Source organism: Ranitomeya imitator, chromosome 4, assembly GCF_032444005.1.
Source record: "Ranitomeya imitator isolate aRanImi1 chromosome 4, aRanImi1.pri, whole genome shotgun sequence".
NCBI classification, from domain to species: Eukaryota; Metazoa; Chordata; class Amphibia; order Anura; family Dendrobatidae; genus Ranitomeya; species Ranitomeya imitator.
The window spans coordinates 11,707,022-11,765,216 of NC_091285.1; the positions used below are offsets into that span (position 1 = coordinate 11,707,022).

General features: G+C 46.5%; 4 protein-coding genes across 14 annotated transcripts in view; 1 reads left to right on the forward strand and 3 right to left on the reverse strand.

The window, feature by feature from the left end:
* Nucleotides 1–1,629: 1,629 nt before the first annotated feature.
* On the reverse strand, nucleotides 1,630–11,427 carry LOC138675063 (poly(U)-specific endoribonuclease-like). 3 transcript variants are annotated; one of them, XM_069763026.1, is made up of 7 exons: nucleotides 11,328–11,427; nucleotides 6,193–6,292; nucleotides 5,253–5,364; nucleotides 4,621–4,742; nucleotides 3,798–3,910; nucleotides 2,944–3,097; nucleotides 1,630–2,857 (listed from the first exon to the last, which is right to left on the reverse strand). In XM_069763026.1, the coding sequence occupies exons 1-7, from the start codon at nucleotides 11,336–11,338 to the stop codon at nucleotides 2,594–2,596; spliced, it is 876 nt and encodes a 291-aa protein (XP_069619127.1). In that variant the 5' UTR covers nucleotides 11,339–11,427; the 3' UTR covers nucleotides 1,630–2,593. The 3 variants fall into 3 exon arrangements, with proteins under 3 accessions (XP_069619127.1, XP_069619128.1, XP_069619126.1); XM_069763027.1 differs by having other exon boundaries at nucleotides 11,202–11,378; XM_069763025.1 differs by lacking the exon at nucleotides 11,328–11,427 and adding an exon at nucleotides 6,399–6,519.
* Nucleotides 11,428–11,550: 123 nt separating this feature from the next.
* CYB5R3 (cytochrome b5 reductase 3) lies at nucleotides 11,551–24,957 on the forward strand. Its single transcript, XM_069763030.1, has 9 exons — nucleotides 11,551–11,699; nucleotides 19,662–19,793; nucleotides 19,872–19,944; nucleotides 20,018–20,124; nucleotides 22,684–22,813; nucleotides 22,893–22,976; nucleotides 23,194–23,279; nucleotides 23,724–23,823; nucleotides 24,336–24,957. Exons 1-9 carry the CDS (start codon nucleotides 11,679–11,681, stop codon nucleotides 24,506–24,508), a joined length of 906 nt encoding a protein of 301 aa, XP_069619131.1. The 5' UTR covers nucleotides 11,551–11,678; the 3' UTR covers nucleotides 24,509–24,957.
* A 318-nt stretch (nucleotides 24,958–25,275) lies between these two features.
* Nucleotides 25,276–27,984, reverse strand: REP15 (RAB15 effector protein). The gene has a single exon (XM_069763031.1). It carries the CDS (start codon nucleotides 27,934–27,936, stop codon nucleotides 27,217–27,219), a length of 720 nt encoding a protein of 239 aa, XP_069619132.1. The 5' UTR covers nucleotides 27,937–27,984; the 3' UTR covers nucleotides 25,276–27,216.
* Nucleotides 27,985–30,456: 2,472 nt separating this feature from the next.
* Nucleotides 30,457–58,195, reverse strand: part of PPFIBP1 (PPFIA binding protein 1) — a 61,389-nt gene continuing 33,650 nt past the window's right edge. For 2 of the 9 annotated variants that reach the window (XM_069763036.1, XM_069763037.1), the window contains exons 9-27: nucleotides 56,068–56,129; nucleotides 55,558–55,633; nucleotides 54,088–54,236; nucleotides 53,845–53,978; nucleotides 53,566–53,619; nucleotides 44,865–44,922; nucleotides 42,480–42,654; nucleotides 42,201–42,233; nucleotides 39,613–39,751; nucleotides 39,388–39,519; nucleotides 38,405–38,555; nucleotides 38,218–38,329; nucleotides 38,020–38,108; nucleotides 37,651–37,773; nucleotides 37,423–37,548; nucleotides 37,056–37,244; nucleotides 36,676–36,855; nucleotides 31,940–32,005; nucleotides 30,457–31,829 (exon numbers count right to left, since the gene is read on the reverse strand). In XM_069763036.1, the coding sequence (XP_069619137.1) occupies nucleotides 31,743–31,829; nucleotides 31,940–32,005; nucleotides 36,676–36,855; nucleotides 37,056–37,244; nucleotides 37,423–37,548; nucleotides 37,651–37,773; nucleotides 38,020–38,108; nucleotides 38,218–38,329; nucleotides 38,405–38,555; nucleotides 39,388–39,519; nucleotides 39,613–39,751; nucleotides 42,201–42,233; nucleotides 42,480–42,654; nucleotides 44,865–44,922; nucleotides 53,566–53,619; nucleotides 53,845–53,978; nucleotides 54,088–54,236; nucleotides 55,558–55,633; nucleotides 56,068–56,129 (2,135 nt within the window). In that variant the 3' untranslated portion in view covers nucleotides 30,457–31,742. Of the gene's footprint in view, nucleotides 31,830–31,939; nucleotides 32,006–36,675; nucleotides 36,856–37,055; nucleotides 37,245–37,422; nucleotides 37,549–37,650; nucleotides 37,774–38,019; nucleotides 38,109–38,217; nucleotides 38,330–38,404; nucleotides 38,556–39,387; nucleotides 39,520–39,612; nucleotides 39,752–42,200; nucleotides 42,234–42,479; nucleotides 42,655–44,864; nucleotides 44,923–53,565; nucleotides 53,620–53,844; nucleotides 53,979–54,087; nucleotides 54,237–55,548; nucleotides 55,634–56,067; nucleotides 56,130–58,195 lie in introns of all 9 variants that reach the window. The other 7 variants (XM_069763033.1, XM_069763034.1, XM_069763035.1 and 4 more) reach the window with 6 other exon arrangements.

A 58,195-nucleotide genomic window follows, 5' to 3' on the forward strand; every position in this document is an offset into this window, starting at 1 on the left:
GCAGTGTTGGTATAACACTACATATACAGTCTTCAGTGACCTCTAGTGGGCAGTGTTGGTATAACACTACATATACAGTCTTCAGTGACCTCTAGTGGGCAGTGTTGGTATAACACTACATATACAGTCTTCAGTGACCTCTAGTGGGCAGTGTTGGTATAACACTACATATACAGTCTTCAGTGACATCTAGTGGGCAGTGTTGGTATAACACTACATATACAGTCTTCAGTGACCTCTAGTGGGCAGTGTTGGTATAACATTACATATAATCTTCAGTGACCTCTAGTGGGCAGTGTTGGTATAACATTACATATACAGTCTTCAGTGACCTCTAGTGGGCAGTGTTGGTATATTACATATAGTCTTCAGAGACCTCTAGTGGGCAGTGTTGGTATAACATTACATATACAGTCTTCAGTGACCTCTAGTGGGCAGTGTTGGTATAACATTACATATACAGTCTTCAGTGACCTCTAGTGGTCAGTGTTGGTATAACACTACATATACAGTCTTCAGTGACCTCTAGTGGGCAGTGTCGGTATAACATTACATATAATCTTCAGTGACCTCTAGTGGGCAGTGTTGGTATAACATTACATATACAGTCTTCAGTGACCTCTAGTGGGTAGTGTTGGTATAACATTACATATACAGTCTTCAGTGACCTCTAGTGGGCAGTGTTGGTATAACATTACATATAGTCTTCAGTGACCTCTAGTGGGCAGTGTTGGTATAACACTACATATACAGTCTTCAGTGACATCTAGTGGGCAGTGTTGGTATAACATTACATATACAGTCTTCAGTGACCTCTAGTGGGCAGTGTTGGTATAACATTACATATAGTCTTCAGTGACCTCTAGTGGGCAGTGTTGGTATAACATTACATATACAGTCTTCAGTGACCTCTAGTGGGCAGTGTTGGTATAACATTACATATAGTCTTCAGTGACCTCTAGTGGGCAGTGTTGGTATAACATTACATATACAGTCTTCAGTGACCTCTAGTGGGCAGTGTTGGTATATTACATATAGTCTTCAGAGACCTCTAGTGGGCAGTGTTGGTATAACATTACATATAGTCTTCAGTGACCTCTAGTGGGCAGTGTTGGTATAACACTACATATACAGTCTTCAGTGACCTCTAGTGGGCAGTGTTGGTATAACATTACATATAATCTTCAGTGACCTCTAGTGGGCAGTGTTGGTATAACACTACATATACAGTCTTCAGTGACCTCTAGTGGGCAGTGTTGGTATAACATTACATATAGTCTTCAGTGACATCTAGTGGGCAGTGTTGGTATAACATTACATATAGTCTTCAGTGACCTCTAGTGGGCAGTGTTGGTATAACATTACATACAGTCTTCAGTGACCTCTAGTGGGCAGTGTTGGTATAACATTACATATACAGTCTTCAGTGACCTCTAGTGGGCAGTGTTGGAATAACACTACATATGCAGTAGTATAACGTCTGCCCGTTACTGTGGTGTTCAGTACTGTGACTATTTCACACATCGTTGCACCCCATAAACAATAACAAACATTGTGCATGCAGGTCCTGAGCACAATCTTCCATGGCAGTAAAGATACTATTTTAAAGAGCGACAGCGCCCTCCAGCGTTCAGTTCTCATACAAAGTGTCATGGATTTTATTAACTGGAAATTAATGACATAATCATTTACAAACATTTGCTAGAAGAAAAATAAAACAGCAACTGAATCATAAAAAAAAAAAAAAAAAGCTTAAAAATTCCTTCAGACGATGATTAGAAATTAAAGGTTGCCCACCTGACAGCCCGCACCACAACAAGCATGCCGGAAGCTACGGCTGAAAACTCTTCCTCAATCCATTCATTTTAGGTGAAGAAATACAATTGATTGAAATGTTAAAAGGCACAAAACGGAGGCACTGGTGTCACCCAGAAGTCAGCACGTCCCAACGGGAACACTGCCTGCCCCCCGAATTATGTGTGTGTCCTGGGTGTGGGTGTGAATACAAACCTACCGACAGCTCTGGGTCTATGAGTCGGTCCTGGTTTTTCTTTGATAACCCAGCTCCCGGAATCAAGGGGCAGGAAGTGTTGTCATAGGGACGCCGAATATTTAAGATAAAAAAATATATATTTTTTTAGCCCCATTAGAAGATCTTTGGTCATTTGTCTTTTAAGAAGACGGAATCTGAGACACAGATCAGCGAGAAATGTTCAGCTCCGAGCGAGCCAACGGGAAATGACCGGGACCCCTTTAAATTGTTGAATTGCTACACTGAATTAAAGGGATCGTCCAGACTTATGTAAACGAAGCATAATCACCGCATAACGAGGAATTCTGCAACTTAATAGACTCCAGGATCTCCGCTTGCTGTCAGTCAGTGGGAATCTTTTACGTTTACAAACGTAGACCTTCCTTCTCACAGCTGAGGGTTTGTTACACCCTCACCCTCGAGGATATACTTGTTGGATGAGTGTTTCCATTCACTGACAGCAAGCAGAGATCTGAAAAGTGGCGAGGAACTGCTACACGGAGTCCACTGGAAGCTGCGGCCCCTCTTGTGCCGCACGTGGATTAGGGGGACACGCGCGGGTCAGTACAAGTCGGGGTTGTTGCTGCTCAGCAGGACGGGGTATGCGGTGCCAATGTAGCGCCCGTGACGATTGACCACCACCTGGAGTTCGTACTCTTCCACCCGGACGATCTCTTTGGTGGTCTTCTCCTGGGACATGAGGAAGATGATGGTGTAGACGGCGACCTCAAACTCAGGGCTGACCCCGATGAAGCTGCTTCCCACCGGCTTCACCAGGTCCTTCCAGCTGAACTGGAGATTCAACACCTGGTCGTCCTCATCGGGCTGCGAGGGAGGAGAGAGACATCAGAGGAGCCCCCGGGAATGATGTATAGATATGTCTATAGGGGTCCGGAGACCCCCGTCCTTACCCGACTCTTGTGCTGACGGCCGACAAAACCCTTGTAGTCAATGTTGTTCCGTTTCTCCTGGAGGTAGAACTGTACCCAGTTGTGGAGCCCCATGATCTCCTGACCACGCTTTGACTCCCCCACAAACACATGCTCAAAGCCGCACGAATCAGGGCTGCAAAAGTGAACAACCTCCCATCATTAGTCCATATAACCAACCAGGACAGAGGGGGATCTGCTGACTATTTTTAGACAAAAATACTAAAAAGGTAAAAAAACAACAAAATTTGCAGCAGATTTATAGACCTTTCAGTTAATTTTTTGATTAAGTTAACCAATTTGTAGAAATCCCCAAGCTCCCCTGATTCTGACGCTCTTTTCCATTTTGTCCTACGTTGCTCCATTGCAGAGATATTCACAATTGTTGGTTAGGAGCGCACTATGTGAAATCTCCGATTTCAGTGCAACTGGGCATTTCTTCAGAGTCTTCTCTGAGGGGGGATGGGGGTGTGTGTGCCAGGCTTTCAACCCTCCCACACCCTATCAGTCGTAGATGCTGCTGAGTTGTGATTGGCAGACTGCTAGATCAACTGCTGAGCTGTGATAGGAGGGGTGAAAGGGCACGCCCACAAAGAAGACTCTGTAGAAAGCCCAGTTGTGCTGAAAGCAGAGATTTCACATGCTGTGCTCCAGAAGAAACAAATGTGAATATCTCTGCAAGGCAGCGACACAGAGCAGAACGGAAAAGAGCATCAGACTCAGGGGAGCTCAGGGATTTCAAAAAGGTATTGATCTTAATTTTTTTGAGCAGGTCGTCTTTAACTGATGTAGGAATGTGCTTTTCGCTTTTATGGATGGAAACCCCCTGTACTCACCCCTTGCCCGGTTCCCGGCTGTACAGCTGGAACCAGATGTTGTACAACTGAGATTTGAAGTCTTTCACATTCGGTTTTGACCATTTTTTCCGGACCAGATATTCATGAGTGACCTGTAACGCAACACAAACGTTTAATGCCACCTCCCCATGGTTAGCTCCTCCCCCCACTTTTGTTTGGTTCATTAAGTAGGCTCCTCCCCTGAAGGATAACGCTACCTCCTCTAAGTTGACATCACCCTTCACGGTTGGTCCTTCCTCTAAACCACACCTCCACAGATTGGCCCCTCCCTTCAGGACAGAGTCCACCTCAACAGGATTATTCCCTATGCCCACTCCTCATAGTAAGTTCCATCTCCTCAGGGTTGGTGGCACCTCTTTTGAGGGTTAGCTCCACCTCCTCAAAGCTAGCTCCACCTCCTCAAAGCTAGCTCCACCTCCTCAAAGCTAGCTCCACCTCCTCAAAGCTAGCTCCACCTCCTCAAAGCTAGCTCCACCTCCTCAAAGCTAGCTCCACCTCCTCAAAGCTAGCTCCACCTCCTCAAAGCTAGCTCCACCTCCGCAGAGCAGGTACAGTGTGATATATAGAGAAATCATTATATAGTGGTTCTAGAACTTTCCTATAACTCGTATATTACCAGAAAACCTCCGATTGCCGTCAGTGAACAGGAACAGGAGAGGAACTTGTCCTTCAGAAACCCTCAGCTTCATCCTCTGGTGTAAACGAAAATGCTCCCACTCACTGACAGCAAGCAGGCATCTTGAAAATGACGAACAAACAAACACTATGCTGTGATTCTGAGCTCTGAGCTTGGCGGCTTCACCTTCATCACTTTAGTTTCCAGGATGGCGTCGAGGAACCGGTTCATTTCAGCAATTTCTTCTGAGGTCACAACTTCGGCCACCCCCGTGGACATCTCGTAGTTGTCGAGAAGGGAAATGAAGGCTACATGAAGGGAGATCAGAGGGCCAAACATTAATGATTGGATGATATCATTCCGAGGCTCCGCCTCCTGGATGTATTCTGAAGCTCCACCTCCTGTACACATGTCCAGGAGGTGGAGCTTAAAATGATATGTCCAGGAGGCGGAGTACAGGAATAAAATTTAAAGGGGAAGCATCACATTGAACCTGAATGCAATTGTAAAGATGAGGAAAGAGGAAATTAGCCAACACCCCAGGTAAGTTTCGGGTTTAGTGAATGATCTCTGTACGTAAACCTAACAAAGAGGAGGAAACATTAAGGACACTCAGAGGTTTCTCACGGTCTGGGAGTCGCCTTATACCAATATTTCAGAGTCGTGGATCTCAAAGTTGTGTGTGCTTAGTTCTTAAGGAGTTTCTGTTTGTACAAATTCCTGCTCAGTAACGAACCTGCAGCTCTGAGACGTCCACAGCTAAAATTTATAATCGCCCTGTGTCTCAGCACGAGACATTATACGGTCTCATCTCTCACCTGCAAAGGTCTTTATACTCTTTAGCTTCTCCTCATTGACAAATTTGAAAAGCGGGAGACGGGCGCTGTCTCTGGCCTGGTGACTGCCAGCGGGTACAAAACCGGCCTTACCCTACAGAGCGGAGAAGGGAGGGCGGCACCGGTGAGAAGCAAAAGGAACCATCCCCGACACCACAATAATAAGTATATCAGCTATAGTCTAGTACATAGGGGCAGTATTATAGTAGTTATATTCTTGTACATAGGGGCAGTATTATAGCAGTTATATTCTTGTACATAGGGGCAGTATTATAGTAGTTATATTCTTGTACATAGGGAGCAGTATTATAGTAGTTATATTCTTGTACATAGGGAGCAGTATTATAGTAGTTATATTCTTGTACATAGGGGCAGTATTATAGTAGTTATATTCTTGTACAGAGGGGCAGTATTATAGTAGTTATATTCTTGTACATAGGAGCAGTATTATAGTAGTTATATTCTTGTACATAGGGGCAGTATTATAGTAGTTATATTCTTGTACATAGGGGCAGTATTATAGTAGTTATATTCTTGTACATAGGGGCAGTATTATAGTAGTTATATTCTTGTTCATAGGGGCAGTATTATAGTAGTTATATTCTTGTACATAGGGGCAGTATTATAGTAGTTATATTCTTGTACATAGGGGCAGTATTATAGTAGTTATATTCTTGTACATAGGGGCAGTATTATAGTAGTTATATTCTTGTACATAGGGGCAGTATTATAGTAGTTATATTCTTGTACATAGGGGCAGTATTATAGTAGTTATATTCTTGTACATAGGGGCAGTATTATAGTAGTTATATTCTTGTACATAGGGGCAGTATTATAGTAGTTATATTCTTGTACATAGGGGCAGTATTATAGTAGTTATATTCTTGTACATAGGGGGCAGTATTATAGTAGTTATATCCACCTGCAGAGCTATACGGTAATCTTTTCCAGGAGACATGCGATTCACGTCGGCGTCCCAGAGCTCATTGAACAGTTTGGACAGCTCATGATTTAGGTTTCCCCTGCGAAGAACAGAAATATTTAAGAAGTTGATTGAATCTCGCTTTGGTTGAATAGAACATCTATTATTTCCATCCTAGACGGTTTTATGCCGGAGGAGTTTGATACCTTTTATAATGTCTCATCATTGTTTGTGTCGTCCCCTTTCTTTGTTTCTCACTTTCGGTGCAGATAAACATTCATTCTTAAAGTGAAGTCATCAGGTTCTCTGCCCCTTATTATTGGTCGCAGACAAGCCCCGATCTTGTGTATGTGACTGATAAAGGTCGGAGGGACAGTCCTGCTTGGGGGAGATAACAGTCCAGCGTTTCTCTGATGGTATATATGGGGGGGACTGGCGCGTACAGAAAGTTGCTGGATAAGCGGCATTTCTTGGACGTCGTCGATGGGTACAGTCTGGCAGAAGTGACTTCATCCCAACGCGTCCTGACCGGGCGGCCGTCACACGGACACAGAACATGTCTGATGAGTCAGGGAGGGGAATAAAGATCTGCATTGAGGGCGAGACCCCTGTAATAAGTGTAATGACCCCCCCCCCCGGATGTTTCTATCAATCTGTGTCCTGTCTGGATAGAGGACGAGGTCCGAAGTCGCTGATATTTTTAGGCAACAGTCCGGTCCGTAAATCACACCAGAATAATACAGGCTGCGATATTTTCCACAAGGCCCCGAGCTCCCTGTGACAATAACTGACAGAGGAGGAGAAGCGCGACGAGGGAAAAGGGGAGAGGAGGAGCGGCGCGACGAGGGCAAAAGGGGAGAGGAGGAGAAGCGCGACGAGGGAAAAGGGGAGAGGAGGGGCGGCGCGACGAGGGCAAAAGGGGAGAGGAGGAGCGGCGCGACGAGGGCAAAAGGGGAGAGGAGGAGAAGCGCGACGAGGGCAAAAGGGGAGAGGAGGAGCGGCGCGACGAGGGCAAAAGGGGAGAGGAGGAGAAGCGCGACGAGGGAAAAGGGGAGAGGAGGGGCGGCGCGACGAGGGCAAAAGGGGAGAGGAGGAGCGGCGCGACGAGGGCAAAAGGGGAGAGGAGGAGAAGCGCGACGAGGGCAAAAGGGGAGAGGAGGAGCGGCGCGACGAGGGCAAAAGGGGAGAGGAGGAGCGGCGCGACGAGGGCAAAAGGGGAGAGGAGGAGAAGCGCGACGAGGGCAAAAGGGGAGAGGAGGAGCGGCGCGACGAGGGAAAAGGGGAGAGGAGGAGCACGTCGAAGGCAAAGAAAAAGATGGAGATTAACTGGAGAGCGAATGCCACAAGGGGACGGATCTGACAAAGGACGGACGGCAAACTGCTGACGTGACCCGGCGGTGACCGCGGTGATCGGCCTGTGGGAGAAGCTGCCGGGTTGTCGGAGTTCAGAAAAAAAAGTACAGTTTCTGATAAACCAGAATTAGTATCAATAGAAAAACCCAAAAACAACTAATCTAAACAATAACTTTATTTCAAAACCATTGGATTAAAACAAGCACGACACCCCAACTCCTTATGGTAGGAGTGGGTTTATAAAAGCCCGGTTTGGTGAGAGAAGGGCAAAGGTAAAGGGAGCAAAAAATGGGATAAAAAAATCCTATGTATCCCTAGCATATGCTCCCTGCCTATCTGCGGAGGTTGGCACCCTCCTGGACGCAATGTGGCGCCCCCTCTCCTCGTCGACTGGCCCTAAATGCCCTACAAGTCCCTTAATGTGATGATGTCTGATAAAACATACCGACAGTACACACACCAAATACCAGGTAGTAAATCACCAACGTACAAGCCCATACATAGGATTTTTTATCCCATTTTTTGCTCCCTTTACCTTTGCCCTTCTCTCACCAAACCGGGCTTTTATAAACCCACTCCTACCATAAGGAGTTGGGGTGTCGTGCTTGTTTTAATCCAATGGTTTTGAAATAAAGTTATTGTTTAGATTAGTTGTTTTTGGTTGTCGGAGTTCACCATCTGAATTGGGCCGTAAACTGCTGGACAGGCAGAAGTCCCCGGTACAGAGGTGCGGGGCAGAAACGGGACATCAGGACGAAGAAGAATTAATTATAATCCAACAGGTAATAAGTGCCCATTCAGTGTTATCATAGGGACGCCCGACAGTCCAGCTTTTACATTTCTAGGAAAGGTCAATTAAAATGAAAAAAAGATTAGTCTGGTGTCTGAGAGGCCGATGCTGCCCAGAATCTGCTGCAGCACAGACAGGAAGTGTTGTCATAGGAGCCATATAATAATATAGCATTCTCCTTTAAGAAGTAAAAACAAAACTAGCAGACTGACATTGCAAGTGACTGAACAGGTGACAGGAAGGAGCAGGGTGGGCACAGTTACTGGGAGCGGCAGCAGACCACGAAACCGCAGCCACCCACACATCACAATTCTCAGCGGCTCCGCACCGCCTGGATCCAAACGCTGCAAATGATCATCAGTATATATATACACACAGAACTGGAGCCATCTGATCTCTGCAGAGCAAGGTCTACGATCAAAACAGGGAGAAGGGAAACTAGAAAATCATCAAACCCAGAGAAATAATCCCTGCTGGGTGTGGAGAGACAGCCTCTAGTGGTGGCTGTATAATCTGTATGTACTGAGCTCCCTCTAGTGGTGACTGTATAATCTGTATGTACTGAGCTCCCTCTAGTGGTGACTGTATATATAAATCTGTATATAGTGAGCTCCCTCTAGTGGTGGCTGTATATATAAATCTGTATATAGTGAGCTCCCTCTAGTGGTGGCTGTATATATAAATCTGTATGTAGTGAGCGCCCTCTAGTGGTGGCTGTATAAATCTGTATGTAGTGAGCTCCCTCTAGTGGTGGCTGTATAAATCTATGTGGTGAGCTCCCTCTAGTGGTGGCTGTATAAATCTGTATGTAGTGAGCTCCCTCTAGTGGTGGCTGTATATATAAATCTGTATTTAGTGAGCTCCCTCTAGTGGTGACTGTATAAATCTGTATGTAGTGTGCTCCCTCTAGTGGTGGCTGTGTAAATCTGTATGTAGTGAGCTCCCTCTAGTGGTGGCTGTATAACTCTGTATGTAGTGAGCTCCCTCTAGTGGTGGCTGTATAACTCTGTATGTAGTGAGCTCCCTCTAGTGGTGGCTGTGTAAATCTGTATGTAGTGAGCTCCCTCTAGTGGTGGCTGTATAACTCTGTATGTAGTGAGCTCCCTCTAGTGGTGGCTGTATAACTCTGTATGTAGTGAGCTCTCTCTAGTGGTGGCTGTGTAAATCTGTATGTAGTGAGCTCCCTCTAGTGGTGACTGTATAAATCTGTATGTAGTGAGCTCCCTCTAGTGGTGGCTGTATAATCTGTATGTAGTGAGCTCCCTCTAGTGGTGGCTGTATAAATCTGTATGTAGTGAGCTCCCTCTAGTGGTGGCTGTATAACTCTGTATGTAGTGAGCTTCCTCTAGTGGTGGCTGTATAAATCTGTATGTAGTGAGCTCCCTCTAGTGGTGGCTGTATAAATCTGTATGTAGTGAGCTCCCTCTAGTGACGGCTGTATAAATCTGTATGTAGTAAGCTCCCTCTAGTGGTGGCTGTATATATAAATCTGTATGTAGTGAGCTCCCTCTAGTGGTGACTGTATATATAACTCTGTATGTAGTGAGCTTCCTCTAGTGGTGGCTGTATAAATCTGTATGTAGTGAGCTCCCCCTAGTGGTGGCTGTATAAATCTATATGTAGTGAGCTCCCTCTAGTGATGGCTGTATAAATCTGTATGTAGTGAGCTCCCTCTAGTGGTGGCTGTATAAATCTGTATGTAGTGAGCTCCCTCTAGTGGTGGCTGTATAAATCTGTATGTAGTGAGCTCCCCCTAGTGGGGACTATGGCTGTATGATGGGGTGGGGGATCCCTTTTTACAAGGGGGCTCTTCCAGATGTAGGTCCTTGGTCAGAAGAGAACCACTATCTAAACCTAATAACCTATTGTATGGATTTCGGCTCCTCAGCGGTTTCCGTGTCACATGATGCACGATGGCGCTGCGCTGTTGGTTTTGGAGAACGTCCAGACAACGTGTATTTAGTCTCCATCTTTGCAGCCACCACAGGTTAACACCGCGAATGCCAGAGTCTTAGGAACAAAGTGTCACTAAACCCCACCCCCCCTTACCTAATGCAGCAGAGCCGGTAGACACATTTATCCCCCAGCAGTCCTATGTAAAGTCACCAATGAGCTGTCGAACATAAGAAGAGTGGCGCAGGTTCTCATATTGACCAATCAGATTGATACTTTCCAGAGAGCCGAGCTGTAGTTGGACTTTTTACCACTAGGTGGCGACAAGGAGCACACGAGAAAGCGGAATATGAAGCTGCGCCCTGAGGCATGATGGGAGCGATCGACAGAATAAATCCCGGGGACCTAGGAAGGATTCCTGCATCAACACTGCGAGTATCAGAAGTGGTCGGAGTGCCCCTTTAATGGAGGACACAGGGGCCATGGACGGACCCCAAATAATCGGCCCCTCCCTGGAGTCCATAGGGAGCTCTGTGCAGTAAATGCCCGGGGGAAGGGAGCAGCAGGGAGACCTCGCCTAGGCAGCAGGAGGTTCAATTACAGGGGCTCCGACATGTCCATACAAACCAGTGGTGTCAGGCATGGCTGCGGAGCCCATTACTGTCCCCCACAACACCTCGCTAATTAGGCTGCGGCTGATCTGTACCTTTAATAGGGGCACAGTCCAACCCCAGCAGATGAAAATGTGGCCCCCAAAATCAGGAGATCGCGGGTCTCATCCGTAATAATGACTATGATGGCTGAATTTAAAGGGGCGTTTCTCTACCCAATTACTACGGAGGAAATGACCCATTTAGATATATTTGAGCACCTCGCAAGTGCTGGGGTCCAGGTCAGAGGTCGGGGGTCTCAGATTCTGGACCCCAAAGATCAAAATTTTCAACAAATGGATTTTTTAAAAAGTGATAGTCACCCCTTTAAGTGGCCTCATAATTATCCCGAAAGCTGACAATCATAGGGCGTTATAGTGGAGCGCAGGGTCTCCAGCTTGTGGCTCCCAGCATGCTGCACATCCGCTCAGCCCCGGGCTGCCTCTCACCTGGCGGCCATGACGAGCTCCGGTCTCCGGTCCCTTCTGCTAAACTAGTTCAGAACGGGAGGATGAAAGAGACCGGGTCAGCCAATCAGAGCGCGCGGTCTGGACCCGCCCAGCTATAGCGGAGACAAGGGCGTGGGCATGACTGACGTGTCCCAGAGCCAATCACTGCGCGGCTAGGAGGAGGAGTTTGGCGGTGACAGCGCAGAGCGAGGATTATGATTGGCAGCGCACTGAGCCAATCAGGGCTCGGCGGGCGGGGCCAGACTGACATCTCGGCCGAGTTCTGCTTTAGAACGCTCAGTTGTATTTTCGCATCTTTCCTGGAGTCGGCGCCGCTCAGTCACCGGCCACATGGGGGCGCACATCAGCACGGTGAGCGGGGACCCGGGGCCTGGAGGGGTGTGACCGCTGCGCTGTCTGTCTGCAGGCTGGGCTCAAGAGGCTCTGCAGCAGCCGCGCCCACCCCTGGCCTTAGCGCTTACAGTCCACGGCCCAGATCGGGCACACGAGGGTGGGGGTCCTGGTGTAGCCCCCAGTGTTGGGGTCATGTGACCTTGGAGGTGGTCGGGAGAGGGGGGGTGTGTGCAGGCCCCGACCGTGTGCGTAATATGCTAATGAGGCATAAGGACCCAGTGGGCGGCCCTGACCTGTGGTGACCTCTCCTGCCCCGGACCACACCCCTTTGTCTAAATTGGCCCAGCATTTAAATTCTGCATGTACAGTGTGTGCCCCCTCTGTCCTGTGCGGGGCTCCCCCCCCCCTGTCCCCCTCTGTCCTGTGCGGGAGGTCGCTACATACAGATTTATATATACAGTCACCACTAGAGGGAGCTCACTACATACAGATTTATATATATATACAGCCACCACTAGAGGGAGCTCACTACATACAGATTATACAGTCACCACTAGAGGGAGCTCACTACATACAGATTATACAGCCACCACTAGAAGGAGCTCACTACATACAGATTTATATATATATACAGCCACCACTAGAGGGAGCTCACTACATACAGATTATACAGCCACCACTAGGGGGAGCTCACTACATACAGATTTATATATACAGCCACCACTAGAGGGAGCTCACTACATACAGATTTATATATACAGCCACCACTAGAGGGAGCTCACTACATACAGATTATACAGTCACCACTAGAGGGAGCTCACTACATACAGATTTATATATACAGCCACCACTAGAGGGAGCTCACTACATACAGATTTATATATACAGCCACCACTAGAGGGAGCTCACTACATACAGATTTATATATACAGTCACCACTAGAGGGAGCTCACTACATACAGATTTATATATACAGTCACCACTAGAGGGAGCTCACTACATACAGATTATACAGCCACCACTAGAGGGAGCTCACTACATACAGATTTATATATACAGCCACCACTAGAGGGAGCTCACTACATACAGATTTATATATACAGTCACCACTAGAGGGAGCTCACTACATACAGATTATACAGCCACCACTAGAGGGAGCTCACTACATACAGATTTATATATACAGCCACCACTAGAGGGAGCTCACTACATACAGATTATACAGCCACCACTAGAGGGAGCTCACTACATACAGATTTATATATACAGTCACCACTAGAGGGAGCTCACTACATACAGATTATACAGCCACCACTAGAGGGAGCTCACTACATACAGATTTATATATACAGCCACCACTAGAGGGAGCTCACTACATACAGATTTATATATACAGCCACCACTAGAGGGAGCTCACTACATGCAGATTATACAGCCACCACTAGAGGGAGCTCACTACATACAGAGTTATACAGCCACCACTAGAGGGAGCTCACTACATACAGATTTATATATACAGTCACCACTAGAGGGAGCTCACTACATACAGATTTATATATACAGCCACCACTAGAGGGAGCTCACTACATACAGATTTATATATACAGCCACCACTAGAGGGAGCTCACTACATACAGATTTATATATACAGTCACCACTAGAGGGAGTTCACTACATACAGATTTATATATACAGCCACCACTAGAGGGAGCTCACTACATACAGATTTATATATACAGCCACCACTAGAGGGAGCTCACTACATACAGATTTATACAGCCACCACTAGAGGGAGCTCACCACATACAGATTTATATATACAGTCACCACTAGAGGGAGCTCACTACATGCAGATTATACAGCCACCACTAGAGGGAGCTCACTACATACAGATTTATATATACAGCCACCACTAGAGGGAGCTCACTACATACAGATTTATATATACAGCCACCACTAGAGGGAGCTCACTACATACAGATTTATATATACAGCCACCACTAGAGGGAGCTCACTACATACAGATTTATATATACAGTCACCACTAGAGGGAGTTCACTACATACAGATTTATATATACAGTCACCACTAGAGGGAGCTCACTACATGCAGATTATACAGCCACCACTAGAGGGAGCTCACTACATACAGATTTATATATACAGCCACCACTAGAGGGAGCTCACTACATACAGATTTATATATACAGCCACCACTAGAGGGAGCTCACTACATGCAGATTATACAGCCACCACTAGAGGGAGCTCACTACATACAGATTTATATATACAGCCACCACTAGAGGGAGCTCACTACATACAGATTTATATATACAGCCACCACTAGAGGGAGCTCACTACATACAGATTTATATATACAGCCACCACTAGAGGGAGCTCACTACATGCAGATTATACAGCCACCACTAGAGGGAGCTCACTACATACAGATTTATATATACAGCCACCACTAGAGGGAGCTCACTACATACAGATTTATATATACAGCCACCACTAGAGGGAGCTCACTACATACAGATTATACAGTCACCACTAGAGGGAGCTCACTACATACAGATTTATACAGTCACCACTAGAGGGAGCTCACTACATACAGATTATACAGCCACCACTAGATGGAGCTCACTACATACAGATTATACAGTCACCACTAGAGGGAGCTCACTACATACAGATTTATACAGCCACCACTAGAGGGAGCTCACCACATACAGATTTATATATACAGTCACCACTAGAGGGAGCTCACTACATACAGATTTATACAGCCACCACTAGAGGGAGCTCACTACATACAGATTATACAGCCACCACTAGAGGGAGCTCACTACATACAGATTTATATATACAGTCACCACTAGAGGGAGCTCATTACATACAGATTTATATATACAGTCACCACTAGAGGGAGTTCACTACATACAGATTTATATATACAGCCACCACTAGAGGGAGCTCACTACATGCAGATTATACAGCCACCACTAGAGGGAGCTCACTACATACAGATTATACAGCCACCACTAGAGGGAGCTCACTACATACAGATTTATATATACAGCCACCACTAGAGGGAGCTCACTACATACAGATTTATACAGCCACCACTAGAGGGAGCTCACTACATACAGATTATACAGCCACCACTAGAGGGAGCTCACTACATACAGATTTATACAGCCACCACTAGAGGGAGCTCACTACATACAGATTTATATATACAGCCACCACTAGAGGGAGCTCACTACATACAGATTTATACAGCCACCACTAGAGGGAGCTCACTACATACAGATTATACAGCCACCACTAGAGGGAGCTCACTACATACAGATTTATACAGCCACCACTAGAGGGAGCTCACCACATACAGATTTATATATACAGTCACCACTAGAGGGAGCTCACTACATACAGATTTATATATACAGTCACCACTAGAGGGAGCTCACTACATGCAGATTATACAGCCACCACTAGAGGGAGCTCACTACATACAGATTTATATATACAGCCACCACTAGAGGGAGCTCACTACATACAGATTTATATATACAGCCACCACTAGAGGGAGCTCACTACATGCAGATTATACAGCCACCACTAGAGGGAGCTCACTACATACAGATTTATATATACAGCCACCACTAGAGGGAGCTCACTACATACAGATTTATATATACAGCCACCACTAGAGGGAGCTCACTACATACAGATTTATATATACAGCCACCACTAGAGGGAGCTCACTACATGCAGATTATACAGCCACCACTAGAGGGAGCTCACTACATACAGATTTATATATACAGCCACCACTAGAGGGAGCTCACTACATACAGATTTATATATACAGCCACCACTAGAGGGAGCTCACTACATACAGATTATACAGTCACCACTAGAGGGAGCTCACTACATACAGATTTATACAGTCACCACTAGAGGGAGCTCACTACATACAGATTATACAGCCACCACTAGAGGGAGCTCACTACATACAGATTATACAGTCACCACTAGAGGGAGCTCACTACATACAGATTTATACAGCCACCACTAGAGGGAGCTCACCACATACAGATTTATATATACAGTCACCACTAGAGGGAGCTCACTACATACAGATTTATACAGCCACCACTAGAGGGAGCTCACTACATACAGATTATACAGCCACCACTAGAGGGAGCTCACTACATACAGATTTATATATACAGTCACCACTAGAGGGAGCTCATTACATACAGATTTATATATACAGTCACCACTAGAGGGAGTTCACTACATACAGATTTATATATACAGCCACCACTAGAGGGAGCTCACTACATGCAGATTATACAGCCACCACTAGAGGGAGCTCACTACATACAGATTATACAGCCACCACTAGAGGGAGCTCACTACATACAGATTATACAGCCACCACTAGAGGGAGCTCACTACATACAGATTTATATATACAGCCACCACTAGAGGGAGCTCACTACATACAGATTTATACAGCCACCACTAGAGGGAGCTCACTACATACAGATTATACAGCCACCACTAGAGGGAGCTCACTACATACAGATTTATACAGCCACCACTAGAGGGAGCTCAGTACATAGAGATTTATATAGCCACCACTAGAGGGAGCTCACTACATACAGATTTATACAGCCACCACTAGAGGGAGCTCAGTACATAGAGATTTATATATACAGCCACCACTAGAGGGAGCTCACTACATACAGATTTATATATACAGCCACCACTAGAGGGAGCTCACTACATACAGATTATACAGCCACCACTAGAGGGAGCTCACTACATACAGATTTATACAGTCACCACTAGAGGGAGCTCACTACATACAGATTTATACAGCCACCACTAGAGGGAGCTCATTACATACAGATTTATATATACAGCCACCACTAGATGGAGCTCACTACATACAGATTATACAGTCACCACTAGAGGGAGCTCACTACATACAGATTTATACAGCCACCACTAGAGGGAGCTCACCACATACAGATTTATATATACAGCCACCACTAGAGGGAGCTCACCACATAGATTTATACAGTCACCACTAGAGGGAGCTCACCACATAGATTTATACAGCCACCACTAGAGGGAGCTCACTACATACAGATTTATACAGTCACCACTAGAGGGAGCTCGTTACATACAGATTTATACAGCCACCACTAGAGGGAGCTCATTACATACAGATTTATACAGCCTCCACTAGAGGGAGCTCGTTACATACAGATTTATACAGCCACCACTAGAGGGAGCTCATTACATACAGATTTATACAGCCTCCACTAGAGGGAGCTCACTACATACAGATTTATATATACAGCCACCACTAGAGGGAGCTCACTACATACAGATTTATACAGCCACCACTAGAGGGAGCTCACTACATACAGATTTATATATACAGCCACCACTAGAGGGAGCTCACTACATACAGAGTATACAGCCACCACTAGAGGGAGCTTACAACATACAGATTATACAGCCACCACTAGAGGGAGCTCACTACATACAGATTATACAGCTACCACTAGAGGGAGCTCACTACATACAGATTATACAGTCACCACTAGAGGGAGCTCACTACATACAGATTATACAGCCACCACTAGAGGGAGCTCACTACATACAGCTCCTGTAGTGGTCAATAGAAGCAGCTAGCTCCCTCTAGTGGTGGCTGCTCACTTTGCTGGTAATTCTGTATTTCTTCAGTCTCCATTGTAGAAGGTATTTTCAGTTAATGGCAGGAGACGTTCAGGAAAGTCTTGACCATCCAACAACTGGAGGAAACTTGTGATTGTGACCTTTCCTGTATATTGCAGAGGAGGCCGAGCGGCCCCCACTGCTCGCAGAGAGCAGCAGCTCATGGTTTCCACATAGTCACGGCCCTGACTGAAGAATGTAAAAAGTCAGGGGACGGGAAGTCTGTGCTGAGTCACACAAGTGAGACAAAATACGGGGCGGACAGATCCTAAAATACACTGCTCCAAAAAATAAAGTGAACACTCAAACAACAGAATATAACTCCAAGTAAATCAAACTTCTGTGAAATCAAACTGTCCACTTAGGAAGTAACACTGCTGACAATCAATCTCACCTGCTGTTGTGCAAATGGAATAGACAACAGATGGAAATTATTGGCAATTATCAAGACACCCTCAATAAAGGAGCAGTTCTGCCGGTGGGGACCACAGACCACATCTCAGTACCAATGCTTTCTGGCTGATGTTTTGGTCACTTTTGAATGTTGGTTGTGCTTTCACACTCGTGGTAGCATGAGAGGGACTCTACAACCCACACAAGTGCCTCAGGTAGTGCAGCTCATCCAGGATGGCACATCAATGCGAGCTGTGGCAAGAAGGTTTGCTGCGTTTGTCAGCGTAGTGTCCACAGGCTGGAGGCGCTATCAGGAGATGTTGGGGGTGCTGTAGGAGGGCAACAACCCAGCAGCAGGACCGCTACCTCCGCCTCTGTGCAAGGAGGAACAGGAGGAGCACTGCCAGAGCTCTGCAAAATGACCTCCAGCAGGCCACAAATGTGCATGTGTCTGCACAAACGGTTAGGAACCGTCTCCATGAGGATGGTCTGTGTGCCCGATGACCACAGATGGGGGTTGTGCTCACAGCCCGACACCGTGCAGGACGCTTGGCATCTGCCACAGAACACCACGATTGGCAAATTCACCACTGGCGCCCTGTGCTCTTCACAGATGAGAGCAGGTTCACACTGAGCACATGTGACAGACGTGACAGAGTCTGGAGACGCCGTGGAGAGCGATCTGCTGCCTGCAATATCCTTCAGTGACCGGTTTGGCAGTGGGTCAGTAATGGTGTGGGGAGGCATTTCTTTGGAGGGCCGCACAGCCCCCCATGTGCTCGCCAGAGGTAGCCTGACTGCCATTAGGTACCGAGATGGGATCCTCAGGCTTCTTGTGAGACCATATGATGGTGCGGTCGGCCCTGGGTTCCTCCTAATGCAGGACAATGCCAGACCTCATGTGGCTGGAGTATGTCAGCAGTTCCTGCAAGATGAAGGCATTGAAGCTATGGACTGGCTGCCCGTTCCCCAGACCTGAATCTGAATGAACACATCTGGGACATCATGTCTCGCTCCATCCACCAGCGTCACGGTGCACCACAGACTGTCCAGGAGTTGGCTGATGCTTTAGTCCAGGTCTGAGAGGAGATCCCTCAGGAGACTATCCGCCACCTCATCAGGAGCATGTCCAGGCATTGTATGGTGATCATACACAGGCACGTGGAGGCCACACACACTACTGAGCATCATTTCCTTGTCTTGAGGCATTTCCACTGAAGTTGGATCAGCCTGTAACTTCATTTTCCACTTTGATTTTGAGCATCATTCCAACTCCAGACCTCCGTGGGATATTAGTTGTGATTTACATTGATCATTTTTAGGTTTTATTTTTCTCAACACATTCCACTATGTAATGAATAAAGATTTACATCTGGAATATTTCATTCAGTGATATCTAGGAAGTAGGATTTTAGTGTTCCCTTTATTTTATTGAGATGTGTATATCCACTGCAGAATAGTGAGTGCAGCTCTGGAGTATAATACAGGAGGTAACTCAGGATCAGTAATGTAATGTATGTACACAGTGACTGCACCAGCAGAATAGTGAGTGCAGCTCTGGGGTATAATACAGGATGTAACTCAGGATCAGTAATGTAATGTATGTACACAGTGACTGCACCAGCAGAATAGTGAGTGCAGCTCTGGGGTATAATACAGGATGTAACTCAGGATCAGTAATATAATGTATGTACACAGTGAGTGCAGCTCTGAAGTATAATACTATGTGATGGCTCTTGTACTTTGGGTGTTTCTGCTCTCGTAGTTCTGCAGTTTTCTTGTCGGTTCTGCCTGTTGCTCGGTTAACGCTGCCGCTCTCTTGCAGTTGGGTCGCGTCGTCACTTATCCTTTCTACATCGTCTTTGCGATCTTCAGGAGACTTTTCGGGAAGCCGCCTCCGGCCATCACCTTGGAGAGCGCGGATGTGAAATACCCGCTGCGGCTCATCGATAAGGAGGTGAGTTCCTGATGCCGCCGGTCACATGATCGGGGTGAACGGGACAAGAATTGGCTCCATCTTTATCTCTGCCCTCAGGTCATCAGCCATGACACCCGCCGCTTCCGCTTTGCGCTGCCTTCTCCTGAACACATCCTGGGTCTCCCCATCGGTAAGGATGAGGCGATGTCTCGGTCACTCGGGGGTTAATATGTCGGTTTGGCGACTTCTGTCGTTTCTTTCAGGGCAGCACATCTACCTGTCGGCTCGGGTGGACGGGAACCTGGTTGTCCGCCCCTACACTCCGGTGTCCAGCGACGATGAGAAGGGCTACGTGGACCTGGTGGTGAAGGTGCGGGTGCTGCAGGGGCGGAGCCTGTCGGGGGGTGGAGCCTGTTGGGGTGGGTGGGACCTGTCGGGGGTGGAGCCTGTTGGGGTGGGTGGGACCTGTCGGGGGTGGAGCCTGTCGGGGGTGTGTGTGGGACCTGTCAGGGGTGGAGCCTGTCGGGGGGGGTGTGTGTGGGACCTGTCAGGGGTGGAGCCTGTCAGGGGTGTGTGTGGGACCTGTCAGGGGTGGAGCCTGTCGGGGGTGTGTGTGTGTGGGACCTGTCAGGGGGGTGGAGCCTGTGGGGGGGTGGGACCTGTCAGGGGTGGAGCCTGTCGGGGGGGTGTGGGACCTGTCAGGGGTGGAGCCTGTCGGGGGGTGTGTGTGGGACCGGTCGGGGGGGGTGGGACCTTTCAGGGGTGGAGCCTGTCGGGGGGTGAGACCTGTCGGGGGGTGAGACCTGTCGGGGGGTGAGACCTGTCGGGGGGTGAGACCTGTCGGGGGGTGAGACCTGTCGGGGGGTGAGACCTGTCGGGGGGTGAGACCTGTCGGGGGGTGAGACCTGTCGGGGGGTGAGACCTGTCGGGGGGTGAGACCTGTCGGGGGGTGAGACCTGTCGGGGGGTGAGACCTGTCGGGGGGTGAGACCTGTCAGGGGTGGAGCCTATTGGGTGTGGGACCTGTCAGGGGTGGAGCCTGTCGGGGGGTGTGTGTGGGACCGGTCGGGGGGGGTGGGACCTTTCAGGGGTGGAGCCTGTCGGGGGGTGAGACCTGTCGGGGGGTGAGACCTGTCGGGGGGTGAGACCTGTCGGGGGGTGAGACCTGTCGGGGGGTGAGACCTGTCGGGGGGTGAGACCTGTCGGGGGGTGAGACCTGTCGGGGGGTGAGACCTGTCGGGGGGTGAGACCTGTCGGGGGGTGAGACCTGTCGGGGGGTGAGACCTGTCGGGGGGTGAGACCTGTCGGGGGGTGAGACCTGTCAGGGGTGGAGCCTATTAAGGGTGGAACCTGTCGGGGGGGGGGGGGTGTGGGACCTGTCAGGGGTGGAGCCTGTCGGGGGTGGGACCTGTCAGGGGTGGAGCCTATTGGGGGTGGAACCTGTCGGGGGTGTGGGGGCGTGGGACCTGTCAGGGGTGGGACCTGTCAGGGGTGGAGCCTGTCGGGGGGCGTGGGACCTGTCAGGGGTGGAGCCTGTCGGGGGGGTGAGACCTGTCAGGGGTGGAGCCTGTCGGGGGGTGAGACCTGTCAGGGGTGGAGCCTGTCGGGGGGGGTGAGACCTGTCAGGGGTGGAGCCTGTCGGGGGGGTGTGGGACCTGTAAGGGGTGGAGCCTGTCGGGGGGGCGTGGGACCTGTCAGAGGTGGAGCCTGTCGGGGGTGTGTGGGACCTGTCAGGGGTGGAGCCTGTCGGGGGGGCGTGGGACCTGTCAGGGGTGGAGCCTGTCGGGGGGGGGTGGGACCTGTCAGGGGTGGAGCCTGTCGGGGGGGCGTGGGACCTGTCAGGGGTGGAGCCTGTCGGGGGGGCGTGGGACCTGTCAGGGGTGGAGCCTGTCGGGGGGGCGTGGGACCTGTCAGGGGTGGAGCCTGTCGGGGGGGCGTGGGACCTGTCAGGGGTGGAGCCTGTCGGGGGGACGTGGGACCTGTCAGGGGTGGAGCCTGTCGGGGGGGCGTGGGACCTGTCAGGGGTGGAGCCTGTCGGGGGGGACCTGTCAGGGGTGGAGCCTGTCGGGGGGGGGGGGGTGTGGGACCTGTCAGGGGTGGAGCCTGTCGGGGGGGGGGGGGACCTGTCAGGGGTGGAGCCTGTCGGGGGGTGGGTGGGACCGGTCGGGGGGGTGGGACCTGTCGGGGGTGGAGCCTGTCGGGGGGTGAGACCTGTCGGGGGTGGAGCCTGTCGGGGGGTGAGACCTGTCGGGGGTGGAGCCTGTCAGGGGTGGAGCCTGTCGGGGGTGGGACCTGTCAGGGGTGGAGCCTATTGGGGGTGGAACCTGTCAGGGATGGAGCCTGTCGGGGGGGGGGGGGTGTGGGACCTGTCAGGGGTGGAGCCTGTCGGGGGGCGTGGGACCTGTCGGGGGTGGAGCCTGTCGGGGGGTGAGACCTGTCAGGGGTGGAGCCTGTCGGGGGTGGGACCTGTCAGGGGTGGAGCCTGTCGGGGGGCGTGGGACCTGTCAGGGGTGGAGCCTGTCGGGGGGGTGGGACCTGTCAGGGGTGGAGCCTGTCGGGGGGTGTGTGGGACCTGTCAGGGGTGGAGCCTGTCGGGGGGTGTGTGGGACCTGTCAGGGGTGGAGCCTGTCGGGGGGGGGGGGTGGGACCTGTCAGGGGTGGAGCCTGTCGGGGGGGGGGGGGGGTGGGACCTGTCAGGGGTGGAGCCTGTCGGGGGGGGGGGGTGGGACCTGTCAGGGGTGGAGCCTGTCGGGGGGGGGGGTGGGACCTGTCAGGGGTGGAGCCTGTCGGGGGGGGTGTGGGACCTGTCAGGGGTGGAGCCTGTCGGGGGGGGGTGGGACCTGTCAGGGGTGGAGCCTGTCGGGGGGGGTGTGGGACCTGTCGGGGGTGGAGCCTGTCGGCCTCATTAATGTGAGTTGTTTTTTTTTCAGATTTATTTTAAAGGCATACACCCCAAATTTCCAGACGGCGGCAAAATGTCTCAGTATCTAGAAGCGCTGAAGATTGGGGAGACCATCGACTTCAGGGGGCCCAGCGGGCTGCTGACCTACAGCGGGAGGGGTAATGTCCTGGCGGCCGGCGGGGGAGGGGACGCACACGAGGGGACAATCGCGATACAATTTCTCTTGGTTTCTTTAAGGAACGTTCCAGATCCGTCCTGACAAGAAAACTGCGCCCGTCACCAAGAAGGTTCAGCAGCTGGGAATGATCGCCGGGGGCACAGGTATAAAGGGGCCGACAACTCTCATCATGTGACCTCTGATGTGCAGAGTTCTCAGACCAGACCTTGGGGGGGTGTGGCTTATGCAGATACATCCCGGTGTGGTGGATGGTGATTGGCTGTCAGTCTGTGCCCCGCCCCCGCTTTAGGAGACTTTTACTGACCGTCCCCCTGGGATCCTGAATGGTGGATGATGATCGGCAGCTTTTCTCCTGTGCAGGGATCACCCCCATGCTGCAGCTCATCCGCGCCGTCATGAAGGACAAAGACGACCGCACTGTCTGCTACCTGCTGTTTGCTAATCAGGTCTGTATGACCGGCAGCCATGAGGGTGGAGGAGGGGTTGGTGGAGGGGTGTCTGGTGCTTTGTGGGGGGATGCAGTGACTATTGTGGGGGTGGGGAGGATGCTGCTGTGACTAATGAGGGGTCCTGCTGTTGGCAGGTGGGATGTCCCAATGCAGCCCCCTCTGTCTCTGGCTCCGTACCCCTCTGTCTCTGGCTCCGTACCCCTCTGTCTCTGGCTCCGTACCCCTCTGTCTCTGGCTCAGTACCCCTCTGTCTCTGGCTCCGTACCCCTCTGTCTCTGGCTCCGTATCCCTCTGTCTCTGTATCCCCTCTGTCTCTGGCTCCGTACCCTTAGGATGGCGATCATGCATGTATTACCTTCCAGTTCCATCCAGAGCTCCTCTCCGGGTTGAGCTGCAGCTCTGGCTGTGACTGGAGTAGGTCACTTTTCTGGCTTCTTTCAGGCGGAGAAGGACATCCTGCTGCGGGACGAGCTGGAGGAGATCCGGACCGTCCACCCGGGCAGATTCAAGCTGTGGTACACGCTGGATCGGGCCCCTGAAAGTAAGAGCCTCCATCATCCTGTGCTGCGGATACTGCAGGACTACATCTCCCAGCATGCTCACCCCAGTTGCTGGCTATCAGGGCATGCTGGGAGTTGTAGTTTTCAGCTGCCGGGGCCAGTGTAGGTTTATCGTACACTTTCCTATACAATGTATTTGTTTTTTTTCCCCCCCATGTATGAGATCTCTGCTTGCTGTCAGTGAGTGAACCTTCAGTGTCGCACAGCTGAGGGTTTGCTCCTGTGTCTCCTCTGGACCGGGCTGCTGCTGTTACACAGCTGAGGGTTTGCTCCTGTGTCTCCTCTGGACCGGGCTGCTGATGTTACACAGCTGAGGGTTTGTTACATTACCTCTCATGGATGGGGTCAGACGAGGCTTGATGTCCTCGCTCACTGACAGCAGAGATCTGGGTGTCGCTTTCTATAGTTTTCCCTTTTTTCTCCACAAGCTGTGATCCCCTGTGTGGCCACCAGGGGGCGCCGTCTGCCATTTCTCATGATCTCGTCCCTCCAGGTTGGGATTACAGCCAGGGCTTCGTCAATGAGGACATGATCCGCTCCTTTATGCCCCCGCCCGGGGACGACGTGCTGATCCTGATGTGCGGACCACCCCCCATGATCCAGTACGCCATCAACCCCAGCCTGGACAAGCTGAACTACCCCCAGGACCGCAGATTTGCCTACTAGACGCCGTGCTTTACCGGAAAGGCGAAGCCGTTGTGTGACCGAGCGTGCGGCGGACCGTCTCCTCCGTTACAGCATCCTTCTGACTGGTGCACGGACTGATGCCGTCAGCTGGGGGCTGCTATGTATCCATAGGTGGGAGGTGTCTTAAAGGGGCGGGTGTTATGTACTAGGTAGGTGATGTTTCGGGGTTCAGTCGGCATTTGACTAGGACTTGTGTAAATGAAAGTGCCAGCTGGGAGTTGTAGTCCTACTTCTACAATTGTGTACAGTATTCGATGCAACACTAAGGAAAGTGGACGCGCGTCGGGGGGTTGTCCTGCTCTCGTCACAATGTGCCTGTATCTGCTTCTTGCACCCCTCCTATCTGCGCTATCCCCCTTTTTTTCGCTTCGTTACCTTTCCGTGTACAATGTATTTTTTATTCTTCATCAATACAGGAAAGACTTTGATCTCCGTCTCCTTATTATTACATTTCCCCCGGTATCATCTCCTGTGCTCAGTACCATATTCAGCCACTAGAGGGCACTAATAAAGGGTTTCTCCACTGATAGATATTTTGTGTGTCTGGCCCTTTAAAAGTAAAGCACAAAAAGTTTGAATTTTGGTCACATCCAAATTAAAGGGGTTCAGTGATCAGCTGTAATCTATGGATAGATGGTTACAAGTGTTCAGTTTCCCTACAGCGCCTCTAGAGGAGAAAGGAAGAATTACAATTGGCAATAAAAACAAGCCAAGGGGGTCCTAGAGCTAAGACCACTGAAGTAGAATTTGCTAAAAAAGGTCCCTTTAATAATATACAGCAGTGATTTGTGCTCCTGTAATGGTGACAATAGAGAAACAGTAGTGTGAGAATGTAACCGGACACAACAATGAACAATGGAGTCATGTGACGCAGCCGTGTGCACCGCAAGGTGAGAAAGGCACCGAACCTGGAAGAGCCGCTGCTTTACTAATACAAAGCTCCAAATCCTCCCTAGATATACTTACATGAGTCTATATTGCTGCAGCCACCACTAGGGGGAGCTCCCTGTATACAGAGATACATGACAAGATCCAGTCTGCAGCCACCACTAGGGGGAGCTCCCTGTATACAGAGATACATGATAAGATCCTGTCTGCAGCCACCACTAGGGGGGGGGCTCCCTGTATACAGAGATACATGATAAGATCCTGTCTGCAGCCACCACTAGGGGGAGCTCCCTGTATACAGAGATACATGACGAGATCCCGTCTGCAGCCACCACTAGGGGGAGCTCCCTGTATACAGAGATACATGACGAGATCCCGTCTGCAGCCACCACTAGGGGGAGCTCCCTGTATACAGAGATACATGACAAGATCCCGTCTGCAGCCAGCACTAGGGGGAGCTCCCTGTATACAGAGATACATGATAAGATCCCGTCTGCAGCCACCACTAGGGGGAGCTCCCTGTATACAGAGATACATGATAAGATCCCGTCTGCAGCCACCACTAGGAGGAGCTCCCTGTATACAGAGATACATGATAAGATCCCGTCTGCATCCACCACTAGGGGGAGCTCCCTGTATACAGAGATACATGACAAGATCCCGTCTGCAGCCACCACTAGGGGGAGCTCCCTGTATACAGAGATACATGATAAGATCCCGTCTGCAGCCACCACTAGGGGGAGCTCCCTTTATGCAGAGATACATGATAAGACCTGAGGTTTGGCTACTATACACACCAGTGACCGTCTGCAGTCAGAAGATAGTAATCGCAGCATGCTTCCAGCAATGAAGGGGTGTCCGGATGTCTGCTATAGCAATATCTGGGTGTGTAAAGCATAGCGGCCGCGGGTATCTTGAGATAGCAAAACTCAGATATAAGGTTAATCCCAGCGTGCAATACTTTGCTAATACCCAGACATTTCGTGCAGATAAATGTATGTCCGACCCTCTGTGAGCGAAGCTGCACATCTTCCTGTGCTGGATATTTAGCTGCAATGTATCTGTCTGGAACACAAAGTAGATGACACAGGAATCCGGTCATCAGCATTGGACAGGACAGTCATCAGCCGCGGCATCGGCCAGAGCAGTAGTCTGCCTCTTCATCGGACGGAGTTGTTGTTGGCTGCGGCATCAGAGCGGTTGTCAGCTGCGGCATTGGTCGGGGGGCGATCGTCGGCTGCGGCGCGGTTGGGGCGGTCGTCGGCCTTGGACTGACCAGTCGACGGCTGCGGCATCAGACAGAGCGGTTGTCAGCTGCAGCATCGGTCGGGCGGTCGTCGGCTCAAGCATCAGATGGCGTGGTTGTCAGTTCCGGCATCGGACAGAGCGGTTGTCAGCTGCGGCATCGGACAGAGCGGTTGTCAGCTGTGGCATCGGACAGAGCAGTTGTCAGCTGTGGCCTTCGGTCGGAGCAATTGTCAGTTCCGGCATCAGACAGAGCGGTTGTCAGCTCCGGCATCGGACAGAGCGGTTGTCAGCTGCGGCATTGGACAGAGCGGTTGTCAGCTGTGGCATCGGACAGAGCAGTTGTCAGCTGTGGCCTTCGGTCGGAGCAATTGTCAGTTCCGGCATCAGACAGAGCGGTTGTCAGCTCCGGCATCGGACAGAGCGGTTGTCAGCTGCGGCATTGGACGGAGCAGTTGTCAGCTGCGGCATCGGACAGAGCGGTTGTCAGCTGCGGCATCGGACAGAGCGGTTGTCAGCTGCGGCATTGGTCGGAGCGGTTGTAGTCCCGGTGACTATAGGAAGTTGATGTAGACTTTGCCGATGTTCCTCTGGCCGTTCCTCCTGGAGATACAGGCGTCCAGCAGGTCGCGGGTGGGCAGGAAGGTGTCGGTGTCCAGGATGTACTGCTTCAGGGCGCGCTCTCCGGGGGCGCCATTCTTCTTCTCCTTGCTGACGCTCTCCAGTAAGATCCCGCGAATGTCCTTAGGTTTCTCGGCTGATCCGAACACCATGAAGAGCCCCAGGCAGTCTGGGCCGACCAGTCGGCAGAACTCCTCCAGCTTCTCGTAGCGGCTGCGCTCCTTGTAGGAATCGGTGAGTCGGATCTCCTTCAGGGACCCCAGGTGGACGGTGTCGGTGTCCCCTCGGCCATCGTCGGTGAAGTCAGACATCTGCAGCGCCTGGACGGCGATCTGGAGCCGCATCGATCGGTCGGGACCCAGCAGCGTCCAGATCCAGTCCACCCCGAAGAGCGCGGCCTGCTGCGCGGTCATCTTGCTGGTGTGGATCCGCTCCTCCACGCTCTTCTCCACACAGAAGGTGATGAAGTCCACCAGGAAGATGTCAGTCAGGGTCTCCGTGGTGGGATGCAGCGTCCCGTGAGGGTCCTGGAATCCCAGGTAGTGGCGGAGCTTGTGCGAGGCGTGCACCACTCCCTGGCTGAAGACCTCGCACACAATGTCCGCCTTCTCCAATGGGGGGACAATCACGGGGCCGGAGGGCGTCTGCCCCATGACGGTCAGATCTGAGGAGCAGCTGTGCACTGCCAGCGGGACAGGTGACGATGGTGGGCGGGGATGACAGCTGCCGCCGCACCTGCCGAAACCAGACCGACAACTTTCCCACAGAGAAAATTAAAGGGGCGGATATCATAACGGAGCAAAGTGTGAACTGAAGGCTGTGAAAACTGGTGTGAAACTGCAGCTCCGGCCCATTCACTTGTGTGCATGCGATACCAAAGGCAGCCTGAGGGCAAGGGGGGCGCTGATGCTTTCTAATATACATTCTCTCCCTTCAAGCCGGAGTTAAATTAACAAGTGAAAACTGTCACTTTAAATTAATGGATGCCCCTTTCCTCTCTGAGGGGCGAGGGCAGACGTGTAAGTTTCCAAAATGACCTTTAAGAATACTTGGTCCAAAAACAAACAACCGGTTTTATGTATGCAGCTCCATGTGTTACCATGGTTACCGACTAAAGGCTTCTGTCCGCCGGCTACGTCATAGAATCCTAGAATGTTTGAGCTGGAAGGGACCCCCGGGGTCCTTGTGTCCGACCCCAGGTTCAATGCAGGAGTCACTAAACCATCTCAGACAGATGTCTGTCCAGCCTCTGTGTGAAGACTTCCATTGAAGGAGAACTCACCACCTCTCGTGGCCGCATGTTCCACTCATTGATCGCCCTCACTGTCAAAAAAGTTATTTCTAATCTCTAATCTAAGCTCCCTTTCCTTCCATTGCTTCTTTTTTTAGAACGTGGTACCCAGAACTGGACACAGTATTCCAGATGAGGCCTCACCGAGGAGTAGAGGGGGAGAATTACTTCACGTGATCTAGACTCTATGCTTCTCTTAATACATCCTAGAACTGTGTTTCCCTTTCTTACTGCTGCATCACACTGTTGACTCATGTGCAGTCTGTGATCTATTAGTATACCCAAGTCTTTTTCACACGTGCTGTTGCTTAGTTCTATTCCTCCATTTCTTTAGAAGTAATTTTCGTTTTTCTTGCCCTGATGTAGAATCTTGCATTTTTCTGATAAATTCCATTCTATTAGTCACTGCCCAATGCTCAAGCTTATCTAGATGCTTCTGAATCCGGTCTTCTCTAGTGTTAGCTACTCCTCCTAGCTTTGCATCATCTGCAAATCTGATTAGTTTACATTCAGTTCCCTTATCTAGATCATTTATAAAAATGTTGAACAACACTGGGTCCAGGACAGAGCATTGTGGTACTCCACTTGAAACACTCTTCCAAATTGGATATGCAACCATTTATTACCAGTCTTTGAGTACGATCACTGAGCCAGTTATGAATTCACCTAACAGTAGCCTTATCACACAACCATACTTCGCAGTTTTTCAATAAGGATAGTATGAGATACTTTATCAAAAGCTTTGCTGAAGGCAAGATATACTATATCTACCACATTTCCCTGATCCACCAAGTCAGTGATTCCACCCTAGAAAAAATTAGACTAGTCTGGCATGACTTGTTTACTGCAAACCCATGCTGGCTCTGGTTAATTACTGTATTCTTATCCAAGTACTTGCATACATGCTGTTTAATAATGTGTTCACAGATCTTTCCTGGTACAGAAGTAAGGCTCACTGGCCTGTAATTTCCTGGTATAGAAGTAAGGCTCACTGGCCTGTAATTTCCTGGTATAGAAGTAAGGCTCACTGACCTGTAATTTCCTGGTACAGAAGTAAGGCTCACTGACCTGTAATTTCCTGGTATAAAAAGTAAGGCTCACTGGCCTTTAATTTCCTGGTCTTCTTTCATTTTTTGAAGATAGGGACAACATTTGCCTTTCTCCAATCTTCTGGGACTTCTGTGCTCCAGTTTTCAAAGATTCTGGCTAGTGGTTCTACAATTTCCTCTGCTAACTCTTTCAGTCCCCTAGGATGTAATTCACTGGACGGGCAGATGTAAATGAATGTAAATTAGCTAACTAATTGTACTTGGGACAGGATGAGGCAGAGGGAAGAGTTACAGGGTTGGAAACAGTCAGTATGTAGGCTCATAGGTCTGGCTAAGAGCTGTATACACAAAACGGTAACAGGGTTTTCAAGCAGAACCGTTGGTTAAGTTGCTCCATTTGTTGGTTTTAGATACGTTCCGTAGGTTGCAAAAGTCGACACGCCCACTTCAGAACGGATCGGGTTAATGTGCACACAAGACCTCGGATGAGCTGATGTCATTTGACCATAGCAATCGACAAGTTATAATATCAAAGCTCCTCCCCCACCCAAAAGTAATGACACCCCTCTTCAACTAATTGCAAACCCCCATGCTGTCAGAAAATGCTTTCTAGTGTTTCCTGCTGGACAGGAGCACAGAGTATTTCAGGATGGGACTACGCGGATCTTGTAAGAAGTCACAGTGTTAAAGGTTCCTGGCAGCACAGAGTATTTCAGCAGAGTGTGTGTGATGCCGGATGTTCATGTTTTTATCGAGATATAATCAAAAGTGGCTGATAACAGAGAGCGGTAGATGACTGTACAGCAAATAGGAGAGACCCGCAGAGACGCCTCCTAGTTAAACATAAGCTTTTATTACATGACACAGACGGGCGCGATAACATCTGCTCTCATAGAGTCACTGTATAGTGTTATAACAACCTCCGGGGGCCGCGCCTCCACCCCCAATAACCTGCGGAGTCAGTGCTGCGCCTCCTGTCCTGCACCCCCCCTCCCCACGATCATCATAAATTAACATACAAAACAAAAAGCATAAATATCAGCAGAAGATGCAGCCGCCCCCTACGACAAAACCACCCGCGCGGCTGCCGACCCTTTAAATGGAACATAAGAGCGCTGCCCCTTTAAATAATAATAATATATAAAAAGAATCATCAGTAACTGAGGCGCCCCCTGCTGGAAAGTTCCTAAAACTTTTAATAAACTTTTGATTGTTGAGGACGACTCCCCAAGGACTGAGATTTTCCTTATTTTTAGGGCACAAATGTTTTATTCTCCCCTCCCCCAACACTGACGAAGACCCGGAACCATCCGTAGGCACAGCCCGCCCCCCCTCCAGAACCCAGCTGGCACGTAAACTGGAAATACTGGTATAGAAAACTAGACCTATAGTTTACCATAAAATTTTTCTTTTTTTTTTTGCACACTTTAAATAGAAAATTTGTATAAAAAGTAACAGCGCCGTAAATTGTGAGTATCAAAACTGCATAGGGTTAAAATGAAAAAAAAAAAAAAAAGCGCCACTTTTAGCCAAGTGGATGTGTCTGGTATTGCAAGCTCTGCTGCATAAAATAGGACTGAGCTGCAATACCATAAGCTGCCACATGGGGGCGAGAAAAAAAAAAACCCTCCAAAATACAATCCGACAGCTCCACAGTCCTCCAAGTGGCTGTGTAGGGTACTGCAGCTGTCCTAAAATTGGGACTCGGATGTAAAATCAGATACAGCCACATGGAGAAAAAGGCAGAAAGGTGCGGGGGGGATCATAATAATGAAGAAAAGAGCTGCTGTTAAATAACTCCTCCCACCCCTTTAATTATGGCAGTATAACCCATTGTATAATTTAGCGCTGTTCCAATACATTCCCCTCTGCAGCCACTAGAGGCCGCTGTGGTACAATAGTTATTAGTCACTGACTAACTCCTACCCATTGCAGGGGCACCGACACCCTCCGCTGCACTACAAAGGGGCTGGCGCTCATTTTTATTATCACTTTTAAAGGCACATTCTCCCCTCCCCCCCCCCCCCCCGAACACTGAGCGTAAAAAACAGTGACGCAAAAAATAACATTTATAGATCCATAAACACAAGTGATAAAAGATGGCGGCCGGAGCGCAAAGTCACACGTTGGAGTCGTCGTCTGTGATGCTGGCGCTGGGGGATCTGGCGGTGTAATCCCGGAACATGTCGTCTTCCTTCAGCATGTGCTGCGGGGGAGGGAGACAAGAGGCGAAATGTGAATGCAGCTCTGGATGTGAGTGGAGCGAAAAAACATAAATGCTGCACGTGTTATGTATGATAGCGGTATAATACTCACCGTCAGGTTATTGATGCCTTCAGAAAACGCCCCGATCTGCCGCACTGTTCCCTCAGAGTCTTCCATCTAACGGGAGAAAAACTGTAACGTTACTCAAGGTGGGCAGTATTATAGCAGTTATATTCTTGTACATAGGGGCAGTATTATAGTAGTTATATTCTTGTACATAGTGGGCAGTATTATAGTAGTTATATTCTTGTATATAGGGGGCAGTATTATGGTAGTTATATTCTTGTACATAGGGGCAGTATTATAGTAGTTATATTCTTGTACATAGTGGGCAGTATTATAGTAGTTATATTCTTGTACATAGGGGCAGTATTATAGTAGTTATATTCTTGTACATAGGGGCAGTATTATAGTAGTTATATTCTTGTACATAGGGGCAGTATTATAGTAGTTATATTCTTGTACATAGGAGCAGTATTATAGTAGTTATATTCTTGTACATAGGGGCAGTATTATAGTAGTTATATTCTTGTACATAGGAACAGTATTATAGTAGTTATATTCTTGTACATAGGGGCAGTATTATAGTAGTTATATTCTTGTACATAGAGGCAGTATTATAGTAGTTATATTCTTGTACATAGGAGCAGTATTATAGTAGTTATATTCTTGTACATAGGAACAGTATTATAGTAGTTATATTCTTGTACATAGGGGCAGTATTATAGTAGTTATATTCTTGTACATAGGAGCAGTATTATAGTAGTTATATTCTTGTACATAGGGGGCAGTATTATAGTAGCTATATTCTTGTACATAGGGGGCAGTATTATAGTAGTTATATTCTTGTACATAGGAGCAGTATTATAGTAGTTATATTCTCGTACATAGGGGGCAGTATTATAGTAGTTATATTCTTGTACATAGGGGGCAGTATTATAGTAGTTATATTCTTGTACATAGGAGCAGTATTATAGTAGTTATATTCTTGTACATAGGGGCAGTATTATAGTAGTTATATTCTTGTACATAGGAGCAGTATTATAGTAGTTATATTCTCGTACATAGGAGCAGTATTATAGTAGTTATATTCTTGTACATAGGGGCAGTATTATAGTAGTTATATTCTTGTACATAGGAGCAGTATTATAGTAGTTATATTCTTGTACATAGGAGCAGTATTATAGTAGTTATATTCTTGTACATAGGAGCAGTATTATAGTAGTTATATTCTTGTACATAGGAGCAGTATTATAGTAGTTATATTCTTGTACATAGGAGCAGTATTATAGTAGTTATTATAGTTAGTATAGTTAGTAGTAGTGATTTCGCCTCTTTCTTTAAACAGAAGATCGATACGATCAGAGAAAGCTTTGGCCCACAGCGCCCACTGCCCCTCTTAGCTGCTCAACCCTGCTCCTCCAAAACCAGCTTCTCCACCATGACAGAAGATCAGCTCTCCACCCTCCTGTCAAGATCACACCTCACCACCTGCACGCTTGACCCGCTCCCATCCCACCTCATCCCTAACCTTTCCACGGTCTTCATCCCAACCCTAACGCACCTCTTCAACCTCTCACTCACAACAGGTGTCTTTCCCTCATCCTTCAAGCATGCCAAGATCACACCCATCCTCAAAAAGCCCTCCCTCGACCCATCCTCTGTGTCTAGCTATCGCCCAATATCTCTTCTCCCTTATGCCTCCAAATTGCTGGAGCAACACGTCCATCTTGAACTGTCCTCCCACTTCTCCTCCTGCTCCCTCTTTGATCGGTTACAATCAGGCTTCCGTTCCCATCACTCAACTGAAACTGCCCTAACTAAAGTCACCAATGACCTACTAACTGCCAGGAGCAAGCGACACTACTCTGTCCTCCTTCTCCTGGACCTGTCTTCCGCCTTTGACACTGTAGACCACTCCCTTTTGCTACAAATCCTCTCATCCCCCTTGGCATCACAGACTTGGCCCTTTCCTGGATCTCGTCATATCTGACAGACCGAACATTCAGTGTCTCCCTCCCCCACACCACCTCCTCACTTCGCCCCTTGTCAGTCGGTGTTCCTCAAGGCTCTGTTCTAGGACCCCTACTCTTCTCCATCTACACTTTCGGCCTGGGACAGCTCATAGAATCCCACGGTATGCAGTACCATCTCTACGCTGACGACACGCAGATCTACCTCTCCGGACCTGACCTCTCCTCCTTGCTTACCAAAATCCCGCACTGTCTGTCTGCCATTTCAGCCTTCTTTTCTGCTCGCTTTCTACAACTGAACATGGACAAAACAGAATTCATCATCCTTCCCCCATCTCACTCTACCCTTCCACCAGACCTATCCATCAATGTCAATGGCTGCTCACTATCCCCAGTCCCACACGCCCGGTGCCTCGGGGTGATCCTCGACTCTGCCCTCTCTTTCAAGCCACATATCCAAGCCCTTGCCTCCTCCTGTCATCTCAAACTCAAAAATATTTCCCGGATCCGTGCTTTCCTTGACCGCAACACTGCAAAAACGCTAGTGCATGCCCTTATCATCTCCCGCCTCGACTACTGCAACCTCCTACTCTCTGGACTCCCCTCTAGCACTCTGGCACCACTCCAATCCATCCTACACTCTGCTGCCCGACTAATCCACCTGTCCCCCCGCTATTCCCCGGCCTCTCCCCTGTGTCAAGCCCTTCACTGGCTTCCTATCGCCCAGAGACTCCAGTTCAAAACCCTCACACTGACATACAAAGCCATCCACAACCTGTCTCCTCCATACATCTGTGACATGGTCTCCCGGTACCTACCTACACGCGACCTCCGATCCTCCCAAGACCTCCTTCTCTACTCCCCTCTCATCTCTTCTTCCCATAACCGCATCCAAGACTTCTCCCGTGCTTCCCCCATACTCTGGAACTCTCTACCCCAACACATCAGACTCGCGCCTACCATAGAAACCTTCAAAAAGAACCTGAAGACTCATCTCTTCCGACAAGCCTACAGCCTGCAGTGATCCTCAACCTACTGAACAACCGTACAGCCAGCTCTTCCCTCTCCTAGTGTATCCTCACCCACCCCCTGCAGACTGTGAGCCCTCGCAGGCAGGGTCCTCCCTCTTTATGTACTCGTGTGCCTTGTTATCTGCTCATGTTTAATGTATTTGTCTATATTTGCCCCGTATTCACATGTAAAGCGCCATGGAATAAATGGCGCTATAAAAATGTATAATAATAATAAATAATAATAATAATAATAGTTATATTCTTGTACATAGGAGCAGTATTATAGTAGTTATATTCTTGTACATAGGGGCAGTATTATAGTAGTTATATTCTTGTACATAGGGGCAGTATTATAGTAGTTATATTCTTGTACATAGGGGCAGTATTATAGTAGTTATATTCTTGTACATAGGGGCAGTATTATAGTAGTTATATTCTTGTACATTGGAGCAGTATTATAGTAGTTATATTCTTGTACATAGGAGCAGTATTATAGTAGTTATATTCTTGTACATAGAGGCAGTATTATAGTAGTTATATTCTTGTACATAGGGGCAGTATTATAGTAGTTATATTCTTGTACATAGGAGCAGTATTATAGTAGTTATATTCTTGTACATAGGGGCAGTATTATAGTAGTTATATTCTTGTACATAGAGGCAGTATTATAGTAGTTATATTCTTGTACATAGGGACAGTATTATAGTAGTTATATTCTTGTACATAGGGGCAGTATTATAGTAGTTATATTCTTGTACATAGGAGCAGTATTATAATAGTTATATTCTTGTACATAGGAGCAGTATTATAGTAGTTATATTCTTGTACATAGGAGCAGTATTATAGTAGTTATATTCTTGTACATAGGAGCAGTATTATAGTAGTTATATTATTGTACATAAGGGCAGTATTATAGTAGTTATATTCTTGTAAATAGGGGCAGTATTATAGTAGTTATATTCTTGTACATAGGAGCAGTATTATAGTAGTTATATTCTTGTACATAGGGGCAGTATTATAGTAGTTATATTCTTGTACATAGGGGCAGTATTATAGTAGTTATATTCTTATACTTAGGGGGCAGTATTATAGTAGTTATATTCTTGTACATAGGGGCAGTATTATAGTAGTTATATTCTTGTACATAGGGGCAGTATTATAGTAGTTATATTCTTATACTTAGGGGGCAGTATTATAGTAGTTATATTCTTGTACATAGGAGCAGTATTATAGTAGTTATATTCTTGTACATAGGAGCAGTATTATAGTAGTTATATTCTTGTACATAGGGGCAGTATTATAGTAGTTATATTCTTGTATATAGGGGCAGTATTATAGTAGTTATATTATTGTACATAGGAGCAGTATTATAGTAGTTATATTCTTGTACATAGGGGCAGTATTATAGTAGTTATATTCTTGTACATAGGAGCAGTATTATAGTAGTTATATTCTTGTACATAGGAGCAGTATTATAGTAGTTATATTCTTGTACATAGGGGCAGTATTATAGTAGTTATATTCTTGTATATAGGAGCAGTATTATAGTAGTTATATTCTTGTACATAGGAGCAGTATTATAGTAGTTATATTCTTGTATATAGGGAGCAGTATTATAGTAGTTATATTCTTGTACATAGGGGGCAGTATTATAGTAGTTATATTCTTGTACATAGGAGCAGTATTATAGTAGTTATATTCTTGTACATGGGGGCAGTATTATAGTAGTTATATTCTTGTACATGGGGGCAGTATTATAGTAGTTATATTCTTGCACATAGGGGGCAGTATAGTTTCGTACCTGTTCTAGTCTATCGAGGTCCTCGTCGTCTAACATCCTGAGGTCCAGTCCGGCTCTGAAGGGCTTGATGATGCTGTTTGCAGACAACTGCCCGAGCTCCATTGGACACACATATTCTTCATTCTCTTCTTGCTTTTTCTTTCGTAAAGTCCCAAAATTGGTAAACGGTAATTTCCTCGGCTTTAAAAGAAAGAAAAAAATTACGAGGCCTGGATGTAGTTATATAATAATATATTGGTGTAAATTTATATAACAGCAGAATTGTGACAAAACGGGAATATTGGTAAATATATCAGCGTCTCTTAGCCCTGGTGGCCGATGTGGAGCCTTAGGATGCTGTATGTAGTGACCATACCGCCCCGTCCCACCGTGCGTCTCACCTTGACCTTGGCCGTTGCGGTCAGCAGCACGTATTCCGGCGAGGATAGCGCCTCCTGTTTTTGCTGCTGCGCCTGCTGACCGACCAGGAGATTGAAATGCGTGGCCAGGTGGCGCCGGAGGAGGGTCTTGTTTGGCGGGATGTTCAGAAGTTGAGCCATGGTCTCCACGTTAAATCGGGGCTCAAGGACCTGAAATTAAAAAAAAAAAACAAGAACAATTTTGGATTTTTTCCGAAACGCAACAATGAGGCTGCAGGTTCTGATCCTGAGAGCCAACAGGAAAGCAGCAGAAGTTTTTACTGCAGTTTGGAGGCGAATGGAGCAGAAGACGAAATGTACTGGTGAGCAATGACTAATGAGGACTCACCATCAGCCCACCGTGTACACCGCTACCCCTCAAGTTAGGGGCATACTCCGCCAGGTCAACAGAGCGCAGCCACTCCATCACCCGGTGATTCGTCCACTGAGCCACTTCCGAGGGAGTCACATTAGACTAAAAAAAAAAAAAAAAAAAAAGAAAGATTTATTAATATTTAATAAAAATTCCAAAATTTGTTCTGTAAGTTTTAAGGCTGGTGGTCCCAGGGCCCGGTACCTCCTCGGAGGGTCTTCTGCGCAGACAGTTGGGCTCGAAGCTGTTGATTCGCAGGACCTGAATGGCGCGCTTTATGCTGAGGTGGTGCAGGACGCTGACGACTTTCAGGGAAAGCAAATCATCCTGGAAATCCAGAGAAGCAAAATGGGGGAAAAAAAAAGTGCCAAATTTACACAAAATAGGATTGGCAGGTTCTGATAGCCACACCCACGAGCAGCGAGTGACACTAGACCACGCCCCCGAGGAGATCGGGATTCTCCTTCCACCTCATTTCACACTCTCCGCAGCCCATCTTTACTTGACAACATGGTTTATCCCACGTCCGAGGGTGCCGTCCGTCCACGAGATCTGCGTGGTTAGGTGACTTACCACGGTCATGTAATGGAGCATCCGACCGTCCAGCTTTGCTTCATCAAACTGCGTCTTGTACTGAGGGAGACCGATGTCGTCCAACCACCCTACGGGGGGAAAAAAATCACAAGGAGCTCTAGATGTGTCCTGAAATACTGTTCTGCTGATCCTACTCTGATCCGTGCTGAAATCCTCTGTGCTGCTGGTCTGACTTACTTGTCACCCACTTGTAGTCCAGCTTCCCGTAGTTGCTGTCGTCCTCGGAGCCCAGCGACTGCAGCGCCAGCTGGAGCTTCTTGCGGTGCAGCGGGTGTTTGATGCCAAGCTCCTATATGGGAAAGCATAAAATGAGTCATGGGCGGCCCCGACGCGCGCCGCCCCTTCCGGAGCGGGACCCTCTCACCTTCTCCAGGTCCTGCTGCGAGGCGTGGAGCAGCGTCTGCCCGGACACGATCCATTGCTTGCAGCTGTTCACGTAGCTGCCCAGCCCCTGGTCCCGCAGCCAGCCGCACACCTGCTCCTTCGTCCACTTGGCAAATGGCGTGTCCAGGTCACTGCGGGGGAAAGAGAAGTGCGGATGCGGGTTACCACCCCCCATACAGCGCCCTGCGTAAGTATCCACCCCCAACAAGTCAGCGCTGCCCCTTTACAACCCAGCCTCCAATCATCAGACAGAGACACAATAAGGGGGTGGAGTGTGCATGTCACCTTATAAGGAGTCATAAGGGGTGGAGCCTGCATGTCACCTTATAAGGAGTCATAAGGAGTGGAGCGTGCAAGTCACCTTATAAGGAGTCATAGGGGCGGAGCTTGCATGTCACCTTATAAGGAGTCATAAGGGGTGGAGCTTACATACCTTGTCACAAGAGGGTCAGGACTTGTACTCATGAGAGGCGGAGCTTGCATATTTTATCACATAAGGGGCCAGTTCTTGTATTTGTTTTTGGTGTTAAAATTCATAACGGGTGAAGTCGGCATTTTTGTCAACTTAAATGGGGCGGGAGCTAAAAGTTATAGCCCTATAGAAAGTCAGGAAAGGTGGGGCTTACATAACGTGGCTCTATAAGAAATGTTAAGGGGTGGGGCTTACATGTTTGACCCTCTAAAACGTCACAAGGGGAATGGCTTACATTTCAACTATAAAAAAAAAATCACAAGGGGCGGAGTTTATTTTTTTGGCCCTATAAGAAGCTACAAGGAGCGGAGCTTATACTTTATGTCCCCCTTAGGGGCACCACTTATGGTTAGCTCACCCCCCCACTTGTCTATGGATTCTCTCTGGTACTCCACTGCATTAACAGGTCTGAGCTGCAGTACCAGACACAACCTGCGGATTGGGGCGGCGCTGCTTTTTTTGGAAGAAACCCTTGTTCCACTGATACAAACCTGGGAGCCTGACCAAGATCCCGCGACCAACCCAGCCTCGGGCCGGCGGTGGACCTGGTCCCACCCCTCTTAAACTCTTCTTCCGGGAGGTCGTCCTCCTGGTTTAGGGTGGTGGACTGACTCCTCTTCAGTCTGGAAGGGACAAAATAAAAAAACAAGTCACACTCTGACCCCCCCATAAAGTCCCCGGTGGGGTAACAAGGCCTGGAGGCCAACTGTTCTCACCTCCCGAATAACTTCTTAATCCCACGCGGCTTCTTCTTAGAGTCGGGAGAAGATGGCGAGCTGTGGATGCTTCCACCGTCCGATGAGCGAGGAGACACCGCCAGGTCCAGGTGGTCGGCTGAGCCCTTTTCTGCCTCTGCTGCAACATTTACCAGTGTCATTAATGACCTCAAACAATAATTCCAGCTCCAATAGTCTTAGGGTACCGTCACACTATACGATTTACCTACGATCACGACCAGCGATATGACCTGGCCGTGATCGTAGGTAAATCGTAGTGTGGTCGCTGGGGAGCTGTCACACAGACAGCTCTCCAGCGACCAACGATGCCGAGGTACCCGGGTAACCAGGGTAAACATCGGGTTACTAAGCGCAGGACCGCGCTTAGTAACCCGATGTTTACCCTGGTTACCAGCGTAAAAAAAAACAAACAGCACATACTTACATTCTGGTGTCCGTCAGGTCCCTTGCCGTCTGCTTCCCGCACTCACTGACTGCCGGCCGTAAAGTGAAAGCACAGCGGTGACGTCACCGCTGTGTTCTGCTTTCACTTTACGGCCGGCAGTCACTGAGTGCGGGAAGCAGACGGCAAGGGACCTGACGGACACCAGAATGTAAGTATGTGCTGTTTGTTTTTCTTTAGTTTTACGCTTGTAACCAGGGTAAACATCGGGTTACTAAGCGCGGTCCTGCGCTTAGTAACCCGATGTTTACCCTGGTTACAAGCGAACGCATCGCTAGATCGCATCGCTAGATCGGTGTCACACACACCGATCTAGCGATGCCAGCGGGAGATCCAGCGACAAAAGAAAGTTCTAAACGATCTGCTATGACGTACGATTCTCAGCAGGATCCCTGATCGCTGCTGCGTGTCAGACACAGCGATATCGTAACGATATCGCTGGAACGTCACGAATCGTAAAGTCGTAGCGATCGAAATGGCAGTGTGTGACGGTACCCTTAGGGTTTGTATCATCAGACATCATAAAAAAAGTCTAACTTTCCTGCACCTTCCTGACACTGAGCGCCCCAAAAAAGTGGCGGTCACAGGCTGGAAGGGAAAAAAAGTGGCGGTCACAGGCTGGAAGGGGAAAAAAGTGGCGGTCACAGGCTGGAAAGGCAAAAAGTGGCGGTCACAGGCTGGAAAGACAAAAAGTGGCGGTCACAGGCTGGAAAGGCAAAAAGTGGCGGTCACAGGCTGGAAAGGCAAAAAGTGGCGGTCACAGGCTGGAAAGGCAAAAAGTGGCGGTCACAGGCTGGAAAGGCAAAAAGTGGCGGTCACAGGCTGGAAAGGCAAAAAGTGCCGGTCACAGGCTGGAAAGACAAAAAGTGGCGGTCACAGGCTGGAAAGACAAAAAGTGGCGGTCACAGGCTGGAAAGACAAAAAGTGGCGGTCACAGGCTGGAAAGACAAAAAGTGGCGGTCACAGGCTGGAAAGACAAAAAGTGGCGGTCACAGGCTGGAAAGACAAAAAGTGGCGGTCACAGGCTGGAAAGACAAAAAGTGGCGGTCACAGGCTGGAAAGACAAAAAGTGGCGGTCACAGGCTGGAAAGACAAAAAGTGGCGGTCACAGGCTGGAAAGACAAAAAGTGGCGGTCACAGGCTGGAAAGACAAAAAGTGCCGGTCACAGGCTGGAAAGACAAAAAGTGCCGGTCACAGGCTGGAAAGACAAAAAGTGCCGGTCACAGGGCTGGAAAGACAAAAAGTGCCGGTCACAGGCTGGAAAGATAAAAAGTGCCGGTCACAGCCTTGGGGGAAAAAAAAAAAAAAGGGCAAAAGCTAAAATTATCTTGGCTTTTTCTTTTAGCTCCACTCCTACAAATGTAAGTTATCTATTGCACAGCACATTTATATATATATTTTTTTAATCAGAACTGGGTGCGCTCTGCTGTGCTGCACTGTGCGCCCTGTGCTGCGCCGCACCATGCGCTCTCTGCTGTGCTCCATGGTGCGCAATGTCGTTTTTACGCTGTGCAGTACGCAGTGCTCTGATTCAAGCATAACATTTTTTTTGTTTTTATAAATATCCCAAAAATGTTTGGCAGAAAGTAATGCATTATAGGGTCGCAGCTCAGCGGTTAGCAACGCCCAAGTAGCAGAATTATGAATGCAGCTCTGGAGTATAAGCAGAAGGATTAAAGGCAAGATGATCAGTAAAAAAAAAAACATGAGGAGGAGGATCAAACAAGGACAGGATGAAACTCATCAAATACACAAAACATAGACCTATATCTATGGGCCGATAGCAGCCCTGAGATACATCCGACAAGGCAGTGGTCACAGGACGGGCATTTTCACAAAAATATTGAAAAATACTAAAATTAAATCGGAAAATTTTTTTTTTTGTAATTTTGCCAACTTGCAATGAGTCACTGTGAACACCAGATGGCGCCAGATTATGGCGCAGATTAGGGTACAGGTTAGTACATGGGGGGCACATGGGGAGTGAGGAAGTTCTATGGTTGGGGGGGTTCTATGTTTAGCGAGGCGGCACAAGGTGATGTTAGAAGATGATGGGGGGGGGGGGGGGGGGGGCACAGCACGCCGGGGGAGGGGATTTTGGGCGGACATGCGGTTTTACCGTACCTAAAGTGGGGGCGCTCGCACTTCGGCTGCGATCTTCAGGTTCCCATTAAATTGCAGAAAATCGGAAGGTAGAGAAGGTGCAGAGAGACATTCAATATACTGGAAAAGAACAGCAGGGGGAGCAAGAGACACCAAAAACACAGAGCCCCCCGAAATAAGGATATAAAATACACAAGGAGTGAGCAGGCAGCGGGAGGCGCTGCAGGGGCTCACATTCAGAGTCGCCGTGCTGGATCCCACGAGGGGTTAATCACGTGACTCCACATGGAGGGCGCATACCTAGATTCGGGGTGCTCGACGTCTTCTTGTTGGGGTTTTTCAGCTTGAAGAAACCTCGGCCGAATGACGATCTCGCTTTGCGGGTGCCGAAATTCTCCTCCTCAGCAGTTACCCCGTGTGCCGGGGGTCGGGGCGGCAGCGTCTCAAACTTTCCAGAGTCAGGAGAGGTCGGCTTCTATATGGGAAGATACAGGTTCTGTATTAATAAAGGAGGGATATCGGCTGTGCGTGCCTGCCTATCTGGTCTCCAGCAGCAGAGGCGGCTACTTCTACTGATCATTTCACAGCAGGCTCAAAAGCAAAATGTACCAACAGGAGGTGAATGTCCAAACTGCTGACATCTAGAGGCCAAAATGAAAATAGCAGCATTGAAAAAAAAAGGGAAAGGGACGGCGAGGCGGCCCGGGGAGACGAGTCGAGGCGGCCCGGGGAGACGAGTCGAGGCGGCCCGGGGAGACGAGTCGAGGCGGCCCGGGGAGACGAGTCGAGGCGGCCCGGGGAGACGAGTCGAGGCGGCCCGGGGAGACGAGTCGAGGCGGCCCGGGGAGACGAGTCGAGGCGGCCCGGGGAGACGAGTCGAGGCGGCCCGGGGAGACGAGTCGAGGCGGCCCGGGGAGACGAGTCGAGGCGGCCCGGGGAGACGAGTCGAGGCGGCCCGGGGAGACGAGTCGAGGCGGCCCGGGGAGACGAGTCGAGGCGGCCCGGGGAGACGAGTCGAGGCGGCCCGGGGAGACGAGTCGAGGCGGCCCGGGGAGACGAGTCGAGGCGGCCCGGGGAGACGAGTCGAGGCGGCCCGGGGAGACGAGTCGAGGCGGCCCGGGGAGACGAGTCGAGGCGGCCCGGGGAGACGAGTCGAGGCGGCCCGGGGAGACGAGTCGAGGCGGCCCGGGGAGACGAGTCGAGGCGGCCCGGGGAGACGAGTCGAGGCGGCCCGGGGAGACGAGTCGAGGCGGCCCGGGGAGACGAGTCGAGGCGGCCCGGGGAGACGAGTCGAGGCGGCCCGGGGAGACGAGTCGAGGCGGCCCGGGGAGACGAGTCGAGGCGGCCCGGGGAGACGAGTCGAGGCGGCCCGGGGAGACGAGTCGAGGCGGCCCGGGGAGACGAGTCGAGGCGGCCCGGGGAGACGAGTCGAGACGAGTCGAGGCGGCCCGGGGAGACGAGACGAGACGAGTCGAGGCGGCCCGGGGAGACGAGACGAGTCGAGGCGGCCCGGGGAGACGAGACGAGTCGAGGCGAGGCGGCCCGGGGAGACGAGGGGAGACGAGTCGAGGCGGCCCGGGGAGACGAGGGAAGACGAGTCGAAGCGGCCCGGGGAGACGAGACGAGTCGAGGCGGCCCGGGGAGACGAGACGAGTCGAGTCGAGGCGGCCCGGGGAGACGAGACGAGTCGAGGCGGCCCGGGGAGACGAGAGGAGTCGAGGCGGCCCGGGGAGACGAGTCGAGGCGAGGCGGCCCGGGGAGATGAGTTAAGGCGGCCCGGGGAGACGAGTCGAGGCGAGGCGGCCCGGGGAGGCGAGTCGAGGCGGCCCGGGGAGGCGAGTCGAGGCGGCCCGGGGAGGCGAGTCGAGGCGGCCCGGGGAGGCGAGTCGAGGCGGCCCGGGGAGGCGAGTCGAGGCGGCCCGGGGAGGCGAGTCGAGGCGGCCCGGGGAGGCGAGTCGAGGCGAGGCGGCCCGGGGAGACGAGTCGAGGCGAGGCGGCCCGGGGAGACGAGTCGAGGCGAGGCGGCCCGGGGAGACGAGTCGAGTCGAGGCAGCCCGGGGAGATGAGTTAAGGCGGCCCGGGGAGACGAGTCGAGGCGGCCCGGGGAGAGGAGTTAAGGCGGCCCGGGGAGACGAGTCGAGGTGAGTCGACGCGAGGCGGCCCGGGGAGGCGAGTCGACGCGAGGCGGCCCGGGGAGGCGAGTCGACGCGAGGCGGCGAGTCGACGTGAGGCAGCCAGGGGAGGCGAGTCAGCACGGGTAGGCGAGCAGCAGAGCAGAGACGGCTACTTCTACTGATCACGTCACTTCACAGCACGCTCAAAAGCGAGATGTACCAACAGGAAGTGATTGTCCAGTCTGATGAAATCTAGAGGCCAAAATGGCAATGGCAGCATTGAAGAAAATGAAGGGGGACGGGGAGGCGAGACGGCCCTGCAGGTAACAGGTGATGAATGAGTGGCAGGGGCTGACACAGTATGCAGGTAATTGGGGGTGTGCAGCGGGTTAGGGAAGGGTGTGGGGGGAACAAGTAAAGAATGGTCTGCGGAGTTGCTGACTATCCGAGCACATAATGACAGGGCGCTCAGCAGTGCAGGGTATTTATAGCGCTGTCGTCCGTGGGAAGCTGTAATTACTCTGGGAATCTCAGCATTACTCTCCTGCGCACGCACAGCGGCGACACTCACCCGCTCCACAGTCTTCTTTAAGTTGTCCAGGCTGCTCGACTTCTTCACGGGAGGAGACCTGAACCAGAGAGCAGCGTTACACAGAGCGGCCAATCTGCACGGATCTGTCCTTCACCCTGTGTCTATTGTTCCCTGTTATCTGCCCCCTTTATCGGCCCTGCCTTATCTCACATCACCAGATGCATCTAAAGTGTCTGCGCAACATCACAGAGCGGTTATCTCATCACAGATCCACCCGACATCTGATCCGCGGGAAAAGAAAGTACTGTGATGTGTCTGCCAAACCCTGCGTCACCGAACATCAGCGCAACAGAGCAAGAGAGACCCCCAATATAAAGAAACGGGGGGAATCCAGAACATGGGGGCAGTATTATAGTAGTTATATTCTTGTACGTAGGAGCAGTATTATAGTAGTTATATTCTTGTACATAGCAGCAGTATTATAGTAGTTATATTCTTGTACATAGCAGCAGTATAATAGTAGTTATATTCTTGTACATAGGAGGCAGTATTATAGTAGTTATATTCTTGTACATATGGGGCAGTATTATAGTAGTTATATTCTTGTACATAGGAGCAGTATTATAGTAGTTATATTCTTGTACATAGGGGCAGTATTATAGTAGTTATATTCTTGTATATAGGAGCAGTATTATAGTAGTTATATTCTTGTACATATGGGGCAGTATTATAGTAGTTATATTCTTGTACATAGGAGCAGTATTATAGTAGTTATATTCTTGTACATAGGAGCAGTATTATAGTAGTTATATTCCTGTACATAGGAGGCAGTATTATAGTAGTTATATTCTTGTACATAGCAGCAGTATAATAGTAGTTATATTCTTGTACATAGGGGCAGTATTATAGTAGTTATATTCTTGTACATAGCAGCAGTATAATAGTAGTTATATTTTTGTACATAGGAGCAGTATTATAGTAGTTATATTCTTGTACATATGGGGCAGTATTATAGTAGTTATATTCTTGCACATAGGAGCAGTATTATAGTAGTTATATTCTTCTACATAGGGGCAGTATTATAGTAGTTATATTCTTGTACATAGGGGCAGTATTATAGTAGTTATATTCTTGTACATAGGAGCAGTATTATAGTAGTTATATTCCTGTACATAGGAGGCAGTATTATAGTAGTTATATTCTTGTACATAGCAGCAGTATTATAGTAGTTATATTCCTGTACATAGGGGCAGTATTATAGTAGTTATATTCTTGTACATAGGGGCAGTATTATAGTAGTTATATTCTTGTACATAGGGGGCAGTATTATAGTAGTTATATTCCTGTACATAGGGGCAGTATTATAGTAGTTATATTCCTGTACATAGGGGCAGTATTATAGTAGTTATATTCCTGTACATAGGGGCAGTATTATAGTAGTTATATTCTTGTACATAGGGGCAGTATTATAGTAGTTATATTCTTGTACATAGGGGCAGTATTATAGTAGTTATATTCTTGTACATAGGGTCAGTTTTATAGTAGTTATATTCTTGTCTATAGGGAGCAGTATTATAGTAGTTATATTCTTGTAGATAGGGGCAGTATTATAGTAGTTATATTCTTGTACATAGGAGCAGTATTATAGTACTTACATTCTTGTACATAGGGGCAGTATTATAGTAGTTATATTCTTGTACATAGGAGCAGTATTATAGTAGTTATATTCTTGTACATAGGAGCAGTATTATAGTAGTTATATTCTTGTCTATAGGGAGCAGTATTATAGTAGTTATATTCTTGTACATAGGGGCAGTATTATAGTAGTTATATTCTTGTACATAGGAGCAGTATTATAGTAGTTACATTCTTGTACATAGGGGCAGTATTATAGTAGTTATATTCTTGTACATAGGAGCAGTATTATAGTAGTTATATTCTTGTACATAGGAGCAGTATTATAGTAGTTATATTCTTGTACATAGGAGCAGTATTATAGTAGTTATATTCTTGTAGATAGGAGCAGTATTATAGTAGTTATATTCTTGTACATAGGAGCAGTATTATAGTAGATATATTCTTGTACATAGGAGCAGTATTATAGTAGTTATATTCTTGTACATAGGAGCAGTATTATAGTAGTTATATTCTTGTCTATAGGGAGCAGTATTATAGTAGTTATATTCTTGTACATAGGGGCAGTATTATAGTAGTTATATTCTTGTACATAGGAGGCAGTATTATAGTAGTTATATTCTTGTATATAGGGAGCAGTATTATAGTAGTTATATTCTTGTACACAGGGGGCAGTATTATAGCAGTTATATTCTTGTACATAGGAGCAGTATTATAGTAGTTATATTCTTGTCTATAGGGAGCAGTATTATAGTAGTTATATTCTTGTACATAGGGGCAGTATTATAGTAGTTATATTCTTGTACATAGGAGCAGTATTATAGTAGTTATATTCTTGTACATAGGAGCAGTATTATAGTAGTTATATTCTTGTACATAGGAGCAGTATTATAGTAGTTATATTCTTGTACATAGGAGCAGTATTATAGTAGTTATATTCTTGTACATAGGAGCAGTATTATAGTAGTTATATTCTTGTACATAGGAGCAGTATTATAGTAGTTATATTCTTGTACATAGGAGCAGTATTATAGTAGTTATATTCTTGTACATAGGAGCAGTATTATAGTAGTTATATTCTTGTCTATAGGGAGCAGTATTATAGTAGTTATATTCTTGTACATAGGAGCAGTATTATAGTAGTTATATTCTTGTACATAGGAGGCAGTATTATAGTAGTTATATTCTTGTATATAGGGAGCAGTATTATAGTAGTTACATTCTTGTACATAGGAGCAGTATTATAGTAGTTATATTCTTGTCTATAGGGAGCAGTATTATAGTAGTTATATTCTTGTACATAGGGGCAGTATTATAGTAGTTATATTCTTGTACATAGGAGGCAGTATTATAGTAGTTATATTCTTGTATATAGGGAGCAGTATTATAGTAGTTACATTCTTGTACATAGGGGCAGTATTATAGTAGTTATATTCTTGTATATAGGGAGCAGTATTATAGTAGTTACATTCTTGTACATAGGGGCAGTATTATAGTAGTTATATTCTTGTACATAGGGGCAGTATTATAGTAGTTACATTCTTGTACATAGGGGCAGTATTATAGTAGTTACATTCTTGTACATAGGGGCAGTATTATAGTAGTTATATTCTTGTACATAGGAGCAGTATTATAGTAGTTATATTCTTGTACATAGGAGGCAGTATTATAGTAGTTATATTCTTGTACATAGGAGGCAGTATTATAGTAGTTATATTCTTGTACATAGGAGCAGTATTATAGTAGTTATATTCTTGTACATAGGAGCAGTATTATAGCAGTTATATTCTTGTACATAGGAGCAGTATTATAGTAGTTATATTCTTGTACATAGGGGCAGTATTATAGTAGTTACATTCTTGTACATAGGGAGCAGTATTATAGTAGTTATATTCTTGTACATAGGGGCAGTATTATAGTAGTTATATTCTTGTCTATAGGGAGCAGTATTATAGTAGTTATATTCTTGTACATAGGGGCAGTATTATAGTAGTTATATTCTTGTACATAGGAGGCAGTATTATAGTAGTTATATTCTTGTATATAGGGAGCAGTATTATAGTAGTTACATTCTTGTACATAGGGGCAGTATTATAGTAGTTATATTCTTGTCTATAGGGAGCAGTATTATAGTAGTTATATTCTTGTACATAGGGGCAGTATTATAGTAGTTATATTCTTGTACATAGGAGCAGTATTATAGTAGTTATATTCTTGTACATAGGAGCAGTATTATAGTAGTTATATTCTTGTACATAGGAGCAGTATTATAGTAGTTATATTCTTGTCTATAGGGAGCAGTATTATAGTAGTTATATTCTTGTACATAGGGGCAGTATTATAGTAGTTATATTCTTGTACATAGGAGCAGTATTATAGTAGTTATATTCTTGTACATAGAGGCAGTATTATAGTAGTTATATTCTTGTACATAGGAGCAGTATTATAGTAGTTATATTCTTGTCTATAGGGAGCAGTATTATAGTAGTTATATTCTTGTACATAGGAGGCAGTATTATAGTAGTTATATTCTTGTATATAGGGAGCAGTATTATAGTAGTTACATTCTTGTACATAGGGGCAGTATTATAGTAGTTATATTCTTGTACATAGGAGCAGTATTATAGTAGTTATATTCTTGTCTATAGGGAGCAGTATTATATTAGTTATATTCTTGTACATAGGGGCAGTATTATAGTAGTTATATTCTTGTACATAGGAGGCAGTATTATAGTAGTTATATTCTTGTATATAGGGAGCAGTATTATAGTAGTTACATTCTTGTACATAGGGGCAGTATTATAGTAGTTATATTCTTGTACATAGGGGCAGTATTATAGTAGTTACATTCTTGTACATAGGGGCAGTACTATAGTAGTTATATTCTTGTCTATAGGGAGCAGTATTATAGTAGTTACATTCTTGTACATAGGGGCAGTATTATAGTAGTTAAATTCTTGTACATAGGGGCAGTATTATAGTAGTTATATTCTTGTACATAGGGGCAGTATTATAGTAGTTACATTCTTGTACATAGGAGCAGTATTATAGTAGTTATATTCTTGTACATAGGAGCAGTATTATAGTAGTTATATTCTTGTACATAGGAGGCAGTATTATAGTAGTTATATTCTTGTACATAGGAGGCAGTATTATAGTAGTTATATTCTTGTACATAGGGGCAGTATTATAGTAGTTATATTCTTGTACATAGGAGCAGTATTATAGCAGTTATATTCTTGTACATAGGAGCAGTATTATAGTAGTTATATTCTTGTACATAGGGGCAGTATTATAGTAGTTACATTCTTGTATATAGGGAGCAGTATTATAGTAGTTATATTCTTGTACATAGGGGCAGTATTATAGTAGTTATATTCTTGTACATAGGAGGCAGTATTATAGTAGTTATATTCTTGTACATAGGAGCAGTATTATAGTAGTTATATTCTTGTATATAGGGAGCAGTATTATAGTAGTTACATTCTTGTACATAGGGGCAGTATTATAGTAGTTATATTCTTGTACATAGGAGGCAGTATTATAGTAGTTATATTCTTGTACATAGGAGGCAGTATTATAGTAGTTATATTCTTGTACATAGGAGCAGTATTATATTAGTTATATTCTTGTACATAGGAGCAGTATTATAGTAGTTATATTCTTGTATATAGGGAGCAGTATTATAGTAGTTACATTCTTGTACATAGGGGCAGTATTATAGTAGTTATATTCTGTACATAGGAGCAGTATTATAGTAGTTATATTCTTGTACATAGGAGCAGTATTATAGTAGTTATATTCTTGTACATAGGAGCAGTATTATAGTAGTTATATTCTGTACATAGGAGCAGTATTATAGTAGTTATATTCTGTACATAGGAGCAGTATTATAGTAGTTATATTCTTGTACATAGGAGGCAGTATTATAGTAGTTATATTCTTGTACATAGGAGCAGTATTATAGTAGTTATATTCTTGTACATAGGAGCAGTATTATAGTAGTTATATTCTTGTACATAGGGGGCAGTATTATAGTAGTTATAATAGTAGGAAAGTGCAGCGGCCGTAGCAGTGGAATATGTCAGTGCCTGCCACAGACTAAGAGGAGCCTGATATGTCATGGACTCCCGTACCCCAACATTGGACAAATCCCTATCCTCTAAAAGGAATTTGATATTCCCTGGACCTCTATATGCCCCCCACCCCCGTATTTTTACCATATGCTTTGGCAATGCTAACATGTACTTAGTCCTGCCAATAAAGCTCATTTGAATTGAATTGAATTGTATTGTTATATTCTTGTAGATAGGGGGCAGTATTATAGTAGCTATATTCTTGTACATAGGGGCAGTATTATAGTAGTTATATTCTTGTACATAGGAGGCAGTATTATAGTAGTTATATTCTTGTACATAGGAGCAGTATTATAGTAGTTATATTCTTGTACATAGTGGACAGTATTATAGTAGTTATATTCTTGTACATAGGAGCAGTATTATAGTAGTTATATTCTTGTACATAGGAGCAGTATTATAGTAGTTATATTCTTGTACATAGGAGCAGTATTATAGTAGTTATATTCTTGTACATAGGAGCAGTATTATAGTAGTTATATTCTTGTACATAGGGGCAGTATTATAGTAGTTATATACTTGTACATAGGAGCAGTATTATAGTAGTTATATTCTTGTACATAGGAGCAGTATTATAGTAGTTATATTCTTGTACATAGGAGCAGTATTATAGTAGTTATATTCTTGTACATAGGAGCAGTATTATAGTAGTTATATTCTGTACATAGGAGCAGTATTATAGTAGTTATATTCTTGTACATAGGAGCAGTATTATAGTAGTTATATTCCTGTACATAGGGGGCAGTATTATAGTAGTTATATTCTTGTACATAGGGGGCAGTATTATAGTAGTTATATTCTTGTACATAGGGGGCAGTATTATAGTAGTTATATTCTTGTACATAGGGGGCAGTATTATAGTAGTTATATTCTTGTACATAGGGGCAGTATTATAGTAGTTATATTCTTGTATATAGGGGCAGTATTATAGTAGTTATATTCCTGTACATAGGGGCAGTATTATAGTAGTTATATTCTTGTACATAGGGGCAGTATTATAGTAGTTATATTCTTGCACATAGGGGGCAGTATTATAGTAGTTATATTCTTGTACATAGGAGCAGTATTATAGTAGTTATATTCTTGCACATAGGGGGCAGTATTATAGTAGTTATATTCTTGTACATAGGAGCAGTATTATAGTAGTTATATTCTTGTACATAGGAGCAGTATTATAGTAGTTATATTCTGTACATAGGAGCAGTATTATAGTAGTTATATTCTTGTACATAGGAGCAGTATTATAGTAGTTATATTCCTGTACATAGGGGGCAGTATTATAGTAGTTATATTCTTGTACATAGGGGGCAGTATTATAGTAGTTATATTCTTGTACATAGGGGGCAGTATTATAGTAGTTATATTCTTGTACATAGGGGGCAGTATTATAGTAGTTATATTCTTGTACATAGGGGCAGTATTATAGTAGTTATATTCTTGTATATAGGGGCAGTATTATAGTAGTTATATTCCTGTACATAGGGGCAGTATTATAGTAGTTATATTCTTGTACATAGGGGCAGTATTATAGTAGTTATATTCTTGTATATAGGGGCAGTATTATAGTAGTTATATTCTTGTATATAGGGGGCAGTATTATAGTAGTTATATTCTTGTATATAGGGGCTGTATTATAGTAGTTATATTCTTGTATATAGGGGCAGTATTATAGTAGTTATATTCCTGTACATAGGGGCTGTATTATAGTAGTTATATTCTTGTATATAGGGGCAGTATTATAGTAGTTATATTCCTGTACATAGGGGCAGTATTATAGTAGTTATATTCTTGTACATAGGGGCAGTATTATAGTAGTTATATTCTTGTATATAGGGGGCAGTATTATAGTAGTTATATTCTTGTATATAGGGGCAGTATTATAGTAGTTATATTCCTGTACATAGGAGCAGTATTATAGTAGTTATATTCCTGTACATAGGAGCAGTATTATAGTAGTTATATTCCTGTACATAGGAGCAGTATTATAGTAGTTATATTCTTGTACATAGGAGCAGTATTATAGTAGTTATATTCTTGTACATAGGGGCAGTATTATAGTAGTTATATTCTTGTACATAGGAGCAGTATTATAGTAGTTATATTCCTGTACATAGGGGGCAGTATTATAGTAGTTATATTCTTGTACATAGGGGGCAGTATTATAGTAGTTATATTCTTGTATATAGGAGCAGTATTATAGTAGTTATATTCTTGTACATAGGAGCAGTATTATAGTAGTTATATTCTTGTACATAGGAGCAGTATTATAGTAGTTATATTCTTGTATATAGGGGGCAGTATTATAGTAGTTATATTCTTGTATATAGGGGCAGTATTATAGTAGTTATATTCCTGTACATAGGAGCAGTATTATAGTAGTTATATTCCTGTACATAGGAGCAGTATTATAGTAGTTATATTCTTGTATATAGGGGCAGTATTATAGTAGTTATATTCTTGTACATAGGGGTAGTATTATAGTAGTTATATTCCTGTACATAGGGGGCAGTATTATAGTAGTTATATTCTTGCACATAGGGGGCAGTATTATAGTAGTTATATTCTTGTACATAGAGGGCAGTATTATAGTAGTTATATTCCTGTACATAGGGGCAGTATTATAGTAGTTATACTCTTGTACATAGGGGCAGTATTATAGTAGTTATATTCTTGTACATAGGAGCAGTATTATAGTAGTTATATTCTTGTACATAGGGGGCAGTATTATAGTAGTTATATTCTTGCACATAGGGGGCAGTATTATAGTAGTTATATTCTTGTATATAGGGGCAGTATTATAGTAGTTATATTCCTGTACATAGGGGGCAGTATTATAGTAGTTATATTCTTGCACATAGGGGGCAGTATTATAGTAGTTATATTCTTGTATATAGGGGCAGTATTATAGTAGTTATATTCCTGTACATAGGGGCAGTATTATAGTATATTCTTGTACAGGCGACACTTACAATGTGATATCCTCAGTTCTTACTTCTGTAGATAAGTTGCTCCTCTTTTCTTCACTGCAAAACAAGAACATTCCTGGTTTTTCCTCTCGTGACTTCTGTACAGATTGTTTTTTGCATTTGTTCCCATATGACCCGAGTGTAATGATTGCTGGTTGGAGGTTAATAGTGATTATGGGGAGCAGGTTCGGTGTTGGGCGCCCGCCTGCGGTGGGTGGAGGGACGGTTACGGTTTTTCTGATAATCTCCTCTATAATGTACAGACTGATAATACACACTGACCTCGTGTCCGGTGATCCCGGCGTCTCTTTTGCAGAAATTTTTGACACGTCCGTCGGTTTCTGTGCTGGGGGGGACGTAGAGCTGAACGAGGGGATAGTGACCTGCAGAATACTGGTGTGCATTTCCAGTGTGGGCTGAAAGAAAATAAAAATATATATATACATTAACCCATGCTGAGCGCTGCTTTTCTGAAATCCTCGGTGCTGCTGGGATCCCAGCTCCACCGCTCAGCGGCCATATTACCTTTGTGGTGGCAGCGGCCTCCTCCGGGCTGGGGGACAGCGATAACGGCAGCGGGGAGGGGGATTTGTCAGCGTCACTTAATGCATTGGAGTCAAATACCAGAGAATTTGATCCGGAGATCACGGAGTCGTCACTTTCCACATCTTTACCTGAGGACGGAGGCGGAGGAGTGACCGGCGAGCTTAGTACGTCATGTCAAATATCAAAAAGAGTCACGTTCTGTCTGATTGAGGCGGTGTCAGACTTCGAACTCTACCCCCATTATACCAGCGGCCATCTAGGAGCAATGATGCCGCCTTCTGATCACATCTTGGCATCCCCTGCCCTGGCTGCAACCCCGGTGCCCCGTTCCTTGGCTGTAACCCTGGCGCCCCTATCCTGAGAGCCATCCTGGCGCTCCCTCTCTTGGCAATAACCCAGGTGCCCCTTCCCCTGGCAGCAACCCCAAAGTCTTCCTTCCATTAAAAAGGAAATATCCAGGTCTTCCATTGGGCTACACCCATGTTTTTTTCTTCATCCTACAAATGCTGTCTTTCTTGCAGAATCTGGCTTCTTCCCTCTCACACCTTCCTTTGAGCAACACCTTAGTTTTAATCACAATTTTTTTAAATCAACATTTCTCTGGTACCACCAATGCTTTATTCCTGGTCCCAACACACGCTTCACTTCTGGCCCCACCCATGCTTAGCTTTAAGCACCACCCATGCTTCACTTCTGGTCCCACCCACGCTTAGCCTTTAGCACGACCAATGCTTTACTTCTGGTCCCACACATGCTTAGCCTTTAGCACGACCAATGCTTTACTTCTGGTCCCACACATGCTTAGCCTTTAGCACGACCAATGCTTTACTTCTGGTCCCACATATGCTTAGCCTTTAGCACGACCAATGCTTTACTTCTGGTCCCACATATGCTTAGCCTTTAGCACGACCAATGCTTTACTTCTGGTCCCACACACGCTTAGCCTTTAGCACCACCCATGCTTTACTTCTGGTCCCACACACGCTTAGCCTTTAGCACCACCCATGCTTTACTTCTGGTCCCACACACACACACAGCCTTTAGCACCACCCATGCTTAGGGTTTAGCACTACCCATGCTTAATGTCTGGTCCAACACACTTAGCCTTTAGCGCCACCCATGCTTTACTTCTGGTCCCACACACGCTTAGCCTTTAGCACCACCCATGCTTTACTTCTGGTCCCACACACACACACACAGCCTTTAGCACCACCCATGCTTAGGGTTTAGCACTACCCATGCTTAATGTCTGGTCCCACACACACTTAGCCTTTAGCGCCACCCATGCTTTACTTCTGGTCCCACCCACGCTTAGCCTTTAGCGCCACCCATGCTTTACTTCTGGTCCCACTCACAGTTTTCCGTAATGTTGGTCACCTCATCTAATCATCACTGGTCCCCAATACTATAGACGTATGTGAATAGAAAACAAATCCGCACCTGTCTTACCGTGCGCCAGAACCACCATATCCTGCACCTTCTTGTACCTGTTCAGCGCCTGCCGCAGCTCCTCAATCTTCCGGTCCTGTAAACACAGGATGCAGATGGGATTTAAAGGCAGCGGGACACAGCGGATACAATCGTAGGATGGAGCTGAAATTTACTGCACCCCAGTGTGAGTCCGGGGTGTACTTATTATTGAGTTTGTTGTACTTTCCCTTTAAGAATGCTGCAGTCTAGATGCATGTTATCGAGAGTTGGGAGTTATTCGTTCTCGGAGCTGCAGATTTGCTACATTCACATGTCAGACAGTAAATTAAAGAGTCAGTGCAGCGGCCAGAGCGAGCTCGAGTATGAGCAAGCGCGTCTTCAGCCGTCCTACCTGACCGGGGTAGATCAGAGGTTATACTCCAAACACAACCAAAGATGCAACACAACTAAAGATCTTAAAGGGGTATGTTACCATATTTGTGGTTTTCCGCAGCTCTGGTTGTGACTGGAGAATGCGGCTAGTCTTACCTTTTCCTCATTGGCGGCCATTAGCGATTCCACAGCTTTCTTCATCTTCTGCACTTCAGTATCTGAAGGAAAAAGCGCAACGTTTATCAGGGACCCATGTGACACTGCGGATGGCTGCCTGGACAGGAAAACAGCGCCACCCCCGTCTGCAGGATGAATGTGGTACTGCAGCTCTGCACCATTCATCTCAATGAATTTGAGCTCTGCAATAACAACTTATAGACAGAGATGGCGCCACTTGTAGGAGGAAGATGATGTGTTATTCTAGCCTGGGATGACCCCTTTAAGAACATCGCCATGTCTCCATGAGAAAGCTGGAAGATTTCCTGCCGAGGTCTAAGAAGCCAAGTAGGAGTCCATGAACCTTCCTGGCAATGACTTAAGTTACCCCCTCCACTCCCACCACGGGGCCTTCCCAGAAAAGAAAACAACAATTACTATGTGTCAGAAGCAGATGTCAGAAGAAAACACCAGGAATCAGCACCAAGTGTCACGAAACCTCACCGCTATACAGAGAAACAGAGAGATTCTACAGGAAGCAACACAGCAAGAAAGAGAACCGTCCAAATACACAGAAAACCAGAACAAATGGAGCCGGTCCAGCAGTAAGCACCAGTGTGTGATCACAGCGACCGCAATATAAAGCACAGCTATATTACCTATAATACTGCCCCTATGTACAAAAATATAACTGCTATAATACTGCCCCTATGTACAAAAATATAACTACTATAATACTGCTCCTATGTACAAGAATATAACTACTATAATACTGCCCCTATGTACAAGAATATAACTACTATAATACTGCCCCTATGTACAAGAATATAACTACTATAATACTGCCCCTATGTACAAGAATATAACTACTATAATACTGCCCCTATGTACAAGAATATAACTGCTATAATAGTGCCCCCTATGTACAAGAATATAACTACTATAATACTGCCCCTATGTACAAGAATATAACTACTATAATACTACCCCTATGTACAAGAATATAACTGCTATAATAGTGCCCCCTATGTACAAGAATATAACTACTATAATACTGCCCCTATGTACAAGAATATAACTACTATAATACTGCCCCTATGTACAAGAATATAACTGCTATAATAGTGCCCCCTATGTACAAGAATATAACTACTATAATACTGCTCCTATGTACAAGAATATAACTACTATAATACTGCCCCTATGTACAGGAATATAACTACTATAATACTGCCCCTATGTACAAGAATATAACTACTATAATACTGCCCCTATGTACAAGAATATAACTACTATAATACTGCCCCTATGTACAAGAATATAACTACTATAATACTGCCCCCTATGTACAGGAATATAACTACTATAATACTGCTCCTATGTACAAGAATATAACTACTATAATACTGCCCCCTATGTACAAGAATATAACTACTATAATACTGCTCCTATGTACAAGAATATAACTACTATAATACTGCCCCTATGTACAAGAATATAACTACTATAATACTGCCCCCTATGTACAAGAATATAACAACTATAATACTGCCCCTATGTATAAGAATATAACTACTATAATACTACTCCTATGTACAAGAATATAACTACTATAATACTGCTCCTATGTACAAGAATATAACTACTATAATACTGCCCCTATGTACAGGAATATATCTACTATAATACTGCCCCTATGTACAAGAATATAACTACTATAATACTGCTCCTATGTACAAGAATATAACTACTATAATACTGCTCCTATGTACAAGAATATAACTACTATAATACTGCCCCCTATGTACAAGAATATATCTACTATAATACTGCCCCTATGTACAGGAATATAACTACTATAATACTGCTCCTATGTACAAGAATATAACTACTATAATACTGCTCCTATGTACAAGAATATAACTACTATAATACTGCCCCCTATGTACAAGAATATATCTACTATAATACTGCCCCCTATGTACAAGAATATAACTACTATAACACTGCTCCTATGTACAAGAATATAACTACTATAATACTGCCCCTATGTACAAGAATATAACTACTATAATACTGCTCCTATGTACAAGAATATAACTACTATAATACTGCCCCTATGTACAAG

Bases quoted from the DNA above. Each gene is read 5' to 3' on its own strand.
- CYB5R3 (XM_069763030.1), top strand. From the start codon at position 11,679: ATGGGGGCGCACATCAGCACG. The intron at 11,700-19,661 runs GTGAGCGGGGAC...GCTCTCTTGCAG, and splicing joins TGGGGGCGCACATCAGCACG to TTGGGTCGCGTCGTCACTTA. The intron at 22,977-23,193 runs GTATAAAGGGGC...TCTCCTGTGCAG, and splicing joins AATGATCGCCGGGGGCACAG to GGATCACCCCCATGCTGCAG.
- LOC138675063 (XM_069763025.1), bottom strand. From the start codon at position 6,469: ATGTTTATCTGCACCGAAAGTGAGAAACAAAGAAAGGGGACGACACAA. The intron at 6,293-6,398 runs GTATCAAACTCC...TGTTCTTCGCAG, and splicing joins ATGATGAGACATTATAAAAG to GGGAAACCTAAATCATGAGC. The intron at 5,365-6,192 runs GTGGATATAACT...TCCGCTCTGTAG, and splicing joins ATTACCGTATAGCTCTGCAG to GGTAAGGCCGGTTTTGTACC.
- REP15 (XM_069763031.1), bottom strand. From the start codon at position 27,936: ATGGGGCAGACGCCCTCCGGCCCCGTGATTGTCCCCCCATTGGAGAAG.